The sequence below is a fragment of the Arachis stenosperma genome, chromosome 1 (genome assembly GCF_014773155.1).
Source record: "Arachis stenosperma cultivar V10309 chromosome 1, arast.V10309.gnm1.PFL2, whole genome shotgun sequence".
Classification (NCBI taxonomy): Eukaryota; Viridiplantae; Streptophyta; class Magnoliopsida; order Fabales; family Fabaceae; genus Arachis; species Arachis stenosperma.
Genome location: NC_080377.1, coordinates 96,575,841 through 96,647,929, shown reverse-complemented (window position 1 = coordinate 96,647,929; position 72,089 = coordinate 96,575,841). Strand labels below are relative to the sequence as shown.

Below are 72,089 nucleotides of genomic sequence, written 5' to 3'. Positions count from 1 at the left end.
CTAAAAACAATGCCAAAAAGGGTACAAATTATCCGCTCATCACAACACCAAACTTAAATTGTTGCTTGTCCCCAAGCAACTGAAAATCAAAATAGGATAAAAAGAAGAGAATATACTATAGACTCCAAAATATCAAAGAAACATAGTTCCAATTAGATGAGCGGGACTAGTAGCTTTTTGCCTCCGAACAGTTTTGGCATCTCACTCTATCCTTTGAAGTTCAGAATGATTGGCATCTATAAGAACTCAGAACTCAGATAGTGTTATTGATTCTCCTAGTTAAGTATAATGATTCTTGAACATAGCTAGTGTATGAGTCTTGGCTGTGGCCCAAAGCACTCTGTCTTCCAGTATTACCACCGGATACATACATGCCACAGACACATAATTGGGTGAATCTTTTTAGATTGTGACTCAGCTTTGCTAGAGTCCCCAATTAGAGGTGTCCAGGGTTCTTAAGCACACTCTTTTGCCTTGGTTCACAACTTTATTTTTTCTTTTCTCTTTTTTTTTTCGAAAATTTTTTTTTTCACTGCTTTTTCTTGCTTCAAGAATCACTTTGATGATTTTTCAGATCCTCAATAACAGTTCTCCTTTTCCATCATTCTTTCAAGAGCCAACAATTTTAACATTCTTAAAACAACAAATTCAAAAGACATATGCACTGTTCAAGCATTCATTCAGAAAACAAAAAGTATTGTCACCACATCAAACTAATTCAACTAGTTTCAAGGATAATTTTCGAAATCCTGTACTTCTTGTTCTTTTGTGATTAAAGTATTTTTCATTTAAGAGAGGTGATGGATTCATAGGACATTCATAACTTTAAGGCATAAATTTTATTAATTATGAGTTAAGAACAAGACTCTAATATAGATATAAGATGAGACTAAAAAAAATTAAAATTAGGAATAGAAAACAAAAGAAAAACGCAAAAATAGGCTCCTAATGATAGAGGTTTTCACAGAGTTAGGACTCAACAACCTTGATTTTGAGAAGTGGATGCTCCCTCAGCTTGAGAGGAGAGCTTTTGGCGTTTCATCTCTTGGAGTTCACGCCCCTGCTTCTCTTGTTCTTTCAGCAATTTGCAGAGCATGCAGTTCTGATTCTGCTGTTCTTCCTTCAGTTGCTCCATAGTTTCTTGCAACTTGGTGATAGATGCTTCTAGGTTGGCCCAGTAGCCAATTTCAGGGAATTCAGGGAGGAACTCCTGCGCCCTCCTTTTGATAGAGTTGTCTTGCATTTGTCCTTCCATTGACTTCTTGGTGATTGGATGTTCAATGGGTATGAATTCATCTACTCCCATCTTCACCCCAGCCTCTTTACAGAGCAAGGAGATCAAGCTTGGGTAAGCCAATTTGGCTTCAGTGGAATTCTTATTTGCAATTGTGTAGATCTCACAAGCAATCACATGATGAACCTCCACTTCTCTTCCAAGCATAATGCAATGAATCATCACTGCTCTCTTGATGGTGACCTCAGAACGGTTGCTAGTGGGTAGTATGGAGTGCCCAATAAAGTCTAGCCAACCTCTTGCAATTGGTTTGAGGTCTCCCCTCTTGAGTTGGTTTGGGACACCCTTAGAATTGGTTATCCATTTAGTTCCAGGGAGGCATATGCCCTCTAGAACTTGATCCAACCCTTTATCTGCTCTCACCATCCTCCTATTAAAGGATTCAGGATCATCTTGCAGTTGAGGCAATTTGAAGATTTCTCTTATTTTGTCCATATGGAAGTACATAACTTTCCCTCTGACCATGGTTCTATAGGTATGGTAAGCAGTTCCAGTCATTCTCTGCTTATCTGTTAACCACAGATTTGAGTAGAATTCCTGAACCATGTTCCTTCCAACCTTTGTCTCAGGATTGGTTAGAACTTCCCATCCTCTGTTTCGAATTTGCTCTTGGATCCCCGGATATTCATCTTCTTTCAGATCAAATTTAACTTCCAGGATCACTGACCTCAGACCCATTATTTTATGATAATGGTCTTCATGTTCTTTAGTTAAGAACTTCTCTTGATTCCAAAGATTCTTTGGATTATTCTCTTTCTTTCCTCTTAAATTGGTTTGTTTTCCCTTAGGAGCCATGATCTTGATGAATCTTGGCTTAGTGATCACGGAAAAGCACACCAAACTTAGAGGTTTGCTTGTCCTCAAGCAAAAGAAAGAAGAGAAGAGAGAGAGAGGAAGAGGAAATTCGAATGGTGTGGTGGAATGAAGGGGGACAAACGTGTATTTATAAGGTGGGGAGGGGAGATTTCGAAAAAAAGAGAAAAGTTTGAAAAGATATGGAAAGAATTTGAGAGAAAGGTGAGTTTGTGAACAATATTTGGAATTGATTTGAAATAGATTTGAAGAATGGTTTTGATTTTTGAAGATTTGAAAGTGAATGATGAATGGTTGAAGTGTGATTTTGTAGAAAAGTATGGGTAAGAAAAGAAAAGTTTGAAAAAATTTGGTTTGAAAACAAAATTGTGGTCCCCCCCACCTTTCTGGCGTTAAACGCCCAGAATGGCACCCATTCTGGCGTTTAACGCCCATTTGATGCCCCTTTTGGGCGTTTAACGCCCAGCCAGGGTACCTGGCTGGCGTTAAACGCCAGAATTCCTTTGTCACTGGGCGTTTTTCCAAAACGCCTAGGATGCTGCACACCTGGCGTTAAACGCCCAGAATGGTGCCCATTCTGGCGTTTAACGCCCAAAATGGCACCATTCCTGGCGTTAAACGCCCAGAATGGTACCCATTCTGGCGTTTAACGCCCAAAATGCCCCTTACTGGCGTTTTTTCGCCAGTAAACTCATTTTCTCTGCTTTTTGAGCTGAATCCTTCTGTAACTCTGTGAATTCCTTCATTTTTGATACTTGCCTCTGTAAGAACAAATCATGTAACCTCCTAATGACTGGGTTGCCTCCCAGCAAGCGCTTCTTTACTGTCTTTAGCTAGACCTTCACTGAGAATCACTCAAGTCTCAGTTTTGAGCATTCCTGCTCAAAATTGCCTTCAAGATAATGCTTGATTCTCTGTCCATTAACAATGAACTTTTTGTCAGAATCAATATCCTGAAGCTCAACATATCCATATGGTGAAACTCCTGTAATCACATACGGACCCCTCCACCGGGATTTGAGTTTTTCTGGAAACAATTTGAGCCTAGAGTTGAAGAGCAGAACTTTTTGTCCTGGCTCAAAGACTCTAGTTGACAACTTCTTGTCATGCCATTTCTTTGCCTTTTCCTTATAAATTTTTGCATTTTCAAAGGCATTGAGTCTAAACTCCTCTAGCTCATTTAGCTGGAGTAATCTCTTTTCACCAGCTAACTGTGCATCCATGTTTAGGAACCTGGTTGCCCAATAGGCTTTATGTTCTAGTTCCACGGGCAGATGACAGGCCTTCCCATATACCAATTGGTATGGAGAGGTTCCTATAGGAGTCTTGAATGCTGTTCTGTATGCCCACAGAGCATCATCCAAGCTCTTTGCCCAATCCTTTCTCCGGGCTATCACAGTCCGTTCTAGGATTCTTTTTAGCTCTCTGTTAGAGACTTCAGCTTGCCCATTTGTCTGTGGATGATACGGAGTTGCCACTTTATGGCTGATTCCATATCTAACCATAGCAGAGTATAGCTGTCTATTGCAGAAATGAGTGCCCCCATCACTGATTAGTACTCTGGGAACACCAAACCTGCTGAAGATGTGTTTCTGGAGGAATTTTAGCACGGTCTTGGTATCATTAGTAGGTGTAGCAATTGCTTCTACCCACTTAGATACGTAGTCCACTGCCACCAGAATGTAAGTGTTTGAGTATGATGGTGGGAATGGACCCATGAAGTCAATTCCCCATACATCAAACAATTCTATCTCTAATATCCCTTGTTGAGGCATGGCATATCCGTGAGGCAGGTTACCAGCTCTTTGGCAACTGTCACAGTTACGCACAAACTCTCGGGAATCTTTATAGAGAGTAGGCCAGTAGAAGCCACATTGGAGGACTTTAGCGACTGTTCGCTCACTTCCAAAATGCCCTCCATACTGTGATCCATGGCAATGCCATAGGATCTTTTGTGCTTCTTCTCTGGGTACACATCTGCGGATCACTCCGTCTGCACATCTCTTAAAGAGATATGGTTCATCCCAGAGGTAGTACTTGGCATCCGAAATTAATTTCTTTCTTTGCACTTTGCTGTACTCCTGGGGTATGAACCTCACAGCTTTATAATTTGCAATATCTGCAAACCAAGGAGCTTCCTGAATGGCAAAGAGTTGCTCATCTGGGAAAGTCTCAGAGATCTCAGTAGAAGGGAGGGACGCCCCAGCTACTGGTTCTATTCGGGACAGATGATCAGCTACTTGGTTCTCTGTCCCTTTTCTGTCTCTTATTTCTATATCAAACTCTTGCAGAAGCAACACCCATCTTATTAGCCTGGGTTTTGAATCCTGCTTTGTGAGTAAGTATTTAAGAGCAGCATGGTCAGTGTACACAATCACTTTGGATCCTACTAGATAAGATCTAAACTTGTCAATGGCATAGACCACTGCAAGTAATTCTTTTTCTGTGGTTGTGTAATTCTTCTGTGCATCATTTAGAACACGGCTAGCATAATAAATGACATGCAGAAGTTTGTTATGCCTCTGTCCCAACACTGCACCAATGGCATGATCACTGGCATCACACATTAATTCAAATGGCAATGTCTAATCTGGTGCAGAGATGACTGGTGCTGTGACCAGCTTAGCTTTCAGGGTCTCAAATGCCTGCAGACACTGTGTGTCAAACACAAATGGTGTGTCAGCAGCTAGCAGGTTACTTAAAGGTTTTGCAATTTTTGAAAAATCCTTTATAAACCTTCTGTAGAATCCTGCATGCCCCAGAAAGCTTCTGATTGCCTTAACATTGGCAGGTGGTGGTAATTTTTCAATTACCTCTACCTTTGCCTTATCCACTTCTATTCCCTTGCTTGAAATTTTGTGCCCAAGGACAATTCCTTCAGTCACCATAAAGTGACATTTCTCCCAGTTTAAAACCAGGTTAGTCTCTTGGCACCTTTTCAGGACAAGTGCTAGGTGATTAAGACAAGAGCTGAATGAGTCTCCATATACTGAAAAGTCGTCCATGAAGACTTCCAGAAATTTCTCTACCATATCTGAGAAGATAGAGAGCATGCGCCTCTGAAAGGTTGCAGGTGCATTGCACAGACCAAAAGGCATCCTCCTATAGGCAAACACGCCAGAAGGGCAAGTGAATGCTATTTTCTCTTGGTCCTGAGGATCTACTGCAATTTGGTTGTAGCCTGAATAGCCATCCAAAAAGCAGTAATAGTCATGCCCAGCTAGTCTTTCTAGCATTTGGTCTATGAATGGTAAAGGAAAATGATCCTTTCTGGTGGCTGTATTGAGCCTTCTGTAGTCAATACACATACGCCACCCTGTGACTGTTCTTGTAGGAACCAGTTCATTTTTTTCATTATGAACCACTGTCATGCCTCCCTTTTTGGGGACAACTTGGACAGGGCTCACCCAGGGGCTATCAGAAATAGGATAAATAATCCCAGCTTCTAGTAATTTAGTGACCTCTTTCTGCACCACCTCCTTCATGGCTGGATTTAGCCTCCTCTGTGGTTGGACCACTGGTTTGGCATTATCCTCCAACGGGATCTTGTGCATGCATCTAGCTGGGCTAATGCCCTTAAGATCACTTATGGACCACCCAAGAGCTGTCTTGTGTGTCCTCAGCACTTGAATCAGTGCTTCCTCTTCCTGTGGATTTAAAGCAGAGCTTATAATCACTGGAAAAGTTTCACCCCCTCCCAGAAATGCATATTTCAGGGATGGTGGTAGTGGTTTGAGTTCAGGTTTGGGAGGTTTATCCTCCTCCTGAGGAATTTTCGAAAATTCCTTTGCTTCCTCTAATTCTTCTTGATCAGGTTGAGCATCTTTGAAGATGTCCTCAAGCTCTGATTCTAGGCTTTCAGCCATATTGATCTCTTCTACCAGAGAGTCAATAATGTCAGCATCCATGCAGTCATTTGGTGTGTCTGGATGCTGCATAGCTTTTACAGCATTTAACTTGAACTCATCCTCATTGACTCTCAAGGTTACTTCCCCTTTTTGTACATCAATGAGAGTTCGTCCAGTTACTAGGAAAGGTCTTCCTAGAATGAGAGTTGCACTCTTGTGCTCCTCCATTTCCAACACCACAAAGTCAGTTGGAAAGGCGAATGGCCCAACCTTGACAATCATATCCTCTATTATGCCTGATGGATGTTTAATGGAGCCATCAGCAAGTTGGAGGCATATCCTGGTTGGTTTGACTTCTCCAGTCAACCCAAGCTTTCTGATAGTGGATGCAGGTATTAGATTGATGCTTGCTCCAAGATCACATAGGGCTGTCTTGTTGCAAACGCCTTCTAATGTGCATGGTATCAGAAAGCTTCCAGGATCTTGAAGCTTTTCTGGTAAGCTTTTCAAAATGACTGCACTGCATTCTTCAGTGAGAAACACTTTTTCAGTTTCTCTCCAATCCTTCTTATGACTTAAGATTTCCTTCATGAACTTAGCATAAGAGGGTATTTGCTCAAGTGCCTCTGCAAACGGAATCTTTATTTCAAGAGTCCTTAGGTAGTATGCAAAGCGGGCAAATTGCTTATCCTGTTCCGCTTTGCGGAGTTTCTGAGGATAAGGCATCTTGGCTTGATATTCTTCAACCTTAGATGCTGCAGGTTTATTCCTTACAGAAGTGGTTGAAGAAGCTTTTTTAGAGGGATTACTGTCAGCACTCTCAGGTGTCTGATCTTCCCTTGGCGTTTGAACGCCAGGAGTGGGTGAAGATTGGGCGTTAAACGCCAACTTCTCTCCCTTTTCTGGCGTTTGAACGCCAGAACTGGGCAAGGAATGGGCGTTTAACGCCAACTTTCCTTCCTGTTCTGGCGTTTGAACGCCAATAACATTCCTCTCTGGGCTCTTACTGTCCTCAGAGAGATTTTGAACAGTGGTTTGGTTATCCTCTGTCAATTGTTCCCTGTTTGGCTTTTTGCTCTTTTGAGCAGTGGTATTCAGTGTCTTCCCACTCCTCAGTTGAACTGCTTGACACTCCTCTGTTATCTGTTTAGATATTTGCTGTTTTGCTTGATTCAATTGCAGTTCTATGTTCTTGTTAGCAACTTTAGTTTCATAGAGCATCTCTTTAAATTCTGCTAACTGTTCTGTCATCAGGAGCAATTGTTGATTAAGCTCAATCATCTGTTCTTGAGGATTAGGGTCAGTGACTACTGCCATGACTTCCTCTTTTAGAGAGAACTCATTGCTAGAGTACAAATATTGGTTTCTAGCAACAGTGTCTATAAGCTCTTGAGCTTCTTCAATTGTCTTCCTCATGTGTATAGATCCACCAGCTGAGTGGTCAAAAGACATCTGAGCTTTTTCTGTAAGCCCATAGTAGAAAATGTCTAACTGTACCCACTCTGAAAACATTTCAGAGGGACATTTCCTTAGCATACCTCTATACCTCTCCCAGGCATTGTAAAGGGATTCATCATCCTCTTGTTTAAAGCTTTGGATGTCTAGCCTTAGCTGTGTCATCCTCTTTGGAGGGTAAAAATGATTCAGGAATTTGTCTGACAACTGTTTCCATGTCTTTATACTTGCTGTAGGTTGGTTATTCAACCACCTTTTAGCTTGATCTTTTACAGCAAATGGAAACAGTAATAGTCTGTAGACATCCTGATCCACCTCTTTATCATGTACTGTGTCAGCAATTTGTAAGAACTGTGCCAGAAACTCAGTAGGTTCTTCCTGTGGAAGACCGGAATACTGGCAATTTTGCTGCACTATGATAATAAGTTGAGGATTTAGCTCAAAGCTGCTTGCTTTGATGGGAGGTGTACAGATGCTACTCCCATATGAACCTGTAATGGGATTAGCGTATGACCCCAGAGTCCTTTTGGACTGATTAATCCCACTTATGTCCATAATGGACAAAAGGGAAATGATAATGATTGCAAACAGATAATTTTTTTTTTTTGAGTTAAACGAAAAAAAAATAAAATAAAACAAAAGAAAATTAAAATAAAAATTCGAAAATCAAAAAGAAAATAAGATCAAAGCAAATTGAGAACTGAATCAATTAAGTAATAAAAAAAATATTTTGAAAATAACAATTAAAAAGATATGATTGAAAAAATTTTATGAAAAAGATTTGATTTTTGAAAAGAAGAAAGAGAAAAACACAAAAAGACACCAAACTTAAAATTTTTAGAAAATCAAACACTAATTTTTTTTCGAAAATTTTAAGAGAAAAACACAAAGAGGACACCAAACTTAGAATTTTTACGGATCAAAAAGGGACTAAGGACATGCAAAATTGAAAATTAAAAGAAAAGTAAAAGCATGCAATTGACACCAAACTTAGAATATGAAACTAGACTCAACTAAAAGACTCTAAACCAATTAAAAACAAAACAGTCCTAATCTAAGCAACAAGATAAGCCGTCAGTTGTCCAAACTCAAACAATCCCCGGCAACGGCGCCAAAAACTTGGTGCACGAAATTGCAATCACACTTTTGCAACTCCGCACAACTAACCAGCAAGTGCACTGGGTCGTCCAAGTAATACCTTGCGTGAGCAAGGGTCGATCCCACGGAGATTGTCGGCTTGAAGCAAGCTATGGTTATCTTGTAAATCTTAGTCAGGATATCAAAAATTATCAGGATTGATTGTAAAAAGCAAAAGAACATGAAATAGTTACTTGTATTGCAGTAATGGAGAATAGGTTGGGGTTTTGGAGATGCTCCATCTTCTGAATCTCTGCTTTCCTACTGTCTTCTTCATCAAACACGCAAGGCTCCTTCCATGGCAAGCTGTATGTAGGGTTTCACCGTTGTCAGTGGCTACCTCCCATCCTCTCAGTGAAAACGTTCCTATGCTCTGTCACAGCATAGGCTAATCAGCTGTCGGTTCTCGGTCAGGCCGGAATAGAATCCAGTGATTCTTTTGCGTCTGTCACTAACGCCCCGCCTGCTAGGAGTTTGAAGCACGTCACAGTCATTCAATCATTGAATCCTACTCAGAATACCACAGACAAGGTTTAGACCTTCCGGATTCTCTTGAATGCCGCCATCAGTTCTAGCTTATACCACGAAGATTCTGGTTAAGGAATCCAAGAGATATCTACTCAATCTAAGGTAGAACGGAGGTGGTTGTCAGGCACACGTTCATAGTTGAGAATATGATGAGTGTCACGGATCATCACATTCATCCGGGTTAAGAACAAGTGATATCTTAGAATGGAAGCAAGCATGATTGAATAAGAAACAGTAGTAATTGCATTAATCCATCAAGACACAGCAGAGCTCCTCACCCCCAACCATGGGGTTTAGAGACTCATGCCGTGGAAGGTACACAAAGAAACGTGTAAAGTGTCATGAGGTACAGATACAATGTCAAAAGATCCTATTAATAGTAAACTAGTAACCTAAGGTTTACAGAAATGAGTAAATGACAGAAAAATCCACTTCCGGGCCCACTTGGTGTGTGCTTGGGCTAAGCATTGAAGCTTTCAAGTGTAGAGACCTTTTCTGGAGTTAAACGCCAGCTTTCATGCCAGTTTGGGCGTTTAACTCCAAGTTTTATGCCAGTTCCAGCGTTAAACGCTGGAATTTCTGAGGCTGATTTGCCACGCCGGTTTGGGCCATCAAATCTTGGGCAAAGTATGGACTATCATATATTGCTGGAAAGCCCAGGATGTCTACTTTTCAACGCCGTTGAGAGCGCGCCAATTGGGCTTCTGTAGCTCCAGAAAATCCACTTCGAGTGCAGGGAGGTCAGAATCCAACAGCATCTGCAGTCCTTTTCAGTCTCTGAATCAGATTTTTGCTCAGGACCCTCAATTTTAGCCAGAAAATACCTGAAATCACAGAAAAACACACAAACTCATAGTAAAGTCCAGAAAAGTGAATTTTAACTAAAAACTAATAAAAATATACTAAGAACTCAACTAAAACTACTAAAAACATACTAAAAACAATGCCAAAAAGGGTACAAATTATCCGCTCATCAGCAAGCTGTATGTAGGGTACCACCATTGTCAATGGCTACATCCCATCCTCTCAGTGAAAATGGTCCAAATGCTCTGTCACAGCACGGCTAATCATCTGTCGGTTCTCAATCAGGTTGGAATAGAATCCAGTGATTCTTTTGCGTCTGTCACTAACGCCCAGCCTTCAGGAGTTTGAAACTCGTCACAGTCATTCAATCTTGGAATCCTACTCGGAATACCACAGACAAGGTTAGACTTTCCGGATTCCCATGAATGCCGCCATCAATTCTAGCTTATACCACAAAGATTCTGATTAAGGAATCCAAGAGATATGCGCCCGGTCTAAGGTAGAACGGAAGTGGTTGTCAGTCACGCGCGTTCATAGGTAAGAATGATGATGAGTGTCACGGATCATCACATTCATCAAGTTAATGTGCAACGAATATCTTAGAACAGGAATAAATCGAATTGGATAGAAAATAATAGTAATTGCATTAAAACTTGAGGTACAGCAGAGCTCCACACCCTTAATCTATGGTGTGTAGAAACTCCACCGTTGAAAATACATAAGTGATAGAGGTTCAGGCATGGCTGAGAGGCCAGCCCCCAAGGTCTAAGGACTAGGCATCCCGAGATAGCTAATAAACTAGTAAAAAGTCCTATTTATAATAAACTAGCTGCTAGGGTTTACAGAAGTAAGTAATTGATGCATAAATCCACTTCCGGGGCCCACTTGGTATATGTTTGGGCTGAGCTTGAATGTTACACGAGCTGAGGCTTATATTGGAGTTGAACGCCAAGCTGTAATGTGTTTTGGGCGTTCAACTCTGGCTCGTGATGTGTTTTTGGCGTTTGACTCCAGAATGCAGCATGAAACTGGCGTTGAGCGCCAGTTTACATCGTCTAATCTCGTGCAAAGTATAGACTATTATATATTTCTGGAAATCTCTGAATGTCTACTTTCCAACGCCGTTAAGAACGCGCCATTTAAAGTTCTGTAGCTCTAGAAAATTCGTTTTGAGTGCAGGGAGGTCAGATTCCAACAGCATCAGCAGTCCTTTGTCAGCCTTCTTATCAGAGTTTTGCTCAGGTCCCTCAATTTTAGCCAGAAAATATCTGAAATCACAGAAAAATACACAAACTTATAGTAAAATCCAGAAATATGAATTTAGCATAAAAACTAATGAAAACATCCCTAAAAGTAACTAGATCATGCTAAAAACTACCTAAAAACAATGCCAAAAAGCGTATAAATTATCCACTCATCAGTACCCCACGCGGATGCGTGGATTGCACAACAATGAATGTGACGCGTAAGCATCTGGCACACTTATGCGTGCCCATGGTGGTGCCAATCGCACGAATCCAGCCTCGCGCACGCACAACTCTTTGTTCATTTCGCATTGGGGCCAAAATAGCATGCAACGGGTGCGCGTCATGACTGCGCACGCGTGGATGGCCATTGGGTAAAAATGACGCGCACGCATGAGGGATTTTGTGCCTCTAACACAGTGCCATCCCCAGGCTAGCACAACTCTCTGTTCAAACATGGATATACGCCGATTTCCTAATCCTCGCGTGCGCGTCCTAGACGCGTATGCGTAGGTTGCTAGAACTTCAAGTGACGCGCACGCGTGAGGTACGCGTACGCGTGGACTTGCTTGTGCGCAAGGCATGCTTCCAACACACCTCCCGCAGAACTCTCTGTTCAATTCCAATAGTGGTCGCAGTCACGCATGACGCGTACGCGTCATAGACGCTTGTGCGTCGAATGCCCCCCTTCTTTTTGTTTTTTTTATGCAGAAAGCAGATGATGATGCAGACTTTATGAATTAATACTGATAAAAATAAGATGAAGTAAAACTAAGAAGAAAAAGGGATGATCATACCATGGTGGGTTGTCTCCCACCTAGCACTTTTCTTTAACGTCCTTAAGTTGGACGGTCCACAAGCTCAATCTTCTTCTGTTGGTGGATCCTCCAAGAGGAAGATCTCTAGCTCCTTGTTATCCTTCATCTTCTCACCATGGTAAAGCTTCAAGCGGTGGCCATTGACCTTGAGGATATTGGGGCTTGAAGGGTGACTCAAGTGGAAGACGTCATACGGCTCAGCCTTTTCTACCCTGTAAGGGCCTTCCCATCTAGATCTTAGCTTACCTGGCATCAGCCTCAGCCTTGAGTTATAGAGAAGGACTAACTCCCCAGGTTTGAACTCCCTTCGCTTGATATTCTTGTCATGCACAGCCCTTACCTTCTCTTTGTATAGCCGGGAGTTCTCATATGCTTCTAGGAAAAGGCACTTCAGTTCTTGTAATTGCAGCTTCCTTTCAGCTCCGGCTCCCGCCAATCCCAGGATACATTCCCGTACCACCCAGAAAGCTTTGTGCTCCATCTCCACTGGGAAGTGGCAAGCCTTTCCATAGACTAGGCAGAAGGGACTCATTCCGATTGGTGTCATGTACGCTGTCCAATAAGCCCAAAGCGCATCTGCAAGTATGGTACTCCAGTCTTTTCGATGAGGCTTGACGGCCTTCTCTGAGATACGCTTTATCTCTTTGTTAGACACCTCGGCATGTCCATTGTCTGCGGGTGGTAAACCGTCGCCACCTTGTTAACAATGCCATGTTTCTTCAGTAGACCTGTTAATCTCTTGTTGCAAAAGTGAGTGCCTTGATCACTCACGATTGCTCGTGGTGATCCAAAGCGACAGATAATATTATTTCGAACAAAGGAGACAACAGTGTTAGCATCATCAGTTCGGGTAGGAATTGCTTCCACCCATTTAGAAACATAATCAACAGCTAACAGTACATATAAGAAACCATTAGAGTTTGGAAATGGACCCATGAAGTCAATACCCCAAACATCAAAGATTTCACAGAACAACATAAGGTGTTGGGGCATCTCATCTCTCTTGGATATATTCCCAAACCTCTGGCATGGGGCGCAAGATTCACAAAGAGCAGTTGCATCCTTAAACAGTGTAGGCTACCAGAATCCACAGTCTAAAATTTTTCTAGCTGTTCTTTGAAGACCAAAATGTCCACCACTCTCTGAAGAGTGGCAGGCCTCTAAAATCGACTGGAATTCTGATTGTGGCACACACCTTCTAATTATTTGGTCAGCACCACATCTCCATAAATATAAGACATCTCATATATAATATTTGGACTCGCTTTTAAGCTTATCCCTTTGATGCTTAGTAAAATTAGGAGGAAAGGTACGACTAACCAAATAATTAGCTATAGGTGCATACCAAGGAACTACTTCAGATATTGCATGCAAGCTATCAAATGGGAAAGCATCATTGATAAGAGTGGAGTCATTCGTAATGTGCTCGAGGCAACTCAAGTGGTCCGCCACTAAATTTTGGGAACCACTCCTGTCTTTGATTTCTAAATCAAATTCTTGCAGCAACAATATCCAACGTATTAGCCTTGGTTTGGACTCTTTCTTAGCTAATAAATATTTTAGAGCTGCATGGTCTGAGTATACTACCACCTTAGTGCCAAGTAAGTAGGCTCAGAATTTTTCTAGAGCAAAAATAATAGCCAGAAGCTCTTTTTCAGTGGTAGTATAATTAGACTGAGCAACGTCTAAGGTCTTAGAAGTATAGGCAATTATAAAAGGGTTCTTACCTTCGCGCTGAGCCAGCACCGCTCCTACTGCATAGTTGGAGGCGTCACACATTATCTTAAATGGTTGACTTCAGTCGGGCCCTCTCACAATAGGGCCTTGGGTCAAGGCGATCTTCAGCTTATCAAATGCTTCCATGCAGTCCGTACTCAGCTCGAACTCAACATCCTTCTACAGCAGTCGGGATAAAGGCAATGCTTCCTTAATGAAGTCCTTGATAAATTGCCGGTAGAAACCTGCATGACCAAGAAATGAACGGACTTTCCTCACGGAGGAGGGGTAAGGTAAACCAAAAATAACATCTACCTTTGCTGGATCAACTAAAATACCAGTATTAGAAACAACATGTCCTAGAACAATACCTTGTTTCACCATAAAATGACATTTTTCAAAATTCAATACAAGGTTTGAACTAACACACATATCTAATACTCTAGCTAAACTATCCAAGAAGAGATCAAACGAGCCACCATACACACTAAAGTCATCCATGAAAACTTCCATACAGTTCTCAAGAAGATCTGAGAAAATGCTCATCATGCATCTTTGAAATGTAGCCGGTGTATTACATAAGTCAAAAGGCATTCTCTTATATGCGTACGTTCCAAAGAGACATGTAAAAGTAGTTTTCTTCTGATCTTCAGGAGCTATATGAATTTGAAAATAGCTAGTGTAACCATCTAGAAAATAGTAGTGAGATTTACCTGACAGGCGATCAAGCATTTAATTGATGAAAGGCAGTAGGTAATGATCCTTGCGAGTGGCCTGGTTGAGACGCCTATAATCAATGTACACTCTCCAGGAGTTCTGCACTATAGTTGCAATGAGTTCCCTATGATCATTCTTCAATGTTGTAATACCAGACTTCTTTGGTACCACCTGTACTGGGCTGACCCATTCACTATCCGAGATTGGATAGATGATGTCGGCTTTAAGCAGTCTAGTTACTTCCTTCTTGACAATCTCTAGAATGGTGGGGTTCAGCCGCCTTTGAGGTTGACGGACAGGCCTGGCTCCCTCTTCTAAAAATATACGGTGCTCACAGACTTTAGGACTGATGCCTACTATATCTGCCAAGCTCCACCCAATAGCTTTTTTGTGTCTTCTCAGCACACTAAGCAACTGCTCCTCCTGTTGGGAAGTGAGTTCTCTTGCAATGATGACTGGGAGCTTCTGATTATCCTCAAGGTAAGCATACTTGAGGTGGGGTGGAAGGGGCTTCAACTCCATTTTCTGCTCATGGCTAGGCATTCGATCATCTGGAGCCATTGGTGGTGGCAAGGTATCTTCAGTAAGCTCGTAAGGTTTCCCCACACTTGCAACTTGCGCCATATTCATCTCTTCTACTTCTTCTTGATGAACTTCAGCCACGGTCTCGTCAATAATGTCGCACTAGAAGATGGAATGATCTTCCGGTGGGTGCTTCATAGCTTCATCTAGGTTGAAGCTCATTGTTCTGCCATCTATCTCAAAAGAGTAAGTTCTTGAGAAGGCATCCAATTTGAACCTTGAAGTTTTCAGAAATGGCCATCCAAGCAGGATGGATGACACTCTCCCTGAGTCGTTAGGGGCATCTCCAAAATGTAGAAGTCAATGGGGAATATTAGCCCTTTAATGCTCACCAACACATCCTCAGCAATTCCAACTACTGAGATTATGCTTTTATCTGCCAAAACAAAATGTGCTGCCGACCTTTTTAAGGGAGGGAGCCTCAAAGCATCATATACAGATAATGGCATAATACTCACACATGCACCTAAATCACACATGCGGTCAAAAAATTGCATACCCCTCAATAGTACAAGTAACCATGCATGGACCTGGATCCCCACATTTTTCTGGTATGGCACCCATTAGAGCAGATATAGAGCTACCTAGAGGAATAGTTTCTAAATCTTGTATTTTATCTTTATTTGTGCATAAATCTTTTAGAAACTTAGCATATTTAGGTACCTGGTGAATAGCATCAAAAAGGGGAATGGTTACCTCAACCTTTTTGAAGATCTCCACCATCTTGGGGTCTAGTTCCATCTGTTTTCTAGACTTCCTAGCAAGGTGTGGAAAGGGAATGGAAATGGCTTATCTTGTAGCTTCATCTTCATTTGGTACTCCATTCCTCGGTTGAGCTGCTTCTTCTTCAACCATGTCTTGTACTCCATCCTCTTCTTCAACCATGTCTTGTACTACATCCTCTTCTTCAGCATCCTCTACCTCAACAATGTCTTCAACTGGAATGTCTTCTTTCAAGCTTGACTCCTCATGACTCCTCTCTTGTAGTGTGATTCTGGACCTCAACGTAATGGCATTGATTCCACCTTTGGGGTTGGGTAGAGGTTGAGAAGGAAGTGCACTAGAGCTTGCAGGTTGATTATTGAGGGTAGTCAATGATTCAATCTAGGAGACAAGAGCTTGTAAAGTAGAATTCAGACTGTTTATGGTGGAGTTAAGTGTGTTCTCCATGGCTTTCTGTCCTTGCGCAATAAAGTGAAGCAACTCATCGTTGGAAGAGGAAGTGGGATAAGTAATTTGAAGGGCTTACTGTTGGTTGTTTTGACGTGCCTGGGCTTGCCTTTGGTGAGGTGCTCGGAAAGGCTGGCTTTGGTTCTGTTGATACCGGTTCTGCTCATTGCTGTTGTTGTTTCACCTCTGATTTCCACCATTGTCTCTGCCTCCTTGGTTGTAGTTGTCTCTCCACCCTTGGTTAGAGTTACCTCTCCACCCCTGGTTGGAGTTATCTCTCCATCCCTGGTTAGAGTTGTCTTGCCAACCTTGATTGTAGTTCCCACCTTGGTTATAATTACCGCCTTGTTGAGAGTATCCTTCATTCGAGCGGTCATAGAAATTATGGGTAGCTGCCAACACTACAAGAAAATGGAACATTTGTAACAAAAAATTTGTATCAAATTTAAAATTGTTACAAAAAAATAGTATTTTGTAACAATAATTAGTGATTGTTACAAAAGGATAATGTTTTGTAACAAAAGAAAACAAGTTGCTACAAAACATGATAATATTTTGTAACAACCTGTTTTATTTTGTTACAAATAATGTTAGTTTTTGTAACGAGATGGTGTTTTGTTACAAAATATAGTAAAATTTTGTAACAAAAAAAATCAAGTTGCAAAAATTCAGAATATTTTGTAACAAAATTTTTTTTTATTTCAAAAACTCCAATTGTTTTGTAACAAAACAACTTTCTATTTCAAAAACTCTAATTATTTTGTAACAAAAATTTAATTTGTCTCAAAATTTAATATTGTTTGTAACAAGTTAATTATTTGTCACAAAATATAAGTATATTTTACAACAATTTTTTTTCAAAATGTTAAACACTTTAAGAATAAAAAAATTGTGTATATATTTTTTTCAAAATAATTTTATTTTGTTTCAAAAAATAAAATTTTAAAAATTATAAATATTATTTTAGATTCTTCTAAAAAATTAATATACAATCTTTATTAATAATCAAATTTTAAAATTAATTAAAATTTAATTCATGTAACTTAAAGAAATTTTAAGTTAAATTATAAATATTAATAAAAGTAAATAAATATAAAAGAAAAAAATACATTACTGAATGCTGAAAATAAAAAGAAGCTTAGTAGTGCAGTCAGATTTTGAAAAATTAATAATAAATTATTTATGATTTATTTTATTTATTTGAGAACATATTTTCAAAAACTTTTGTATTAATTGAGCACTTTCTTATTATTGATTTAAAACTTTAGTGATTTAAAAACAATAAAAAATTTATATGCGTTAATTTGAATAATTAGATTTTAAACATTATTTTATAATTTTAAAGAAAATTAATTTGATTATCTCTAATTATTGAATTAGAGTGTTTATTTAAAAATAAATTAAGTTCATAATTAAATAAATATTTTTATAAATATTAGTATTAGATTAAAATTAGTTTTCAATTACTCCATTATTCTAATTTTATTAAAATTATTAAATTATCTAAAATTTCCAATTTCATACAGGAAATCCTAATCCCTAAGTTGAACCCTAACCCCTTCTACCCAATCCACACACACGTAAACCCCCTCCCCCCTCCACTACTTGTTCAATCTTCAATTAGCCGTGTTCAGCCTTTCATCACCGCCACACCGCTTCCCTTTCTTTCAAAATGTTAACACCCAGCAACAAAAATCCAAAGAAAGAAAGAAAAGAGAGAGAGAGATACAAGAGTGAGGGAAACAGAGGAAGGAGAAGGCTGCTGCGCCGGCGTCGCGCCTCACCGCCGTTCAGCTTCCTTCTGCTCACGTCTGGTCTGTCATAGGGGAGATTGGGCTTGTCACTGCCGCTGCTGCCAAGCCGCCATCGATGCAAGGAACCGCGTGCGAGAGAGGGAGGAGTCGTCGAGGGAGAAGAGGTAGCGCAGAGGAGGGAAGCGTTGCTGCCTGCACCGCCGCCGCCTTGCCTCCAACACCGCTGGAGCTTCATTTTTGCCGCCGTGGTTGTCGCGGTGTGCGGACTTCATGAAGAGAGAGAGACGAACGCGGAGGACCAGGGTAGGAGCGAGGCCCTGTTCTGCGCCGCCATGCCTTCACGCCATCAAACCACCACTGCCACTGTCAGGGTTGGACTCCGTCATGTCCTGTTGCCGCCGGAGTTAGCCGCTATTAGAGCTGTTGTTTTGCCATCGTCAAACTTGAAGGAGGACGTCATTGCTATTGTTGCCGGTAGCACTATTACTGTTCTGGTTCTGGTCTATTCTTTTATTTAATTCTGTTTCATTTACACACTTCAATTTGTCACTGCCGTGCTTGTGAACGATTTGATTTAGTATATTCCTTGTCCTAAATTTCCAGAGTTGTGTTTTCTCTTGATTTTTATTCAATTCGAATCCTTTGTCCTGGTGCAACCATCGTCGCTGCCTTAGGAAATTAACACTGTTGTTGTTCTGGTTATGTTGGAATGCCGTCGCTGCTGCAAATTTAGAACAAAAGAGGGTTTGTCATGTTTAATGTCTGAGTTCGACTAGCTGAGGTAGGGGATTTGTTTTGAAAAATAAATGTTTTAAGTTATGAATTCCAATAAAATTAAATGAGTAATTGCAAATAGTTTATGGTTGCTTTGTGTGAATAATTGTTGGAATAGAGTTGAATCATGGCTGTAGTTGGTGATTGGTTTAATGATTTAATGTAGTAATTATTGACGATGTTGTGTATTTTGAAGTTATACTTGCTGCTAGTACTTGTTGATGTTGATTTTGTGTATAGAATGTTGCTATGGCTACTGGAAATTGATTTGATGAATCAGAACTTGAGATATGTTGTTATAGATGAGATGCTGAAGAATAGATGCTGTGATAATATGGTTACTTTGAACCTATGATATGAAATTGTGATATATTGAATTAAGAGTTCTTGGGCAACTTTGGTTAGTCAAAAGAAAGTTAGAAATGTAATTTTAGATGAATCCTAGGCTTGAATATAGGATTTGGTATGTGAGGTTGTGGGAAATACTTTTTGCAGAATTTCTGCAGAAATCTGCATAATTGGCAGCAGAAGGAATGACTTTTTGGGAGCAGTCCATACCTAATTTTTAAATGAAGTTATTTTTCTGTAAAACTTTAGTGTGTCCTGAAAATTCCATAAAAATTTCAGGGAATTTGGCCAAGTGGTTTGGAAGATATGATTTTTTGAAGTTTAGTAGTTGCTGCAGATTTTTTTGGTTTTCTGGTTCTACAGTACCAACTTTCAGACGCTATAACTTTTCATTTAAACAGAATTTTGAGTTGATTTTAAAAGGATTTTAAAGATCTATCAGTCTATGTTAAGTGAGTACAAGTTTCATTTTCATATATATTTTGTAGACTTAGATAAGTCACTTGGAAGGTCGGTTGTTTGCTAGAAACTCTGAACTGGTTTATGAAAATAGTGCTCCACTTCCAGTTGATAATTAATTAATCAAATGAAGTGATATGAACCTGAAACTTATGGATTCTGAAATTTAGGGATGTTAACTATAATCTCGCCAAAATTTAGAAGCAACGGATTAGAATTGAAATTATTATGGAATTTATAAAAAAAACATGGCTGCTGTGTGTTTTCCAAATTTTTGTACATGCAACAGCAGAATTTTAAAGTTTGTATAAAATTCAATTCTAATCCAAATTCAGTAAAACCTAACTTAAATTAAAGATTAGGATCTCTAGAGTTGCCTTACCAACATGGGTTTAGATTAGACAAACTTAGAAAATGAAAAGGAATGTAAGTTGCCCCTAAGAAAGGTTAAAGTTAAAGACAATGATATTGAGAGATATAGTGAAGAAAGTAAAATCCTCTCACTCCAAATGAAGTTTTTTTACTTGTGAGGGGTGAGAAAAAGTGGTGCAAGTTATGGCATAAAGGCTTCAAAATCTAAGTTAAGGATTCAAGCACAACTTCAAGAGGCAACGTAAGACCGTGAGGAGCTAACAAAGGAAATAGATGTGCTCAAAGAAAAACTTGAAGAGCAACGAACACGGCAAGAGGAAGAATTAGCTCAAATGAAAGCTTAATTGGAAGCTCAATAAGCCGTGGTGAACTCTTTCATAGCGCACTTTGACAATGAAGGAAACTATGCCTTAAAGGTACTCCTGAAATTACTTATGATTTTAATACATTTTCTTAGATGATTTCTATTTTATTAGTATAGTTTAATTTGTATATGGATTTATTTATCACATTTTACTTGTATCATAGTTGAAAAATGACAAATGTCCTATTATTTGGTTTGATAATTTTGGTTGTGTATTGGCTGGACATAAGTTGTGAATTGGTTGTTTTTGTTGGAACCGTAGACGGTGAAAATATCCAAATTTTAGGGATGGTTCTGTCAAAAATTTTCTAAACATTTTGGATAAAACTTAATGGATAAAATTATAGTTAGTGTTATATCTTGTTTCTAATCTTTTGTTCGGTTTTTCTTATCTACAGGAGTGCTGAAATGGTGACCACATGCTACTTTGAGGGCTTAAGAATATTTTGATTCATAGAGAGACTAATTTATGTTAGAACTTTTAACTTTAGGTTGAACTTATGCAAGACATATAACTTGTAGAACTAATCAATGTACTCACTAATGTTATTTTGTTTTAAAACAACTTTAGCTAAATGAGGCATGTTTGAATTATGTATGTTTTTGCATATTATATGAATGTAGATTTGCTTATTAGAATAGTTAATATATTAGTTAATTTAAAAAATAATTTAGTAAATTATGTATGCAATTTGTATTAAAAAAATTGTTACAAAATAATTAATTTGCTTTTGTAACTAAAAAAAACGTTACAAAATCAAGTAATATTTTGTAATAAAATTTTATGATAGGGAAAAAAAGATTGTCACAAAAAATACCTTGAAGATCAAAATTTGTTACCTCTTTTGTAACGGCTTCCGATTTTTTGTAACAGAAAAATTTGTTACAAAATACCACTTTGAATTGTAACAGTTCCATTTTTTGTTACAAAAACTTTTTGTAACGGGACATACTGCAATGGACCCTTTTTTTGTTACAAAAATATTTTGTTTCAAAATTTCGATTTTTTGTAACAATTTTTTTTGTTACAAATATTGTTTTTTCTTGTAGTGCAAGGTGTTGTCTTCTTGTTGGAGCTATGGACATTCATCAGTGTAATGAGTATAGCAGGCAGATATTCCACACACTCTCTAAAGAACCAACTGTTAACACTGTTGTTGTGGGGGAGGCTGAGGTTGTTGATTCAGTTGTAGCTGCTTCAGTATGTTGGTCATCTCTCCCAAAGTCTGTGTGAGAGCAGCAGTCTCACTACTAGAGAAAACCTCTGCAATAGCCTTGGGATGGTTGTTTCTATGCCTAGCATTCTGGGTAGACTTTGCTAGATCGGTGATCAGTTGCCACGCTTCTGTCACCTTCTTGTACTTCTTCAGAGAGCCATTACTCGCCGCATCTAATGTAGTCTTGTCTTGAGACTCCATGTCTTGTGTTAAATAGCTAATCAATACCAACTGGTCAATCTTGTGGTGGGGACATGAGTCCAGAAGATTCCTGAAGTGTTTCCAATACTCATAAAGAGTCTCTACTTTACCTTGAATAATGCAGAAAATTTCTTTCCTCAGTCTGTCTATAACTTCAGTTGGAAAGTATTTATCCAGGAATTCTCTTCTGAGCAGATCCCAATTAGTAACAACCGCTTCAGGTTGAATGTATAACCACTCCATTGCCTTTCCCTCAAGAGAAAATGGGAAGGCAGATAGCAAAATAGTAGTCTCATCTGCACCATGACGCCTAACAGTTGAGCAGGCTGTTTGGAAATCCCGGAGGTGATTGATATGCTCTTAAGCAGGTAAGCCATGAAACTTAGGCAGTAGATTGATTAGCGCAGTCTTTAACTCAAAATCTGCAGCCAGATTTGGGTGAAGCACTTGATATAGTTGCAGTGTAAAGTCCGGAGCCCCTACTTCCTAGAGAGTAATCCTCCTGGGTTCCGCCATATTACCTGCGCGTGAATCAACAGAGTCAGTAGAAGAGGAGCTTGTTTCTTCCTCAAATGGCACTTCAGATTCGCCTTCAGATAGGACTGGTGAATTAGTAGTGACCACTTCACCATCCTCAAAGGCTAACCGACGCTGAGCTCGCCTAATATGGGAAATAGTTTTCTTGATTTCAGGGTCAAACGCGGCTAAGCTCGGATCCGGTAACGAAGGCGTCATTCATTGAAAGAAACATAGAGCTCGTGGTAATAAAATAAAATAAAATATGCAAATATGTAAATTTTAAAAATATTTACACTAACCAATAATTTAGCACACTGTTGCAACTCCCCGGTAACAGCGCCAAAAATTGACATGCGGAAAATTGTGGATTAAAAATTTTTAATGGAAATAACGTTGCGAGTATAGTTCTTAACCGACGAAAATTCTGTTTATCAATTTAGAAAGAGTTACCACAATTTAAGAATAAAATACTAGGAGTAGAATTCCTAGGTCGTCTCCCAACGAGTTGACAAAAGAGTGCAATTTATTGGTCAGGAATTTTCTGAGAAATTTTAGAGTTGGGGAGTAGAAAAATAAATGATTATAAATTAAAGCAAAGGAAATTAACGAGAGGTTTTATGTAATTAAATTAAAAAGCCTTGATTAGAAGAAGATTAATTGGATGTTCTATCCTTTTTGGACTTTTCCTGAGATTAATAGTAAGAGGTTGTTGTTTCTACTTAGTTAACCTTTACCGAATAAAGGAAAGTCAAGTAACTGAACCAACTTTGATTCACAAGTCCTAATCCTCTCCCTTGGGAAGGATTAGCATTAGTGACTAGAGAGTCAGCCAACAACTTTGAATTACAAATTAACTCTTGAGTATTCCAACTCAAGGGTCTCCTATTAATCAACTCCAAAGTCAAGTTGGGAGCCTACTCCATTGACATGGATGCCAATTTCGCATACATGTAAAGGGAGTAGAAAGAGGACATAGTAATCAAATTAATTGAAGATAATCAAACAAATAATGAAATTAAATAGAAAAATACTCTTTGCATTAATAAATTCCAAAATCAAAGATATCCATATGTAACTCTGAACAAAGTAAATGGGAAATAAAAGAGTAAGGAAATAAGAAAACAAACTATAATGATAAAGACTTCAACGGAGGTAGTAACTCTTCTCACTATCCAATCCAAAAGCATAAAACTAGAAAATCTATGACTATGAAGAACCCTGGAGGAAGTAGTGTATTCTCTCCCAGATTAAAAAAACTAAAACTAAAACTAGTGAATGAGAATGTGTGTTGAGTCTCTGCTGTCCCCTGGCTCTAATCTGTGTTTCTGGGCCAAAAACTGGGTCCAGACTCAGCCCAAAATCTCCCCCAGCGAACTCTGCAGTTGCCGCATATTACGCACGTCACGCGTACGCATCAGGCACGCGTACGCGTCGATGGTCTTCTGCGCATGTCACGCGTACGTGTCACTGTGAAAAGCTTCACGTCACGCGCATGCGTGAGCCGTGCGTGCGCGTCGATTCTCGCTGGTAAGCTCCTTAGTTTCTTGTATTCCTTCCATTTTTGCAAGCTTTCTTTCGATCCTCCAAGTCATTCCTGCCCTATAAAGCCTGAAAATACTTAACACATAGTTTACGGCATCGAATGGTAAAAAGAGGAATTAAAAATTGATAATTTAAAGGTTTAGGAAGGAAGTTTTCAATCATAGAGCAAAATTAGGAAGGCAACGTAAAAACCATAAAATAGTAGTTTATCAGTGTTCATAAACTAAAAGTGGCAAAATTGAGAAAATAACAAAAGAAATGAAGATGATCAAGACAAGAAAGCATGAAAACATAAATGAAACTATACAAAAACAAGAATTAAAGACTAAAATTAGAGAGAAATTAAGCTAGAAACCCTGAATTCTAGAGAGAATGGGAGCTTCTCTCTATAGAAAAACTATGCTAAAACATGTAAAAACCTTAACCTAATTACTCCTCCCTTCATCCTTCTTCAATTTGGCTTGAAATAGCTTCAGAAGTGAGTTGGATTAGGTTTTGCAGGCCTAGAATTCACCACCAGTGTATTACAATTAATGAGCTCACGTGACAAGGGTCACGCGTACGCATAACCTGACAAAATTCACCCTCACACATATGCGTCGCCATGTGCTCATAATTCTGCATACGTACGCATCACTGTGCGTACGCACAGATGCTAAAACTTCCAAACTCCATTTCTTCATGGCTTCTTCTCTTTTGCATGCTCTTTTCTCACTTCTTCAACCCAGACTTGTCTTGAAAATCTGAAACCATTTAGCAAACACATCAAGACATCATATGGGATTAAAGTGAATAAAATTTAGCAATTAAAAGGCCTAAAAAGCATGTTTTTACTTTGAAGCACAATTTAGGAAGAAATCATGAAACTATGCTATTTCAATAGATAAATGTAAGAAAAGTTGATGAAATCCACCCAAATAGAGCAAATAAATATTATGAAATGTGGATTCATCATTTATCAGTGGATTTAGCATCAGATAAATCTGCCGGTATTTAATTTAATTATTAGTAATAACATATTACCGTCGCATTTTCCAGGGGATAAATCCGATGTAAAAGTTATCGGCAAAAGATTTTCGACAGTAATTAGCAGCAGATAAAAAATCTGTTGGCAAATAATTACCGGCGAAGTTTATATTATCAGATTTATTTCGACAGTAAATTCGACGATAAACAGATTATTGTCAGATTTTTTTGGTAACTCTGCCAATAAATCCGATGGTATTCGACAATTTTCTTATAGTGATGAAAGTTTCTATTTCATTTGCATATCTTATGATGAGATATATGTATGACATCATTAAAATAATATAAAATTTTCTCATCCATATGGCATGTTCTTGACTCAAATATTTGAATACTTTAGTATTGATCTGAATAAAGAATCCTATGATAATAGAAACTCTTATATTAAAGTCAGTGGTGTAGCAAAGAAAATTGTGAAAAAGAATCCGAGATCCGAGAGAGAAGCATTAGAAGAAATTAGAAAAAGAGAAAAACATGGACATTCCTTCTCCATTAGCTCTGGGAACATCCAAAACATCCTCACAAGTTGGACATCTCACTGGAATAGTTAAAGATGTATGCAATGATTCATAAATCTGTCCAAACATCTTATCAACACTAGCAAACAAGATATGATACTAGCTATTCAAGATGAGAATACCTTGAGAAAATCCAAGAAAATGGTTAAGTCCTTCTCAAGTATGTAAATAAGATATATGATGAGCATGTCCAGTCTGATCAAGAGGAAGAGAAACCCCCTGGAGATAGAGGATAAAGGCTCAGATGCTAGTGAAGTCTGATGTTACTACTTTTGATCTAATTTTGTTTCTGCTATCTTAGATTTTATGAGAGTTTTTAATTTTATCTCTTGTTTTTATTTGACTATTTCAATTTGGATGACTGTAATTAAATACTTATACGTTCTGATATTTAGAATTGTTTTTATGCCTCTAACATTTTTTGTGCATGTTTTGAATCATTTTCACACCCTCTTTGATACCAAAAAGGAAGTAAAAATGATATATATGAGGACATGAGATTTAGCATTATTAAGTTTGATTAGATTTTTCTTTTAGCTGAACTTTTTTAAGTTTTTTATGATTAGTTTTTAAGTAGTTTGGATTACATAGCTGCTATCATATAAGTACATTGAACTTAAATTTTAGCTTGTATATTTGTATGGTTGTTGGTGCAGTGTTTACAACCACAAACTAACCAGCAAGTACACGGGTCGTACCAAGTAATACCTTACGTGAGTAAGGGTCGATCCCATGAGGATTGATGGATTAAGCAACAATGATTGATTGATTGGCTTAGTTAGGCAAGCAGAAAATGGTTTTGAGATGTTCAAAAGGTTTAAGTTTGAACTCAGAATATCAAAAGGATAGACAAATAAATAACTTGGGAATAAAATATGGAGAAATAGTTAAGGCTTCAGAGTTATCTATTTTCCGGATTGATTTTTCTTACTAACTATTTTAATCATGCAAGATTTAATTCATGGCAAACTATATGTGACTAGACCCTAATTCCTTAGACCTTCCTAGTCTCCTCTAAAATTCATTAACTGCCAATTCCTTGGTCAATTAATTCCAATTAGAAGGTGATGATCAAATTCCAGTTAATATGCCACAAGAATCTTAATTATCCAAAAATAAGGGGATTATATGTCACATATCCCATTAAATACAAACAATTAGAAATTCAGGATAATATGTTTTCAAGCTGTTGTTCAAGTAAAGAGCTTTTCCAAATTTTACAAGAACTCAAATAGAAAGAGGGTCATACTTCCGTTCCACCCAAATTCTTAAAATAAAGAACGAAAGCAATTATTGAAATATAAATCAAAACATAAATTAAATTAGAAAGAGCAAATGAATCAATCTATACAATAGACAAAGCTCCTAACCTTAACAGTGGAGGATTAGTTGCTCATTGTTCAGAGTAGAATGTTATGGAATACGGAATGTAAAATTTGGAATCGAATGGGATAATGTTCCCTAATGGAATCCCCATTTTATAAATAATCCTAATTAATTTAAAATCTAATTATCTAAAATTAAAAACAATATCTTTTCCTAAAAATAATATTTGAATTTAAATTTGAATTTAATTGACAAGTCTTCAGTTAATGGGTGGGGACCACATGTTTTGTCCATTCTGCAGCTTCTAATATGTGTTTTCTGGGCTGAAAACTGAGTTAAAACAACCCAGAAATCGCCCCCAGCATTTTTCTACGTTTTCTGCACGTGGCGTATGTTACGCGTACACGATGGTCTTTTTCGTGAGTCCCGCGGACGCGTCGGTCACGCGCACGCGTCGCTGTGCAATTCTTCATGTCACGCATACGCGTCAGTTACGCGCACGCGTCGCCATGAAAAGCTCCAAATCACGCGTACGCGTCAGTCACGCGTACGCGTCGCTCCTCGCTGCCATCTCCTTTTGTTCTTGTGCTGCAGAAACTCCATCAAATCCAGTCGAATGCTACCTAAAATAAACAAAATTGCAAAAGTCTTAAAGTAGCATCCATATTGGCTAAAAGATAATTAATTCTTTATTAAACTCAACAAATTAAATGCAAATTCACTAGAAAAAAATAGGAAAGATGCTCACGCATCAGTTGGCTATGTTAATTGTGTTTCCAAATTATGTGAAAAAGTTTATGTTAAAGAAGAATATCCTTTATGAAAAAAAGGGGAGCACATCGCAAATTAAAGTGATATCATCAAAGGTAAATCTCTAAACTCTATTTTCTTTCAATTTCTTTTGATTCTTACCTTATATATATTATGTTTGTCATCAAATCAAAGGGGAGATGTTGAACTTAAGAAACAATAATATTTTTTTATGATGATAAACATATAATTAATTGGGTTTAAAAGTCCAAATGTTACTTGATGAGTATTTTATTTGTGCAAGTCCATATTAGTGTTGTTATTGACAAAAGACCAAGCATTTCAGCAATTCATATTGGACAAAATAATGAAGAAAGAGCTATAGCAATTTGAACCAAAAATAGAAAAACAATATGGCTTATTGTTGCTGCAACCTTGTTCAATACCAGTTTGGGTAAAAGCATTTGCAAGGAAAGAATAAGTGTTTTTTTTTCATCAAATTGATGGAGGAAAAAAGATGAAACTTAGAGTCAAAATTAAAAATCAAGGGTAAAAGTTAAATAAGCACAACAAAGACAAGTGTGGCTACCAAAAGAAAAAAAAAAGAACCAAGGACAATACACACCCACACTCATAATCTTCTGCAATATGCAACTTTGTTCTTCTGCTATTTTGCATATCCACTACCTCTACTGCTACACTCATTTCTGAAGAAGAATGGAATCTCATTGTAGTCCTATGTGCTCAGAATTTTTTACTAAAAAAAGTTTCAAGTTTCGAATGCAATGTATTTATACAAAAGATGCATTCAGCCAAGAGTTAAGTGCAAGGAATGAAGGTATAAATTTGATTTTCTTATATCATTCCAACTTTCTATTTTCTCTTTTATTTTGTTCATTGAATATGTTGATTTTTTTAGTCTATTTTTTTCTATTTTTTATAGAAAAAGATAAATATGTGAAATATTAGTATAAGTCATTGGAAAAAAGGTAAAGATAAATATACTTAAAGAAAAAGAGATTAAATATGTTAAATTATTTTGATATATTTTTTATTTTGTGATAAGTTTGAGAGATTCTCTTTACTAAGTTGGAAGAGCACTTAGTGGAAAAACCTAAACTAGGTTAGCTTAATGGTGAGAATCTTGTGTGTTCCTTAATAGGATTAAGAAGAATTCTAGAAAATTGATGTATGTAATTTCTCTAAAATTGTAGTGAAAATTCTACCATTATTGTGGTGGAGATAGAATGTAGGTTACATTGCAATAAGTGGCTAAACCAAGATATATAGTGATAATGATTTTCTATTGTGTCATAAGCATGAGAGATTTTCTTTGCTAAGTTGGAAAAGCACTTAATAGAAAAACCTAAGGTCGTGTGTTTCTTAGTAGGATTTGGAAGAATTCTAGGAAATTGGTGTATGTAATTTCTCTAAAATTATAGTGAAAATTCTACTATTGTTGTGACAAAGATTGAATATAGGTCATATTGCATTAAATGGCTGAACCAAGATATATAGTGATACAAGCTTCTCTTCTCTACTTTGTCTTTTATACTATTTTATGAGACAATTAAAATGCATCCTACATAATAGTTTTTACAGACACAACTGTAATTAAGTTTCAAATATATTTTAGTGACTCAATTAAAAAATGATCCTAGATTCAACCATTTTCTCTAGGTCATTAGTAATCTTCAGTTAGATAATCGAAGTAAGTATGGCAATAATAATCTTTTTGTTTTAAGTAAAGTAATAAATAAACTCTTGAAAATTTACACTTCGGATGGATTAATCTCTGAAAAAAAATATTAATGAAAATTTTTATGATAATAAACATAGACAAGTTAAGTTCAAATTATGATCTTTTACCCTTATTATAAGAATTAATTTGGAGATAATGTGTTCACATCTGCTATCGTAAAGAATTTTATTGATACTTTTTTAGGAAATAATTATCTAAAAATTTAAATTCTTATAGGCTTGTTTGTCATTTACTTTTTTATTTTAATATAACTTTTGTATCATTTATTGTCCTTGACTATGGTCCAATTTGAATAAACAGCTTAATTAAATTCCTTTTGAAAAAATAGATTAAATAATAAATGGTTATATTAAAAATAATTTATAAATAAGTTATTTTGTATTTGAATTTTTAGTTCTAAAAGTGCTTATTATATAGAAATATGATAAAAAGTAGTAGTAGTATTTTGAGAGAAGTCATCTTTTTAACTTCTCTATAAGTTCCTAATAGGGGTGTACATGGCCCGGCCTGGCCCGAAGACCCGGCCCGGCCCCGAACACTTTAGGAGCAGATTTAGTGTGATTTCATCGGGTCTAGGGTCGGGTAAGGGTCTGAAAAATAGACCCGGTCATTATTTCGGGTCGGGTCCAGACCATAGCTCGGGTCACCCGAACTCGGCCCGATCATCATACATGGTGCGGTATTTTACAACTCACAAACTAACCGGCAAGTGCACCGGGTCGTACCAAGTAATACCTTACGTGAGTAAGGGTCGATCCCACGAGGATTGATGGATCAAGCAACAATGATTGATTGATTGGCTTAGTTAGGCAAGTAGAAATTGGTTTTGAGATGTTCAAAATGTTTAAGTTCGAATTCAGAATATCAAAAGTATAGACAATTAAATAACTTGGGAATAAAATATGGATAAAACAGTTAAGGCTTCAGAGTTATCTTTTTTTTTTCGAATTTACTTTTCTTACTAACTATTTTAATTATGTAGGATTTAATTTATGGCAAACTATATGTGACTAGACCCTAATTCCTTAGACCTTTCTAGTCTCCTCTAAAATTCATTAACTGCCAATTCTTTGGTCAATTAATTCCAATTAGAAGCTACATGTTCAAATTTCAATTTGCATGCCACATAAATTCTAATTACCCAAAAATAGAAGGATTATATGTCACGTATCCCGTTAAATCCAGATAATTAAAATTTAGGAGAATATGTTTTCAAGTTGTTGTTCAAGTAAAGAGCTTTTCCAAGTTTTACAAGAACTCAAATAGAAAAAGGGTCATACTTTCGTTCCACCCAAATTCATAAGATAAAGAGCGAAAACAATTCTTAAATTATAAATCCATACATGAATTAAAATAGAAAAAGCAATAAAATCAATCCATACAAATAGACAGAGCTCCTAACCTTAACAGTGGAGGATTAGTTGCTCATGAAAAAGAGAGAAAATTAGGATTGTCAATTATGTTCCAATCTGATGGCATCTAAATTCCTATTTATAACTAATCCTAATAAATTCAAAATCTAATTATCTAAAATTAAAAATAATATCTTTTCCTAAAAGATAAGATTTGAATTTAAATTCGAATTAATTAACAGATCTTCAGTTGATGGGTGGGGACCACTTGATTTGTCCATTCTGCAGCTTCTAATCTGTGGTTTCTGGGATGGAAACTAGGTCAAAACAGCCCAGAAATCGCTCTCAGCGTTTTCTGTATTATTGCAGATCGCGCCTGTGACGCGTCCGCGTTGTCCACGCGCTCGCATCATTTGTGCAGATTCCAGTCCACGCGTTCGCGTCAGACACGCGATCGCGTCATTGCGATTTCTCCATTCCGCGCGGTCGCGTGAGCCATGGGTCCGCGTCGGTTTTCGCTGGTCATCTCTTTGGTTTCTTCTTTTTCTCTGTAGAAACTTCATCAAATCTCTCCGAATGCTACCGAAAATAAATAAAATTGCACAAAACTCAAAATAGCATCCATAGTGGCTAAAATATAATTAATTCTCAATCAAACTCAACAAATTAGATGCAAATTCACTAGGAAAAGATAGATAAGATGCTCACGCATCCCAACACCAAACTTAAACTGTTGCTTGTCCTCAAGTAACCAAAACTAATATAGGCTTGGGATGTAAATTTGCATGAGAATGAGAGTTCGATTAAGCTCATGTCTCTTTTTATAATGGGGTTTATAAATATAATCCTGAATAGGTTTGGCATCTCACTCTCCTTTGAATCAAGAATGTTATTGTCATTCGGAATTAGAATCCGGATAATATTATGAATTCTCTGATCTTTATATTTCAGTTTAATCCTTGAGCACAACAAAATTTACTTTAATTTATTTTTCTTTGGTGCTTTGCACTTTGAGCCTAGCCGTGACTTTAAATGTTTTGTCTCAAGAGTTACTTGACACAGAAACACCACATGCACTTAACTGGGGAATTCTCTTTGAGTTCTGATTTTTCTTTTAATTACTCCCAAACAATGGTGCTCAAAGCCTTTGGCATACTCTGTTAAATGCAATTGATCTCGACTCTAAGTGTTCTGTCTCAAGGATTACTAGACACAATCACACTACAAGCATATGACCAGCGAAACAACTCTTTGAGCTTTTAATCATGTCTGACCTCCCTAGTCATTGATGCTAAGAGCCTTGGACCTTTCTTTTATTTTTATTCATTTATTTATTTATTGATTTTTTTTTACTTTTTTTTCTGCTGTATCTTTTGTTCAAGGAATAAAATTTTGTATATTTCAGAGAAGTCATAATAATTCTCTAAATTCCTGTTCCTTATACATCAACATCCATTGATTTAAATTCAAATATGCACTGTTCATATCATGCATTCAAAAATCACAGAAAATATCACCATATTTAAGTAAATAAGACTATTCATGAAATTAACTCAATTTCTCATGCAATACATCACTTCTTTTTCTTTTCTTTTTTTTTAGATTCAAGTTCAGTGAGTGGTACATGAAACATCTTTTCAGCAATTAAAAGAAAACTAAACTAGTCCTAAGATTCTAACTAATAAAGGATCATGCAACAAACAAAGCAAAATAGCAGAGAACCGGGACATCACATAGAAAAAGAGGGGAGGAATAAAAATGAAAGGAACTCAACCACCTTAATTATCCTAGTGGTCGCTTTATTCTTCAGGTTGTGCTCCTTTGTGAAGATGATTCGCCTCCCTTTTGTGCTAGAAAACCTATAAGCGTAGCGTCAACACCAAAATTAAAGGTTTGCTTGTCCTCAAGCAAAGAAAAACTGAAAATAAAAACAAATAGTGAGAGAAAAGAAGAATATAAGGATAAAAGAACAAGAGAGAATTAGGAGTGGGAGAGAGAAAGAAAAGTGAAAATTGGGTGGCGAACTAGTTGAGTTGTGCGGCGCAAGCGACGCGTATGCGTGCAGCACGCGTACGCGTGGGTCATGAATTTTCATGAATGACGCGCACGCGTGGGGTATGCGTTCGTGATGAGCGGATAATTTATACACTTGTTGGCATTGTTTTTAGTATGTTTTTAGTATGTTTTAGTTAATTTTTATTATATTTTTATTAGTTTTTAGTTAAAATTCACTCTTTTGGACTTTACTATGAGTTTGTGTATTTTTTTGTGATTTCAGGTATTTTCTGGCTGAAATTGAGGGACCTGAGCAAAAATCTGATTCAGAGGCTGAAAAGGACTGCAGATGCTATTGGATTCTGACCTCCCTGCACTCGAAGTGGATTTTCTGGAGCTACAGAAGCCCAATTGGCGCGCTCTTAATTGCGTTGGAAAGTAGACATCATGGGCTTTCCAGCAATGTATAATAGTCCATAATTTGCCCGAGATTTGATGGCCCAAACAGGCGTTCCAAGTCAGCTCAAGAATTCTGGCGTTAAACACCGGAACTGGCACAAGAATGGGAGTTAAACGCCCAAACTGGCACAAAAGCTGGCGTTTAACTCCAAGAAAAGTCTCTACACATGAAAGCTTCAATGCTCAGCCTAAGCACACACCAAGTAGGCCCGGAAGTGGATTTTTATGTCATTTACTCATCTTTGTAAATCCTAAGCTACTAGTTCTCTACAAATAGGACCTTTTGCTATTGTATTAAAAACAGCTTTTGATCATGTTTTTATGATTGAACCCTCTTTGGGAGGCTGGCCATTCGGCCATGCCTAGACCTTGTTCTTATGTATTTTCAACGGTGGAGTTTCTACACACCATAGATTAAGGTGTGGAGCTCTGCTGTACCTCGAGTATTAATGCAATTACTATTGTTCGATTCAATTCAGCTTATTCTTGTTCTAAGATATTCATTCGTACCCAAGAACATGATGAATGTGATGATTATGTGACGCTCATCATCATTCTCACTTACGAACGCGTGCCTGACAACCACTTCCGTTCTACAAGCAAACAAGGCTTGAATGTTTATCTCTTGGATTCCTTAATCAGAATCTTCGTGGTATAAGCTAGAATTGATGGCGGTATTCTTGAGAATCCGGAAAGTCTAAACCTTGTCTGTGGTATTCTGAGTATGATTCAAGGATTGAATGACTGTGACGAGCTTCAAACTCGCGATTGTGGGGCGTTAGTGACAGATGCAAAAGAATCACTAGATTCTATTCCGACATGATCGAGAACCGACAGATGAATAGCCGTGCTGTGACAGAGTGCGTTGAACATTTTCACTGAGAGGATGGGACTGTAGCCATTAACAACGGTGATGCCCAACATACAGCTTGCCATGGAAAGGAGTAAGAAGGATTGGATGAAGACAATAGGAAAGCAGAGAGACGGAAGGGACAGAGCATCTCCATACGCTTATCTGAAATTCTCACCAATGAATTACATAAGTATCTCTATCTTTATTTTATGTTTTATTTATCTTTTAATTATCAATCCTCCATAACCATTTGAATCCGCCTGACTGAGATTTACAAGATGACCATAGCTTGCTTCATACCAACAATCTCCGTGGGATCGACCCTTACTCACGTAAGGTTTATTACTTGGACGACCCAGTGCACTTGCTGGTTAGTTGTGCGAAGTTGTGATAAAGAGTTGAGATTGCAATTGAGCGTACCATGTTGATGGCGCCATTGATGATCACAATTTCGTGCACCAAGTTTTTGGCGCCGTTGCCGGGGAATTAAATATCCTAACTACAGTTTCACATTTGTTCCCTGCAATAACAGTGCCAAGTTTTGATCCGGCAACAACACCAAGTTTTTGGCGCCATTGCCGGGGATTGTTTGAGTTTGGACAACTGACGGTTCATCTTGTTGCTTAGATTAGGTATTTTTCTTCAGAATTTTTAAGAATGAATTCTAGAGTTTCAAGGTGATGTTTTCATCATCACCAAAGCTGATTGATTCTCATCAATTTAGCTCTTGAATGCAATGTCCTGCTGAAGCTTGGCTAGCCATGTCTAATTTCTTTAGACTAAAGCTTTAGACTAACATTGCATGATTCCTGGAATTCTTATTAAAAATTTTGAATCTCTTTATTTTCTTCTCCATATAATTTTCGAAAAATCCAAAAAAAATTATAAAATCATAAAAATCAAAAATATTTTATGTTTCTTGTTGAGTCTAGTATCTCATTTTAAGTTTGGTGTCCATTGCATGTTTTTAGTCTTCTAATTTTCAAAAATTACATGCATTATGTTCTTCATTGATCTTCAAGTTGTTCTTGATGATTTCCATGATCTGATCTTTAAATTCTCTTGTCTTGAGGGTTTTGTTGTTTCTCATATGCATTCTCAATTTGTTAGTGTCAGTAGTATACAAACTTCTAAGTTTAGTGTCTTGCATGCATTGTTTATTTGATCTTAGTGGCATTTTGATTATTCCTCATCATTAAAAATTCAAAAAAAATTTTAAGTTGTGTCTTTTCAAGTCAATAATACAGAGAATTGAAGATTCAGAACATACAGCAGAGGAATTACACAGAAAAAGCTGGGCGTTCAAAACGCCCAGTGAAAAAGAAAAACTGGCGTTTAAACGCCAGCCAGGGTACCTGGCTGGGCGTTTAACGCCCAAAAGGGTAGCATTTTGGGTGTTAAACGCCAGAATGTATACCATTCTGGGCGTTTAACGCCAGGATGGCACAAGAAGGAAGATTTTGTTTTTAATTCAAATTTTTTTTCAAGTTTTCATAATTTTTCAAAATCAAATCTTTTTCAAATCATATATTTTCAATCAAATATTTTCAATATCAATTTCTTTCCATTTTCAAAAATACTTGCTAACAATTAATGATTTGATTCAAACATTTCAAGTATGTTGCCTTTTCTGTTGAGAAAGGTTTAATGTCTGAATCATATCTTTTAAATTTCTTGTTAGCCAAGTCATTAATTTTAAAAAATCAAATCTTTTTAAATTGTTTTTCCATCATATCTTTTCAATCATATCTTTTCAATCACATCTTTTTCAAAATTAATTTTCAATCATATCTTTTTGATTTCTACTTTCAAAAAAATCTTTTTCAAAAATCACTTTATTTCTTTTCCAACTTTAGTTTTCGAAAATTATCAATCAAATTTTTAAAAATTTCTTTTCATTATTTTAAAATCTTTTACTTTAATTTAAAAAATTCTTCCCCTCTTCTCACATCCTTCTATTTATGGACTAACACTCCTCCTCAATGCACAATTCGAGCTCTATCCCTCTTGATAAGTTCGAATTCTTCTACCTCTTCCTTCTATTCTTCTTTTCCTCTGACACCTCAAGGAATCTCTATATTGTGACATAGAGGATTCCATATTTTCTTGTTCTCTTCTCTTTCATATGAGCAGGAGCAAAGACAAAAGCATTCTTGTTGAGGCTGACCCTGAACCTGAAAGGACCTTGAAGCGAAAGCTAAGAGAAGCTAAAGCACTACTCTCTATAGAGGACCTAACAGAAATCTTCAAAGAAGAAGAACCCATGGCAGCCGAAAACAACAATAATGCCAACAATGCAAGGAAGGTGCTGGGTGACTTTACTGCACCTACTCCCGGCTTCTATGGGAGAAGCATCTCTATCCCTGCCATTGGAGTAAACAACTTTGAGCTTAAGCCTCAATTAGTTTCTCTAATGCAACAGAATTGCAAGTTCCATGGACTTCCATTGGAAGATCCTCATCAGTTTCTAGCTGAATTCTTGCAAATCTGTGACACTGTCAAGACTAATGGGGTTGACTCTGAGGTCTACAGACTTATGCTATTCCCTTTTGCTGTAAGAGACAGAGCTAGGATATGGTTGGACTCACAACCTAAAGAAAGCCTAAACTCTTGGGAAAAGCTAGTCAATGCCTTCTTGGCAAAGTTCTTTCCACCTCAAAAATTGAGTAAGCTTAGAGTGGAAGTCCAAACCTTCAGACAGAAGGAAGGTGAATCCCTCTATGAAGCTTGGGAAAGATACAAACAATTGATCAGAAAGTGTCCTTCTGACATGCTTTCTGAATGGAGCATCATAGGTATCTTCTATGATGGTCTGTCTGAACTGTCCAAGATGTCATTGGACAGCTCTGCTGGAGGATCTCTTCATCTGAAGAAGACGCCTGCAGAAGTTCAAGAACTCACTGAAATGGTTGTAAATAACCAATTCATGTACACTTCTGAAAGGAATCCTATGAACAATGGGACCAATCAGAAGAAAGGAGTTCTTGAGATTGATACTCTGAATGCCATATTGGCTCAGAACAAAATATTGACTCAGCAAGTCAATATGATTTCTCAAAGTCTGATTGGAATGCAAGCTGCACCAGGCAGTACTAAGGACGCTTCATCTGAAGAAGAAGCTTATGATCCTGAGAACCCATCAATGGAAGAGGTGAATTACATGGGAGAACCCTATGGAAACACCTATAATCCTTCATGGAGAAATCATCCAAATCTCTCATGGAAGGATCAACAGAGACCTCAACAAGGTTTCAACAACAATAATGGTGGAAGAAACAGGTTTAGCAATGGCAAGCCTTTTCCATCATCTTCTCAGCAACAGACAGAGAATTCTAAGTAGAGCCACTCTGACTTAGCAACCATGGTCTCTGATCTAATCAAAACCACTCAAAGTTTCATGACTAAAACAAGATCCCCCATTAGAAACTTGGAGGCACAAGTGGGTCAGCTGAGTAAGAAACTTACTGAACTCCCTCCTAGTACTCTTCCAAGCAATACAGAAGAGAATCCAAAAGGAGAGTGTAAGGCCATAAACATGGCCGAATTTGGAGAGGAGGAAGAGGCAGTGATCGCCACTGAGGAAGACTGGTGCACGAATTTGTGATTCGCACAACTAACCAGCAAGTGCACTAGGTCGTCCAAGTAATACCTTACGTGAGTAAGGGTCGATCCCACGGAGATTATTGGGTTGAAGCAATCAATATTTATTTTATTAATCTTAGTTAGGATGTCAAAGTGTTTAAAATTATAAGTTGGAATTATTAGATTTGATTGGAAAGATAAACGAGAACAATAGAGTTACTTGTTTTGCAGTAATGAGAAACATGTTGGAGTTTTGGAGATGCTTTGTCCTTTGAATTTCTACTTTCTTTGAAAGATTCCTTCCATGGCAAGCTCTATGTAGGGTGTCACCGTTGTCAGTGGCTACTTCCCATCCTCTCAGTGAAAATATTCCTATGCTCTGTCACAGCACGGCTAATCATCTGTCGGTTCTCAATCAGGTTGGAGTAGAATCCATTGATTCTTTTGCGTCTGTCACTAACGCCCAGCCCTCAGGAGTTTGAAGCACGTCACAGTCATTCAATCCCGGAATCCTACTCGAAATACCACAGACAAGGTTTAGACTTTCTGGATTCTCATGAATGCCGCCATCAATCCGGCCTATACCACGAAGATTCTGATTAAGGAATCTAAGAGATATTCATTCAATCTGATGTAGAACGGGGGTGGTTGTTAGGCACACGTTCATGGGTTGAGGAAGGTGATGAGTGTCACGGATCATCACCCTCTTCACAATTAAGCGCGAATAAACATCTTAGATAAGAACAAGCGTGTTTGAATGGAAAACAAAGGAATTGTATTAAATCATCGAGACGCTGCAGAGCTCCTCACCCCCAACAATGGAGTTTAGAGACTCATGCCGTCACAAAGTATGTAATTCAGATCTGAAAATGTCATCAGGTACAAGAAATGTCTGTAAAAGTTGTTTAAATAGTAAACTAGTAACCTAGGTTTACAGAAAATGAATAAGCTAAGATAATTGGTGCAGAAATCCACTTCTGGGGCCCACTTGGTGTGTGCTGGGGCTGAGATTAAAGCTATCCACGAGTAGAGGCCTCTCTTGGCGTTAAACTCCAGGTTATGACGTGTTTTGGGCGTTCAACTCCGGATCATGACGTTTTTCTGGCGTTTAACTCCAGACAGCAGCATGAACTTGGCGTTCAACGCCAAGTTACGTCGTCTATTCTTGTGCAAAGTATGGACTATTATATATTGCTGGAAAGCCCTGGATGTCTACTTTCCAACGCCGTTGAGAGCGCGCCAATTGGACTCTTGTAGCTCCAGAAAATCCATTTCGAGTGCAGGGAGGTCAGGATCCAACAGCATCAGCAGTCCTTTTTCAGCCTAAGTCAGATTTGTGCTCAGCTCCCTCAATTTCAGCCAAAAAATACCTGAAATTACAGAAAAATACACAAACTCATAGTAAAGTCTAGAAATATGATTTTTGCTTAAAAACTAATAAAATTCTATTAAAAACTAATTAAAACATACTAAAATCTACATGAAATTACCCCCAAAAAGCGTATAAAATATCCGCTCATCACAACACCAAACTTAAACTGTTGCTTGTCCTCAAGCAACTAGATAAATAAAATAGGTTCTAACAGAAATTAAGAAGTAATAATATTTTAGAGTTTTAAATGAAGCTCATATTCTTATTAGATGAGCGGGGCTTGTAGCTTTTTGTTTCTGAACAGTTTTGGCATCCCTCTGTATCTTTAAATTTTCATAATAATTGGCATCCTTAGGAACTCAGAATTCAGATAGTATTATTGACTCTCCTAGTGTAGTATGTTGATTCTTGAACACAGTTATTTTATGAGTCTTGGCTGTGGCCCTAAGCACTTTGTTTTCCAGTATTACCACTAGATACATAAATGCCACAGACACATAACTGGGTGAACCTTTTCAGATTGTGACTTAGCTTTGCTAAAGTCCCCAGTTAGTGGTGTCCAGAGCTCTTAAGCACACTCTTTTGCTTTGGATCACGACTTTAACCACTCAGTCTCAAGCTTGTAACTTGGACCTGCATGCCACAAGCATATGGTTAGGGACAGCTTGGTTTAGCCGCTTAGGCCTGGATTTTATTTCCTTGGGCCCTCCTATCCATTGATGCTCAAAGCCTTGGATCCCTTTTTTACTCTTGGCTAGTGCTCATGGCTTGTTTTTTTTTTTTTTTTTGAACTGCTTTTTCTTGCTTCAAGAATCAATTTCATGATTTTTCAGATTATCAATAATATTTTTCGTGTTCCTCATCCTTTCAGGAGCCAATATTCATCAAATTCAAAGTACAATTTATGCACTGTTCAAGCATTCATTCAGAAAACAAAAAGTATTGCCACCACATGTAATTAATTATAATTTTTATTATTAAGAACTCGAAAAATATAGATTACTTCTTTATTCTAAAAAAAAATCTACTACTTTATTCATGCCTGATGATGATGAGAAAAATAAATTATAGCTTAATTGGAAATAAAATCAAAATAGACAAACTAAATATCTCCTAAGGTAAATTTCTATAATTATCCTATCACTAAGTTAAAAGCAGGAAAAGGAAAGGAAAAAAAAAATTGGAACTCAGCAACCTGTTGTTTCGGGGAGTAGGTGTTCCTCTAATATGTGTGGTGCTTTTTCATGGATTAATTTTTGGCGCTTCAGCTCCCTTAGATCACGCCTTTGCTCCTCCTGTTCCTTGAGCAGTTTGCAAATCATGCTACTTTGATTATTCTGTTCTTCCTTTATTTGATCCATAGCTTCTTGCAATCTGGAAATAAAAGCCTCAAGATGTTCCCAGTATTCGAATTGGGGCAGTTCTGGGAGGGCTTCTGGTGCTCTTCTCTTGGTTGCATCATCTTGTTGCTGTTGTCTGACCATTGATATTCCAGTAATGGGCTTTTCAATTAGGATATATTCAGTTATTCCCATCTTTACTCCAGCATCTTTGCAAAGCATAGAAATTAGGCTTGGATAAGCCAATCTGGCGTCCTTAGAGTTCCTGTTTGCTATTTTGTATAGCTCACATGAGATCAGCTGATGGACTTCTACCTCTTTTCCCAACATGATGCAGTGAATCATGACAGCTCTTTTGATGGTTACTTCAGAGCGGTTGCTGGTGGGTAATATGGAACGCCCAATGAAATCCAGCCAGCCTCTAGCTACTGGTTTTAGATCTTCCCTTTTGAGTTGAACAGGGACGCCAGTCGTGCTGGTGGTCCACTTGGCTCCAGGGATGCATATATCTTCCAAGATCTTGTCCAATCCTTTATTGACCCTCATCATTCTCCTATTAAAGGAGTCTGGGTCATCTTTCAGTTGAGGAATCTTGAATATCTCCCTGATCTTGTCAGCATTGGTATGAATGATCTTTCCTCTGACTACTGTCTTATGGTCAAAGAGGGCGGCTCCAATGATTCTTTGCCTTTCTGTCTGCCATAAATTAGCATAAAATTCCTGAACCATGTTCTTCCCCACTTTCGTTTCAGGATTGGTCAGAATTTCCCAATTCCTGTTTCGAATTTGCTCTTGGATCTCCGGATATTCATCTTCTTTCAGATCAAATCTGACTTCCGGGATCACTGATCTGTGACTCATTATCTTGTAGTAATGGTCTGAATGTTCTTTAGTTAAGAACTTCCCTTGATTCCAAAGTGGCTTTGGAGTGCTTTCTTTCTTGCCTCTTGGGTTGGGTTGTTTCCCTTTAGGAGCCATGATCAAGAGACACAATAGTTTTTGTGATCACGGGTAAAACACACCAAACTTAGAGCTTTGCTTGTCCTCAAGCAAAAGAGAAGAAAGAAGAGGGATAGGAGGAGAGCAATGTGGAATGGTGATGATGAGGAGGGCGCCGAATAAAATATATAGGGAGGGGGTGGGATTATTTTTCGAAAAATAAGAAAGAAATAAGATAGAAGATATGATTTTAAAAGATATGATCAGAAAAAGATATAATTTAAAAAGAAAAAGATATGAATAATAATTTAAAAGATAAATCTGAAATTTTTAATTTTTGAAAAAAAAAAGATTTTAAAAAAAGAAATTTGAGTTTTGAAAACAAATTTTAAAAGAGTTGGATTGGATTGGAAAACCATTTGGTTTTATAAATTAAGATACATTTGATATTTTTTTTGAAAAAAGGATTTTAGAAATTAGGATTTTTAGAACACTAGTTTGGATTGAGGGATGATAATTTAAAATATGTTTATGTAAGAAATCATGAATAAAATTAAAAAAAATTTGGATTAAAAACGAAATTGTACCTCCTCCCACCATCTTGGCGTTAAACGCCCACATGGTGCATGGTTTGGGCGTTTAACGCCCAGTTGTTGCTTCTCCTGGGCGTTCAACGCCCATTTGGTGCTTCTTTCTGGCGTTGAACGCCAGGAAGTCCTTCGTCACTGGGCGTTTTTCTGAACGCCCAGGATGCTAGCAGACTGGCGTTAAACGCCCAGAAGGTGCATCTTTCTGGCGTTTAACGCCCAGAAGATGCTCCTTTCTGGCGTTTAACGCCCACATGGCTACCTTCACTGGCGTTAAACGCCCAGTGGGAGCTTCTTTTGGGCGTTTAACGCCCAAAGTATTTCTTACTGGCTTTTTCACGCCAGTGAGCTTCCAAATTTCCCTGTAACTCTGTGACTTCAACCAATTGCTATTTCACCTTTGAAGATACTTGGACTCAAACCTGAAACAAAATCAATTAATTAATTACTACGAATAAAATTAAATTTTGTAGATGGCTGGGTTGCCTCCCAGCAAGTGCTTCTTTAATGTCATTAGCTGGACTGTCACTGATCTTCAATGAAGTCTCAGTCTTGAGCATTCTTGCTCGAAATTATCTTCAAGATAGTGTTTAACTCTTTGTCCATTAACAATGAACTTTTTGTTGGATTCATTATCCTGAAGCTCTACGTATCCATATGGTGATACGCTTGTGATCACGTATGGACCTCTCCACCGGGATTTTAATTTCCCGGGGAATAATTTGAGCCTTGAATTAAATAGCAGAACTTTCTGTCCCGGCTCAAAGACTCTGGATGACAATTTCTTATCATGCCATCTTTTTGCTTTCTCTTTGTAAATTTTTGCATTTTCGAAAGCATTGAGTCTAAACTCCTCTAGCTCATTTAACTGGAGCAATCGTTTTTCTCCAGCTAATTTGGCATCAAGGTTTAGGAATCTGGTTGCCCAGTAGGCCTTATGTTCCAGTTCCACTGGCAAGTGACATGCCTTTCCATACACAAGCTAGTATGGAGAGGTCCCTATAGGGGTCTTGAATGCTGTTCTGTATGCCCACAGAGCATCATCCAAGCTCCTTGCCCAATCCTTTCTACGGTTAATTACAGTCCGTTCCAGGATTCTTTTGAGTTCTCTATTTGAGACTTCAGCTTGCCCATTGGTCTGTGGGTGATATGGAGTAGCTACCCGGTGGTTGACTCCATAACGAACCAGAGCAGCATAAAGCTGTTTATTGCAGAAATGAGTGCCCCCATCACTAATTAACACTCTAGGGATACCAAATCTGCTGAAGATGTGTTTCTGGAGGAATTTTAACACTGTTTTAGTGTCATTGGTGGGTGTTGCAATAGCCTCCACCCATTTGGATACATAATCCACTACCACCAGAATATAAGTGTTTGAGTATGATGGTGGGAAGGGTCCCATGAAGTCAATGCCCCATACATCAAACAACTCAATCTCCAAGATTCCTTGTTGAGGCATGGCATAACTGTGAGGTAAGTTGCCTGATCTTTGGCAACTGTCACAATTAAGCACAAATGCTCGGGAATCTTTATAGAGAGTGGGCCAGTAGAAGCCACTTTGGAGGACCCTTGTGGCTGTTCGCTCACTTCCAAAATGTCCTCCATACTGTGATCCAAGGCAGTGCCAAAGGATCTTCTGTGCTTCTTTTTCAGGCATACATCTACGGATTACTCCGTCTGCACATCTCTTGAAGAGATATGGTTCATCCCAAAGATAGTACTTTGCATCTGTGATTAATTTCTTTGATTGCACCCTACTGTACTCTTTGGGTATGAATCTCACTGCCTTGTAGTTTGCAATGTCTGCAAACCATGGCACTTCCTGGATGGCAAACAGTTGCTCATCCGGAAAGGTTTCAGAGATCTCAGTGAGAGGGAGGGACGCCCCTTCCACTGGTTCTATTCGGGACAGGTGATCTGCCACTTGATTCTCTGTCCCTTTTCTGTCTCTTATTTCTACATCAAACTCTTGCAGAAGCAACACCCATCTGATGAGTCTGGGTTTTGAATCCTGCTTTGTGAGTATATATTTAAGAGCAGCATGATCAGTGTACACAATCACTTTTGATCCTACTAAATAGGATCTGAATTTGTCAATGGCGTAAACCACTGCAAGTAACTCTTTTTCTGCAGTTGTGTAGTTCTTCTGTGCGTCATTTAGAACACGGCTAGCATAATAAATGACATGCAGAAGCTTGTCATGCCTTTGTCCCAACACTGCACCAATGGCATGGTCACTGGCATCACACATCAACTCAAATGGTAAAGTCCAGTCTGGTGCAGAGATGATTGGTGCTGTAACCAATTTAGCTTTCAGAGTCTCAAATGCCTGCAGACACTCTTTATCAAAGATAAATGGCGTGTCAGCAGCTAGCAGGTTGCTCAGAGGTTTGGCGATTTTTGAAAAATCCTTTATAAACCTCCTATAGAATCCTGCATGCCCCAGAAAGCTTCTGATTGCCTTAACATTGGCAGGTGGTGGTAATTTTTCAATTACTTCTACCTTAGCTTGATCCACCTCTATTCCCTTGTTCGAAATTTTGTGCCCAAGGACAATTCCTTCAGTCACCATAAAGTGACATTTTTCCCAGTTTAAAACCAGGTTAGTCTCTTGGCATCTTTTCAGAACAAGTGCTAAATGGTTAAGGCAGGAGCTGAATGAGTCTCCAAATACTGAAAAGTCATCCATGAAGACTTCCAGAAATTTTTCCACCATATCAGAGAAAATGGAGAGCATGCACCTCTGAAAGGTTGCAGGTGCATTGCACAGGCCAAATGGCATCCTTCTGTATGCAAATACTCCAGATGGGCATGTGAACGCCGTTTTCTCCTGATCCTGGGGATCTACTGCAATTTGATTATAACCTGAATATCCATCCAAGAAGCAGTAGTATTCATGACCTGCTAGTCTTTCTAGCATTTGGTCTATGAATGGTAAAGGAAAATGATCCTTTCTGGTGGCTGTATTGAGTCTTCTATAATCAATACACATACGCCACCCTGTAACTGTTCTTGTAGGAACCAGTTCATTTTTTTCATTATGAACCACTGTCATGCCTCCCTTCTTAGGGACAACTTGGACAGGGCTCACCTAGGGGCTGTCAAAAATAGGATAAATAATCCCAACCTCTAGTAATTTAGTGACCTCCTTCTGCACCACTTCTTTCATAGCTGGATTCAGCCGCCTTTGTGGTTGGACCACTGGTTTGGCGTCATCCTCCAACAAGATCTTGTGCATGCATCTGGCTGGGCTAATGCCCTTAAGATCACTGATGGACCACCCAAGAGCTGTCTTGTGTGTCCTTAGCACTTGAATTAGTGCTTCCTCTTCCTGTGGCTCTAAGGTAGAGCTTATAATTACAGGAAAGGTATCACCTTCTCCCAGAAATGCATTGGTGCACGAAATTGCAATAACACTTTTGCAATCCCGCACAACTAACCAGCAAGTGCACTGGGTCGTCCAAGTAATACCTTGCGTGAGCAAGGGTCGATCCCACGGAGATTGTCGGCTTGAAGCAAGCTATGGTTATCTTGTAAATCTTAGTCAGGAGATCAGAAATTATCAGGATTGATTGTGAAAAGCAAAAGAACATGAAATGGTTACTTGTTTTGCAGTAATGGAGAATAGGTTGGGGTTTTGGAGATGCTCCACCTTCTGAATCTCTGCTTTCCTACTGTCTTCTTCATCAAACACGCAAGTCTCCTTCCATGGCAAGCTCGTGTAGGGTTTCACCGTTGTCAATGGCTACCTCCCATCCTCGCAGTGAAAGCTAATGCACGCACTCTGTCACAGTACTGCCAATCACCGGTTTGGTTCCCTCCCCTACCGGAATAGAATCCCTCTTTTGCGTCTGTCACTAATGCCCAGTAGGTTACAGGTTTGAAGCACGTCACAGTCATTCAATCATTGAATCCTACTCAGAATACCACAGACAAGGTTTAGACCTTCCGAATTCTCTTGAATGCTGCCATCAGGTCCTGCCTATACCACGAAGATTCCGATTAAAGAACCCAAGAGATAACTACTCAATCTAAGATAGAACAGAGGTGGTTGTCAGGCACGTGTTCATAGTTGAGAATGATGATGATTGTCACGGATCATCACATTCATCCGGATTAAGAACAAGTGTTATCTTAGAATGGAAGCAAGCATGATTGAATAAGAAACAGTAGTAATTGCATTAATCCATCAAGACACAGCAGAGCTCCTCACCCCCAACCATGGGGTTTAGAGGCTCATACTGTGGAAAGAAACGTGTACAAAATGTTATGAGGTCATAAGGTACGGATACAATGTCAAAAGATCCTATATGTAGTAAACTAGTGTCCTAAGGTTTACAGAAATGAGTAAATGACAGAAAAATCCACTTCCGGGCCCACTTGGTGTGTGCTTGGGCTGAGCAATGAAGGAATTTCGTGTAGAGACCTTTTCTGGAGTTAAACGCCAGCTTTCATGCCAGTTTGGGCGTTTAACTCCAAATTTTATGCCAGTTCCGGCGTTTAACGCTGGAATTTCTATAGGTGACTTTGAGCGCCGGTTTGGGCCATCAAATCTTGGGCAAAGTATGGACTATTATATATTGCTGGAAAGCCCAGGATGTCTACTTTCCAATGCCGTTGAGAGCGCGCCAATTGGGCTTCTGTAGCTCCAGAAAATCCACTTCGAGTGCAGGGAGGTCAGAATCCAACAGCATCTGCAGTCCTTTTCAGTCTCTGGATCAGATTTTTGCTCAGGACCCTCAATTTCAGTCAGAAAATACCTGAAATCACAGAAAAACACACAAACTCATAGTAAAGTCCAGAAAAGTGAATTTTAATTAAAAACTAATAAAAATATACTAAAAACTAACTAAAAGATACCAAAAACATACTAAAAACAATGCCAAAAAGCATACAAATTATCCGCTCATCACAACACCAAAATTAAATTGTTGCTTGTCCCCAAGCAACTGAAAATCAAAATAGGATAAAAAAGAAGAGAACATACTATAGACTCCAAAATATCAAGGAAACATAGCTCCAATTAGATGAGCGGGACTAGTAGCTTTTTGCCTCCGAACAGTTTTGGCATCTCACTCTATCCTTTGAAGTTCAGAATGATTGGCATCTATAAGAACTCAGAACTCAGATAGTGTTATTGATTCTCCTAGTTAAGTATGATGATTCTTGAACATAGCTAGTGTATGAGTCTTGGCTGTGGCCCAAAGCACTCTGTCTTCCAGTATTACCACCGGATACATACATGCCACAGACACATAATTGGGTGAACCTTTTTAGATTGTAACTCAGCTTTGCTAAAGTCCCCAATTAGAGGTGTCCAGGGTTCTTAAGCACACTCTTGTTGCCTTGGATCACAACTTTATTTCCTTCTCTTTTTTTCCTTTCTTTTTCTTTTTCTTTCTCTCCTTTTTTTTCGAAATTTTTTTTTTTTTTTGCTTTTCTTGCTTCAAGAATCAATTTGATGATTTTTCAGATCCTCAATAACAGTTCTTTTTCTCCTCATTCTTTCAAGAGCCAACAATTTTAACATTCTTAGAACAACAAATTCAAAAGACATATGCACTGTTCAAGCATTCATTCAGAAAACAAAAAGTCTTGCCACCACATCAAACTAATTCAACTAGTTTCAGAGATAAATTTCGAAACCCTGTACTTCTTGTTCTTTTGTGATTAAAGCATTTTTCTTTTAAGAGAGGTGATGGATTCATAGGACACTCATAGCTTTTAAGGCATAAACTTTATTAATTTTATTAATTAAGAACAAGACTCAAATATAGATATAAGATAAAATAGAAAACAAGAACAAAAACAAAAAAAAATAGGCTCCTAATGATAGAGGTGTTCACAGAGTTAGGACTCAACAACCTTGATTTTGAGAAGTGGATGCTCCCTCAGCTTGAGAGGAGAGCTTTTGGCGTTTCATCTCTTGAATTTCACGCCCCTGCTTCTCTTGTTCCTTCAGCAATTTGCAGAGCATGCAGTTCTGATTCTGCTGTTCTTCCTTCAGTTGCTCCATAGTCTCTTGCAACTTGTTAAGAGATGCTTCTAAGTTGGACCAGTAGTCAATTCTTGGAAATTCAGGAAGGAATTCCTGCGCCCTCCTCTTGATGGAGTTGTCCTGCACTTGTCCTTCCATTGACTTCTTGGTGATTGGGTGTTCAATGGGTATGAACTCATCTACTCCCATCTTCACCCCAGCCTCTTTACAGAGCAAGGAAATCAAGCTTGGATAAGCCAATTTGGCTTCAGTGGAATTCTTATTTGCAATTGTGTAGATCTCACAAGCAATCACATGATGGACCTCCACCTCTTTTCCAAGCATAATGCAATGAATCATCACTGCTCTCTTGATGGTGACCTCAGAACGGTTGCTAGTGGGCAATATGGAATGCCCAATAAAGTCTAGCCAACCTCTTGCAATTGGTTTGAGGTCTCCCCTCTTGAGTTGGTTTGGGACACCCTTAGAATTGGTTATCCACTTAGTTCCAGGGAGGCATATGTCCTCTAGAACTTGATCCAACCCCTTATCTACTCTCACCATCCTCCTATTAAAGGAATCAGGATCATCTTGCAGTTGAGGCAACTTGAAGATTTCTCTTATTTTGTCCAGATGGAAGTATATAACTTTCCCTCTGACCATGGTTCTATGGGTATGGTAAGCAGTTCCAGTCATTCTCTGCTTATCTGTTAGCCACAGATTTGAGTAGAATTCCTGAACCATGTTCCTTCCAACCTTTGTCTCAGGATTGGTTAGAACTTCCCATCCTCTGTTTCGAATTTGCTCTTGGATCCCCGGATATTCATCTTCTTTCAGATCAAATTTAACCTCCGGGATCACTGACCTCAGACCCATTATTTTATGATAATGGTCTTCATGTTCTTTGGTTAAGAACTTCTCTTCATTCCAAAGATTCTTTGGATTATTCTCTTTCTTGCCTCTTAAGTTGATTTGTTTTCCCTTAGGAGCCATGATATTGATGAATCTTGGCTTAGTGATCACGGAAAAGCACACCAAACTTAGAGGTTTGCTTGTCCTCAAGCAAAAGAGAAGAGAGAAGAGAGGGGGAGGAAGAGAAAATTCGAATGGTGTGGTTGGAAGAGGGGAACAAACGTGTATTTATAAGGTGGGGAGGGGAGTTTTCGAAAAAAAAGAGGAACTTGAAAGGAGATTTGAGAAGATATGAGAAGAAATTGAGAAAAAGGGTGAAATTTTTGAACAATGTTTGTAATTGATTTGAAATAAATTTGAAAAAAAAAGGTTTTGATTTTTGAAGATTTGAAAGTGAATGATAAATGATTGAAGTGTGATTTTGTAGAAAAGTATGGGTGAGAAAAGGAAAGTTTGAAAAAATCTGATTTGAAAACAAAATTGTGGTCCCCCCACCAAGCTGGCGTTAAACGCCCAGAATGGCACCCATTCTGGCGTTTAACGCCCATCTGTTGCCCCACTTGGGCGTTTAACGCCCAGCCAGGTACCCTGGCTGGCGTTAAACGCCAGAAATTCTTCCTCACTGGGCGTTTTTCTAAAACGCCCAGGATGCTGCACACCTGGCGTTAAACGCCCAGAATGGTGCCCATTCTGGCGTTTAACGCCCAAAATGGCACCATTCCTGGCGTTTAACGCCCAAAATGCCCCTTACTGGCATTTTTTCGCCAATAAGCTCATTTTCTCTGCTTTTTGAGCTGAATCCTTCTGTAACTCTGTGAATTCCTTCATTTTTGATACTTGCCTCTGTAAGAACTAATCATACAACTTTCTAATGACTGGGTTGCCTCCCAGCAAGCGCTTCTTTACTGTCTTTAGCTGGACTTTCACTGAGAATCACTCAAGTCTCAGTTTTGAGCATTCCTGCTCAAAATTTCCTTCAAGATAGTGCTTGATTCTCTGTCCATTAACAATGAACTTCTTGTCAGAATCAATATCCTGAAGCTCAACATATCCATATGGTGATACTCCTGTAATCACATACGGACCCCTCCACCGGGACTTGAGTTTTCCTGGAAACAGTTTGAGCCTGGAGTTGAAGAGTAGAACTTTCTGTCCTGGCTCAAAGACTCTGGTTGACAATCTCTTGTCATGCCACTTCTTTGCCTTTTCCTTATAAATTTTTGCATTTTCAAAGGCATTGAGTCTGAACTCCTCTAGCTCATTTAGCTGGAGCAGTCTTTTCTCACCAGCTAACTGTGCATCCATGTTTAGGAATCTGGTTGCCCAGTAGGCTTTATGTTCCAGTTCCACAGGCAAATGACAGGCCTTCCCATACACCAATTGGTATGGAGAGGTTCCTATAGGAGTCTTGAATGCTGTTCTGTATGCCCACAGAGCATCATCCAAGCTCTTTGCCCAATCCTTTCTTCGGGCCATTACAGTCCGTTCCAGGATTCTTTTTAGCTCTCTGTTAGAGACTTCAGCTTGCCCATTAGTCTGTGGATGATATGGAGTTGCCACTTTATGGCTGATTCCATATCTAACCATAGCAGAGTATAGCTGTTTATTGCAGAAATGAGTGCCCCCATCACTGATTAGCACTCTGGGGACGCCAAACCTGCTGAAAATATTTTCTGGAGGAATTTCAGCACAGTCTGGTATCATTAGTGGGTGTAGCAATTGCTTCTACCCATTTAGATACATAGTCCACTGCCACCAGAATGTAAGTGTTTGAGTATGATGGTGGGAATGGTCCCATGAAATCAATTCCCCATACATCAAACAATTCTATCTCTAATATTCCTTGTTGAGGCATGGCATATCCGTGAGGCAGGTTACCAGCTCTTTGGCAACTGTCACAGTTACGCACAAACTCTCGGGAATCTTTATAGAGAGTAGGCCAGTAGAAGCCGCACTGGAGAACTTTAGTGGCTGTTCGCTCACTTCCAAAATGTCCTCCATACTGTGATCCATGGCAGTGCCATAGGATCCTTCGTGCTTCCTCTCTGGGTACACACCTGCGGATCACTCCGTCAGCACATCTCTTAAAGAGATATGGTTCATCCCAAAGGTAGTATTTGGCATCTGAAATTAATTTCTTTCTTTGCACACTGCTGTACTCCTTGGGTATGAACCTTACAGCTTTATAATTTGCAATGTCTGCAAACCATGGAGCTTCCTGGATGGCAAAGAGTTGCTCATCTGGGAAAGTCTCAGAGATCTCAGTAAAAGGGAGGGACGCCCCAGCTACTGGTTCTATTCTGGACAGATGATCAGCTACTTGATTCTTTGTCCCTTTTCTGTCTCTTATTTCTATATCAAACTCTTGCAGACGCAACACCCATCTTATCAGCCTGGGTTTTGAATCCTGCTTTGTGAGTAAGTATTTAAGAGCAGCATGGTCAGTGTACACAATCACCTTTGATCCCACTAGGTAGGATCTAAACTTGTCAATGGCATAGACCACTGCAAGTAATTCTTTTTCTGTGGTTGTGTAATTCTTCTGTGCATCATTTAGAACACGGCTAGCATAATAAATGACATGCAGAAGTTTGTTATGCCTTTGTCCCAACACTGCACCAATGGCATGATCACTGGCATCACACATTAATTCAAATGGTAATGCCCAATCTGGTGCAGAGATGACTGGTGCTGTGACCAGTTTAGCTTTCAGGGTCTCAAATGCCTGCAAACACTGTGTGTCAAACACAAATGGTGTGTCAGCAGCTAACAGGTTACTCAGAGGTTTAGCAATTTTCGAAAAGTCCTTAATAAACCTTCTGTAGAATCCTGCATGCCCCAGAAAGCTTCTGATTGCCTTAACATTGGCAGGTGGTGGTAATTTTTCAATTACCTCTACCTTTGCCTTATCCACCTCTATTCCCCTGCTTGAAATTTTGTGCCCAAGGACAATTCCTTCAGTCACCATAAAGTGACATTTCTCCCAGTTTAAAACCAGGTTAGTCTCTTGGCATCTTTTCAGGACAAGTGATAGGTGGTTAAGATAGGAGCTGAATGAGTCTCCATATACTGAAAAGTCGTCCATGAAGACTTCCAAAAATTTCTCTACCATATCTGAGAAGATAGAGAGCATGCATCTTTGAAAGGTTGCAGGTGCATTGCACAAACCAAAAGGCATTCTCCTATAGGCAAACACGCCAGAAGGGCAAGTGAATGCTGTTTTCTCTTGGTCTTGAGGATCTACTGCAATTTGGTTGTAGCCTGAGTAGCCATCCAAAAAGCAGTAGTAATCATGGCCAGCTAGTCTTTCTAGCATTTGGTCTATGAATGGTAAAGGAAAATGATCATTTCTGGTGGCTGTATTGAGTCTTCTGTAGTCAATACACATGCGCCACCCTGTGACTGTTCTTGTAGGAACCAGTTCATTTTTTTCATTATGAACCACTGTCATGCCTCCCTTTTTGGGAACAACTTGGACAGGGCTCACCCAGGGGCTATCAGAAATAGGATAAATAATCCCAGCCTCCAGTAATTTAGTGACCTCTTTCTGCACCACCTCCTTCATGGCAGGATTTAGCCTCCTCTGTGGTTGAACCACTGGTTTGGCATTATCTTCCAATAGGATCTTGTGCATGCATCTAGCTGGGCTAATGCCCTTGAGATCACTGATGGACCACCCAAGAGCTGTCTTGTGTGTCCTTAGCACTTTAATCAGTGCTTCCTCTTCCTGTGGATTTAAAGCTGAGCTTATAATCACTGGAAAAGTGTCACCCTCTCCCAGAAATGCATATTTCAGGGATGATGGTAGTGGTTTGAGTTCAGGCTTAGGAGGCTTATCCTCCTCCTGAGGAATTTTCGAAAATTCCTTTGCCTCCTCTGGCTCTTCCTGATCAGTTTGAGCATCTTTGAAGATGTCCTCAAGCTCTGATTCTAGGCTTTCAGCCATATTGATCTCTTCTACCAGAGAGTCAATAATGTCAGCGTCCATGCAGTCCTCTGGTGTGTCTGGATGCTGCATAGCTTTTACAGCATTCAACTTGAACTCATCCTCATTGACTCTCAAGGTTACTTCCCCTTTTTGTACATCAATGAGAGTTCGTCCAGTTGCTAGGAAAGGTCTTCCTAGAATGAGAGTTGCACTTTTGTGCTCCTCCATTTCCAGCACCACAAAGTCAGTTGGAAAGGCAAATGGCCCAACCTTGACAATCATGTCCTCTATTATGCCTGATGGGTGTTTAATGGAGCCATCAGCAAGTTGGAGGCATATCCTGGTTGGTTTGACTTCTCCAATCAACCCAAGCTTTCTGATAGTAGATGCAGGTATTAGATTGATGCTTGCTCCAAGATCACATAAAGCTGTCTTGGTGCAAGTGCCTTCCAATGTGCATGGTATCAGAAAGCTTCCAGGATCTTGAAGCTTTTCTGGTAAGCTTTTTAGAATGACTGCACTGCATTCTTCAGTGAGAAACACTTTTTCAGTTTCTCTCCAATCCTTCTTATGACTTAAGATTTCCTTCATGAACTTAGCATAAGAAGGTATTTGCTCAAGTGCCTCTGCAAAAGGAATCTTTATTTCAAGAGTCCTTAAATAGTCTGCAAAGCGGGCAAATTGCTTATCCTGTTCTGCTTTGCGGAGTTTCTGAGGATAAGGCATCTTGGCTTGATATTCTTCAACCTTAGATGCTGCAGGTTTATTCCTTACAGAAGTGGTTGAAGAAGCCTTGTTAGAGGGATTACTGTCAGCACTCTCAGGTGTCTGATTTTCCCTTGGCGTTTGGACGCCAGGAATGGGTGGAAAATGGGCGTTTAACGCCAACTTTTCCCCCTTTTCTGGCGTTTGAACGCCAGAACTGGGCAAGGAATGGGCGTTTAACGCCAGCTTTCCTTCCCTTTCTGGCGTTTGAACGCCAATATTCCTCTCTGGGCTCTTACTGTCCTCAGAGGGATTTTGAACAGTAGGTTGGTTGTCCTCTGTCATTTGTTCCTTATTTGGCTTTTTGCTCTTTTGAACAGTGTTATTCAAGGTCTTTCCACTCCTCAATTGAACTGCTTGGCACTCCTCTGTTATCTGTTTAGATATTTGCTGTTTTGCTTGATTCAACTGTAGTTCTATGCTTTTATTAGCAACTTTAGTTTCATGGAGCATCTCTTTAAATTCTGCTAACTGTTCTGTCATCAGGAGTAGTTGTTGATTAAGCTCCATTATCTATTCTTGAGGATTAGAGTCAGTGACTACTGTCATGACTTCCTTTTCTGGAGAGAACTCATTGCTAGAGTACAGATATTGGTTTCTAGCAACAGTGTCTATAAGCTCTTGAGCTTCTTCAATTGTCTTCCTCATGTGTATAGATCCACCAGCTGAGTGGTCTAAAGACATCTGAGCCTTTTCTGTAAGCCCATAGTAGAAAATGTCTAACTGTACCCACTCTGAAAACATTTCAGAGGGACATTTTCTTAGCATACCTCTATACCTCTCCCAGGCATTATAAAGGGATTCATTATCCTCTTGTTTAAAGCCTTGGATGTCCAGCCTTAGCTGTGTCATCCTTTTTGGAGGGTAAAAATGATTCAAGAATTTGTCTGATAACTGTTTCCATGTCTTTATGCTTGCTGTAGGTTGGTTATTTAACCACCTTTTAGCTTGATCTTTTACAGCAAATGGAAACAGTAATAGTCTGTAGACATCCTGATCTACCTCTTTATCATGTACTGTGTCAGCAATTTGTAAGAACTATGCCAGAAACTCAGTAGGCTCTTCCTGTGGAAGACCGGAATACTGGCAATTTTGCTGCACTATGATAATGAGTTGAGGGTTTAGCTCAAAGCTGCTTGCTTTGATGGGAGGTATACAGATGCTACTCCCATATGCAGCTGTAATGGGGTTAGCATATGACCCCAGAGTCCTTTTGGACTGATTAATTCTACTTAAGTCCATGATGGACAAAAGGGAAATGATAATAATTGCAAAGAGATAAATTTTGTTTATTTTTTTTTTGAAATAACCGAAAAAAAATAAGATAAAAAGAAATTTAAATAAAAAATTCGAAAATCAAAAGGGAAAATGAGATCAAGGCAAATTGAGAACTGAATCAATTAGTAAAAAAAAAGATTTTGAAAACAGCAATTAAAAAGATATGATTGAAAAAATTTTTATGAAAAAGATTTGATTTTTAAAAAGAGGAAAGAGAAAAACAGCAAAAAGACACCAAACTTAAAATTTTTAGAAATCAAACACTAATTTTTTCGAAAATTTTAGGAGAAAAACACAAAGAGGACACCAAACTTAGAATTTTTATGAATCAAAAAGGGACTAAGATTATAAAAAAAAACGAAAATTTTAAAAGAAAAACAAAAGCATGCAATTGACACCAAACTTAGAATATAAAACTAGACTCAACTAAAAGACTCTAAACCAACAAAAAGAAAACAGTCCTAATCTAAGCAACAAGATAAGCCGTCAGTTGTCCAAACTCGAACAATCCCCGGCAACGGCGCCAAAAACTTGGTGCACGAAATTGCAATAACACTTTTGCAATCCCGCACAACTAACCAGCAAGTGCACTGGGTCGTCCAAGTAATACCTTGCGTGAGCAAGGGTCGATCCCACGGAGATTGTCGGCTTGAAGCAAGCTATGGTTATCTTGTAAATCTTAGTCAGGAGATCAGAAATTATCAGGATTGATTGTGAAAAGCAAAAGAACATGAAATGGTTACTTGTTTTGCAGTAATGGAGAATAGGTTGGGGTTTTGGAGATGCTCCACCTTCTGAATCTCTGCTTTCCTACTGTCTTCTTCATCAAACACGCAAGTCTCCTTCCATGGCAAGCTCGTGTAGGGTTTCACCGTTGTCAATGGCTACCTCCCATCCTCGCAGTGAAAGCTAATGCACGCACTCTGTCACAGTACTGCCAATCACCGGTTTGGTTCCCTCCCCTACCGGAATAGAATCCCTCTTTTGCGTCTGTCACTAACGCCCAGTAGGTTACAGGTTTGAAGCACGTCACAGTCATTCAATCATTGAATCCTACTCAGAATACCACAGACAAGGTTTAGACCTTCCGGATTCTCTTGAATGCTGCCATCAGGTCCTGCCTATACCACGAAGATTCCGATTAAAGAACCCAAGAGATAACTACTCAATCTAAGATAGAACAGAGGTGGTTGTCAGGCACGTGTTCATAGTTGAGAATGATGATGATTGTCACGGATCATCACATTCATCCGGATTAAGAACAAGTGTTATCTTAGAATGGAAGCAAGCATGATTGAATAAGAAACAGTAGTAATTGCATTAATCCATCAAGACACAGCAGAGCTCCTCACCCCCAACCATGGGGTTTAGAGGCTCATACTGTGGAAAGAAACGTGTACAAAATGTTATGAGGTCATAAGGTACGGATACAATGTCAAAAGATCCTATATGTAGTAAACTAGTGTCCTAAGGTTTATAGAAATGAGTAAATGACAGAAAAATCCACTTCCGGGCCCACTTGGTGTGTGCTTGGGCTGAGCAATGAAGGAATTTCATGTAGAGACCTTTTCTGGAGTTAAACGCCAGCTTTCATGCCAGTTTGGGCGTTTAACTCCAAATTTTATGCCAGTTCCGGCGTTTAACGCTGGAATTTCTGTAGGTGACTTTGAGCGCCGGTTTGGGCCATCAAATCTTGGGCAAAGTATGGACTATTATATATTGCTGGAAAGCCCAGGATGTCTACTTTCCAATGCCGTTGAGAGCGCGCCAATTGGGCTTCTTTAGCTCCAGAAAATCCACTTCGAGTGCAGGGAGGTCAGAATCCAACAGCATCTGCAGTCCTTTTCAGTCTCTGGATCAGATTTTTGCTCAGGACCCTCAATTTCAGTCAGAAAATACCTGAAATCACAGAAAAACACACAAACTCATAGTAAAGTCCAGAAAAGTGAATTTTAATTAAAAACTAATAAAAATATACTAAAAACTAACTAAAAGATACCAAAAACATACTAAAAACAATGCCAAAAAGCATACAAATTATCCGCTCATCATGCATATTTCAGGGATGGTGGTAATGGTTTGAGCTCGGGTTTAGGAGGTTTCTCCTCTTCCTGAGGGATTTTCAGAGGTTCTATTGTCTTCTCTGATTCCTCCAAATCAGGCTGAACATCTTTAAAGATGTCCTCTAGCTCTGATTCGAGACTCTCAGCCATATTGACCTCTCTTACCAGAAAATCAATAATGTCAACACTCATGCAGTCATTTGGGGTGTCTGGAGGTTGCATGGCTTTGACAACATTCAACTTGAACTCCTCCTCATTGACTCTCAAGGTTACTTCCCCTTTTTGGACGTCAATGAGGGTTCGGCCAGTTGCTAGGAAAGGTCTTCCTAGAATGAGAGTTGCACTCTTGTGCTCCTCCATTTCCAGCACCACAAAGTCAGTAGAAAAGGCAAATGGCCCAACCTTGACAATCATGTCTTCAATCACGCCTGATGGGTATTTAATGGACCCATCAGCAAGTTGAAGACATATCCTGGTTGGTTTAATTTCTTCAGTTAAACCAAGCTTTCTGATAGTAGATGCAGGTATTAAGTTGATACTTGCCCCAAGGTCACATAAAGCTTGCTTGGTACAATTACCTTCTAATGTGCATGGTATCATAAAGCTCCCAGGATCTTTAAGCTTCTCAGGTAAGCTTTTCAGAATGACTGCACTGCATTCCTCAGTGAGGTAAACTTTCTCAGTTTCCCTCCAATCCTTCTTATGACTTAAGATTTCTTTCATGAACTTAGCATAAGAGGGTATTTGCTCAAGTGCTTCTGCAAACGGAATCTTTATTTCAAGAGTCCTAAGATAGTCTGCAAAGCGGGCAAATTGCTTATCCTGTTCCGCTTGGCGGAGTTTTTGAGGATAAGGCATTTTGGCTTTGTATTCCTCAACCTTAGTTGCTGCAGGTTTATTACCTACAGAAGTGGGTTGGGAAGCCTTTTTAGAAGGGTTATCATCAGCACTCGTAGGTGACTGATCCCCCACTGGCATTTGAATGCCAGAGGTGGGAGCTGGAGTGGCGTTAGACGCTACCTCCTTGTTGATTACTGGCGTTTGAACGCCAGAACCATGTCCTTTTTGGGCGTTCAACGCCAGATCCATGCTTGTTTCTGGCGTTGAACGCCAGGAATTAGCATGGTCTGGGCGTTCAGCGCCAGCTTTATTCCTCTCTGGGCTCTGAATGTCCTCAGAGGGATTTTGAGTATCCATTTGTTCATTTCTTGGTTTCCTGCTGCTTTGAAGTGAGATATTTAATGTTTTCCCACTTCTTAATTGAACTGCTTGGCATTCTTCTGTTATTTGTTTTGACAGTTGCTTTTCTGTCTGCTTTAATTGTACTTCCATGTTCCTGTTAGCCATTCTTGTTTCCTGTAATATTTCCTTGAATTCGGCTAGCTGCTGAGTTAGAAAATCTAATTGCTGATTGAATTTATTGGCCTGATCCACCGGACTGAGTTCAACAGTTACTGTTTTAGCTTCTTCTTTCACAGAAGATTCACTGCTTAGGTACAGATGCTGATTTCTGGCAACTGTATCAATAAGCTCTTGAGCCTCTTCAATTGTTTTTCTCATATGTATAGATCCACCAGCTGAGTGGTCTAGAGAAATCTGAGCTTTTTCTGTAAGCCCATAGTAGAAGATGTCTAATTGCACCCATTCTGAAAACATTTCAGAGGGGCATTTTCTTAGCATCTCTCTGTATCTTTCCCAGGCATCATAAAGAGATTCATTATCTCCTTGTTTGAAGCCTTGGATGCTTAGCCTTAGCTGTGTCATCCGTTTGGGAGGGAAATAGTGATTCAGGAATTTTTCTGACAGCTGTTTCCATGTTTTTATGCTGTTCTTAGGCTGGTTATTTAACCACCTCTTAGCTTGATCTCTTACAGCAAATGGAAACAGTAATAATCTGTAGACATCCTGATCCACTTCCTTATCATGTACTGTGTCAGCAATTTGCAAAAATTGTGCCAGAAACTCTGTAGGTTCTTCATGTGGAAGACCAGAATACTGGCAGTTTTGCTGCACCATGATAATGAGCTGAGGATTCAGCTCAAAGCTACTAACTCCAATGGAAGGTATGCAGATACTACTCCCATATGAAGCAGTAGTGGGGTTAGCATATGACCCCAGAGTTCTCTTGTCTTGTCCATTCATACTTACTGCCATAATGGAATACAAGGGATAATTTATATGTTGATTTTATTTATTTTATAGTAGTGGAATAACAAAAAAAATGGAATATATGAAAAATATTTTGAAAATACTTTGTGAAAATTTTCCGAAAAAAATTGAAATTGAAATTTGGATTTTATATTAAAAATTTCGAAAATGTAGTTTTAAAATTGGTTAGAAAATAAAAATTTTTTTTTTGAAATTTGAATTTTATGATGAAAGAGAAAAACACACAAAAGACACAAGATTTAGAATTTTTAGATTTAGTGCTCCTTATTTTCGAAAATTTTTTTGAGGGAAAACACCAAGGAACACCAAATTTAAAAATTTTAAGATCAAGACACAAGAAAAGTCCAAGAACACCTTGAAGATTCACAAGAACACCAAGAACAAAAGAAAGAACACCAAACTTAAAATTTTTAGAAAACTTTAAGAAAATTTTCGAAAATTATAAAGAGATTAACAAGAAAACACCAAACTTAAAGTTTGGCACAAGATTCAATCCAAGAAAAATTATTTTTGAAAAAGGTTCCAAAGGGTATAACCAATTATCAAGAACAACTTAAAAATCAAGGAAGAACCAAGAACACTAACACGAAATTTTCAAATAAAATATAAAATATGCAATTAACACCAAACTTAGAATAAGACACTAAGCTCACGAAAAATTAACACTTAATTAAGAAAAATAATATTTTTGAAAAGAAAATTTTTGAAAAGAAACTATCCTATCAAAATTTAATGACTCTGTAACAACAAAAATAAATTATTCCTAATCTAAGAAATAAAATATGCCTTCAATTGTCCAAACTCAATAATCCCCGGCAACGGCGACAAAACTTGGTGCACGAATTTGTGATTCGCACAACTAACCAGCAAGTGCACTGGGTCGTCCAAGTAATACCTTACGTGAGTAAGGGTCGATCCCACGGAGATTATTGGGTTGAAGCAATCAATATTTATTTTATTAATCTTAGTTAGGATGTCAAAGTGTTTAAAATTGTAAGTTGGAATTATTAGATTTGATTGGAAAGATAAACGAGAACAATAGAGTTACTTGTTTTGCAGTAATGAGAAACATGTTGGAGTTTTGGAGATGCTTTGTCCTTTGAATTTCTACTTTTCCTTGAAATCTTCTTCCCACACGCAAGATTCCTTCCATGGCAAGCTCTATGTAGGGTGTCACCGTTGTCAGTGGCTACTTCCCATCCTCTCAGTGAAAATGTTCCTATGCTCTGTCACAGCACGGCTAATCATCTGTCGGTTCTCAATCAGGTTGGAGTAGAATCCATTGATTCTTTTGCGTCTGTCACTAACGCCCAGCCCTCAGGAGTTTGAAGCACGTCACAGTCATTCAATCCCGGAATCCTACTCGGAATACCACAGACAAGGTTTAGACTTTCCGGATTCTCATGAATGCCGCCATCAATCCGGCCTATACCACGAAGATTCTGATTAAGGAATCTAAGAGATATTCATTCAATCTGATGTAGAACGGAGGTGGTTGTCAGGCACACGTTCATGGGTTGAGGAAGGTGATGAGTGTCACGGATCATCACCCTCTTCACAATTAAGCGCGAATAAACATCTTAGATAAGAACAAGCGTGTTTGAATGGAAAACAAAGGAATTGTATTAAATCATCGAGACGCTGCAGAGCTCCTCACCCCCAACAATGGAGTTTAGAGACTCATGCCGTCACAAAGTATGTAATTCAGATCTGAAAATGTCATCAGGTACAAGAAATGTCTGTAAAAGTTGTTTAAATAGTAAACTAGTAACCTAGGTTTACAGAAAATGAATAAGCTAAGATAATTGGTGCAGAAATCCACTTCTGGGGCCCACTTGGTGTGTGCTGGGGCTGAGATTAAAGCTATCCACGAGTAGAGGCCTCTCTTGGCGTTAAACTCCAGGTTATGACGTGTTTTGGGCGTTCAACTCCGGATCATGACGTTTTTCTGGCGTTTAACTCCAGACAGCAGCATGAACTTGGCGTTCAACGCCAAGTTACGTCGTCTATTCTTGCGCAAAGTATGGACTATTATATATTGCTGGAAAGCCCTGGATGTCTACTTTCCAACGCCGTTGAGAGCGCGCCAATTGGACTCCTGTAGCTCCAGAAAATCCATTTCGAGTGTAGGGAGGTCAGGATCCAACAACATCAGCAGTCCTTTTTCAGCCTAAGTCAGATTTGTGCTCAGCTCCCTCAATTTCAGCCAGAAAATACCTGAAATTACAGAAAAATACACACACTCATAGTAAAGTCCAGAAATATGATTTTTTCTTAAAAACTAATAAAATTCTATTAAAAACTAATTAAAACATACTAAAATCTACATGAAATTACCCCCAAAAAGCGTATAAAATATCCGCTCATCAAAGACCTCAATGGACGTCCACTGTCCTCCAATGAGTTCCCTAATAAGGAATCATGGGAATCTGAGGCTCACACTGAGACCATAGAGATTCCATTGGATTTACTTCTGCCATTCATGAGCTCTGATGAGTATTCTTCCTCTGAAGAGGACGAAGATGTCACTGAAGAGCAAGTTGCTAAGTACTTTGGAGCAATCATGAAGCTAAATGACAAGTTATTTGGTAATGAGACTTGGGAGGATGAATCCTTTTTGCTCACCAAAGAACTGGATAACTTGACCAGGCAGAGATTACCTCAAAAGAGATAGGACCCTGGAAAGTTCTCAATACCTTGTACATTAGGCACCATGACCTTCGAGAAGGCTCTGTGTGACCTAGGGTCAAGCATAAACCTCATGCCTCTCTCTGTAATGGAGAAGCTAGGAATCTTTGAGGTGCAAGCTGCAAGAATCTCACTAGAGATGGCAGACAATTCAAGAAAACAAGCTTATGGACTTGTAGAGGATGTTCTGGTAAAGGTTGAAGACCATTACATCCCTGCTAATTTCATAGTCCTAGAGACTGGGAAGTGCATGGATGAATCCATCATCCTTGACAGACCCTTCCTAGCCACAGCAAAGGCTGTGATTGATGTTAACAGAGGAGAATTGATCATTCAAGTGAATGAAGAATCCTTTGTGTTTAAGGCTCAAGGATACCCCTCTGTAACCATGGAGAGGAAGCATGAAGAGCTTCCCTCAAAACAGAGTCAAACAGAGCCCCCACGGTCAAACTCTAAGTTTGGTGTTGAGAGGCCACAACCAACTTCTAAGTTTGGTGTTGAACCCCCACATTCAAACTCTAAGTTTGGCGTTGGGAGGTTCCAACATTGCTCTGAACATCTGTGAGGCTCCATGAGAGCCCACTGTCAAGCTACTGACATTAAAGAAGCGCTTGTTGGGAGGCAACCCAATGTTATATTTATCTATTTTCCTTTGTTATTTTATGTTTTTTTATAGGTTGATGATCATGGGAAGTCACAAAATTAATTTAAAAAGCAAAAACAGCATGAAAAATAGAAAGAAAAACAGCACACCCTGGAGGAAAATATGCTGGCGTTTAAACACCAGTGAAGATAGCAAAATGGGCATTTAACGCCCAGTCTGGCACCATTCTGGGCGTTTAACGCCAGAAAGGGGCACCAGACTGGCGTTTAACGCTAGAAAGGGGCACCAGACTGGCGTTTAACGCCAGAAAAGGGCAGCAACCCGGCAATTAATGCCAGGATTGGCAGAAAAGGGCGTTTTTGCACGCCACTTGGTGCAGAGATGAGCTATTCTTGACACCTCAGGATCTGTGGACCCCACAGGTTCCCCACCTACCCCACCACTCTCTCTCTTCTTCACCCATTCACCAATCACCTCAATACCTCTTCCCCAAAAACCCCTCACCTATCAAATCCCACCATTCTCTTCACCACTCACATCCATCCTTCATAAAACCCCAGCTACCTCACCATTCAAATTCAAACCACTTTCCCTCCCAAACCCACCCATAATGGCCGAACCCTACCCCTCTCTCCACCCCTATATAAACCCTACTTCACTCCTTCATTTTCACACAACTTAAACACTACTTCTCCCCCTCCATCTCCTCTATTTCCTCTTCTTCTACTCTTTTCTTTCCTCTTTTGCTCGAGGACGAACAAACCTTCTAAGTTTGGTGTGGTAAAAGCATTGCTTTTTGTTTTTCCATAACCATTTATGGCATCTAAGGCTGGAAAAACCTCTAGAAAGAGGAAAGGGAAGGCAAAAGCTTCCACTTCCAAGTCATGGGAGATGGAGAGATTCATCTCAAGGGTGCATCAAGACCACTTCCATGAAGTTGTGGCCATGAAGAAGGTGATCCCCGAGGTCCCTTTCAAACTCAAAAAGAGTGAATATCCGGAGATCCGACATGAGATCCGAAGAAGAGGTTGGGAAGTTCTTACCAACCCCATTCAACAAGTCAGAATCTTAATGGTTCAAGAGTTCTATGCCAATGCATGGATCACCAAGAACCATGATCAAAGTGTGAACCCAGACCCAAAGAATTGGCTTACAATGGTTCGGGGGAAATGCTTAGATTTTAGTCCGGAAAATGTAAGGTTGGCATTCAACTTGCCCATGATGCAAGGAGATGAACACCCTTACACTAGAAGGGTCAACTTTGATCAAAGGTTGGACCAAGTCCTCATAGACATTTGTGAAGAGGGCGCTCAATGGAAGAGAGATTCAAGAGGGAAGCCGGTTCAACTGAGAAGGCATGACCTCAAGCTCGTGGCTAGGGGATGGTTGGAGTTTATCCAACGCTCAATCATTCCCACTAGCAATCGGTCCGAAGTTACTATAGACCGGGCTATCATGATTCATAGCATCATGATTGGAGAGGAAGTAGAAGTTCATGAGGTTATATCCCAAGATCTTTATACGGTAGCGGACAAGTCCTCTACCTTGGCAAGGTTAGTGATAAACGAAATTTAGCATGCCGAATTAGAATTCAAAGATGAATATGATCGTGAGTCTAGTCTAATCGACACTTAAATTTCGTACCAAACAATCCTACAACCTATATCCGAGAGTACAAGTCTCCCGAGTCGTCCTCCCTTGGAATTGCTAAAGTGTGCATCTTATTGATTAGAAAGCCTTGTTGGGATTCTTTGAAGGTTTTAGCAAAGTAATAGGAAACAAACAATCAATTATTAAAAGACTTGGCTTAGGGTTGGCATTAGAATTTCTATCCTTATAGCTCATTCAATGATGACAACAATTAGGCCTTGCCTCATTTAGTTATCCCCTAGGTATACAGGAAAGTCAAATGAAGATAATCAACTTGAGTCACAAGTCCTAGCTTCACCTTATAGGAATCTAGCTTTAGTGCACTCCAAGTCAATTAGCAATCCCTAATTTCAAATCAACAATTGACACAACTATTCAACTTCTTCTAATGGCCCAACCCTATGCCAAGTGAGATATTTCTACTCCATAACTAGTGTTGACATTTTATCAAACATGTGATGAGCAAGAAAGAAAGTCATAGTAAAATGAGAAGAAAAGTGGAATTAAAAGTATTGCAACACAATGAACTAACAACAAGTATCAAAGAGCAACAATGAAAATTAAATTCTCAAAGTATTGATGAAATCCAAAATTACAAAGTTGAATTCTAGATCTATGAGAATTGAGCAATTACAATTACTACTTGAAATTGGAGAAGAAAATCTATGACATGAACGAAGTGAAGTGAGAATTGTAATGGATCTCACCAAAAAGTGATTGAAAATTCAGAAATTGGATGAAGATGAACCCTAGTGAAAGCTTGGAATCTCCCTCTCTTTTTCCCAAAAGTGTGACTAACTAACCTCTCCAAAATATCTAAAATCTAGAAAATGAACTAAAAGTCCTTAACCCTTGCTCCTTTGGTCTTCTTAAACTTTTCCCGCCAAGGCATTTCCCCAAAGTGGGAATTCCCAACTGCTTCCATGCCTAAGTCACGTGACTTCTTAAAAAATCATATTCGAACATCGGTGTGCACGCGCAAGGTGCGCGCGCGCGCCACCATCTTGTAATATGCGCGGAGGCGTGATGTACGCGTGCGCGCCCATGAAGATCGTGGCTTAGCTGCTACACAAGTCGGCTCGCGACTTGGCTCTCAGCTTCAACTTCTAGCTGCTCTATCCACGCGGACGCGTCAAGTGCGCGCACGTGCCCATGCTGAGATCTTCAAGACTCAATTCTCATGCTCCCTTCCTTTGCACCCATTCTCCTTCTCTTTTCCGGTCCATCCATGCCCTATATTCTGAAATCACTTAACACACGAGTCACGGCATCGAATGGCATCAAGAGAAGATTAGAAATGTATCTATTTTAGTGCAAAATAAGCATGTTTTCCTCCATGGGGCAAAACTAGGAAAGGAACACAAAATTCTGTATTTTCATATAGAAAGTGTGTGGAATCATTGATAAAACCCCTGAAATCAACACAAGATAAACCCTCAAAATGGGGTTTATCAACCTCCCCACACTTAGATTCTAGCATGTCCTCATGCTTAGAGAAATGCAAAGGGAACACAGAAGACCGAGGGGTCACAAAAGTATAAGACTCATGAGGTGCAACCTAGTTGTATGAATGCAACTATGACTAATGCTATTATCTACTTGGTTAGGAACAGATCAACCTTCCCATGATATATGCGAGCATATGGGACACGACGGTGGTCAATGTATGGGACTTGCCAATTTTTAAGCATCAAATGCGATATATGCAATTGCATGAGGAATGCTTGTGAGAGCCGGGAATTAATGGATTGAGCATCGAACCCTCACCGGAAGTGTTTACACTCTAGCCACTCGGTGTTTGGGGTTGATTCACTCAATTCTCCCCTAATCATGCTTTCCAAGATTTGTTTTTCTTCTAACAATCAACAATTATTCAATGCATGCATACAATTATCATGAGGTCTTTTCTTTAGGTTTTAATGGGGCTAGGGTTGAGGTAGGATGCATATTTGGTCAGGTGAGCTTGAGATTTGGATCTTCGATAGGCTTAGACTCCCCATCTAACCTACGACATCCTATACAATTAAGTTCTAACCTAACTACCCATTTTTTCACCTTTTCGCATACTCATGCATTCCCTTTTCATTTCACAACACATATGCATTGACTTTCATTGAGCATTACTTTGGGGCATTTTGCCCCCCCTTTTTCTATTTCTTTCTTTTCTTCTCTTTTTCTCTTTTCTCTTTTTTTTTTCATATTGTTTTTCTTCTCTCTTTTCTTTTCTTTTCTTTTGTTTTTTTTTTCTTTCTTCCCATATACCAGAGCATCAATGCATAAGGTTTTACAATTGATCAATACATGAGCATGTGCCCAATTTCCAATAATTTCAATAAAAATACAAAACTACCCTTTGATTCGCCCAATGTCCCAAGGTTCCCACACTTGAATGATACACACACACACTAGCCTAAGCTAATCAAAGATCCAAATCAAGGACATTCATTATTTTTCGCTTTACGGCTTGTAATGTGCTAAATTAAGAACAAAGTGGGTTAATTGTAGGCTCAACTTTGGCTAACAAAGGAAGATCAAAGGCAAGGCCATTTGGGTAAGTGGGCTAATGAAATGATGGCCTCAATCATATAAATGCATGAATACACAGAATACTGGACACAAAGAATCAAACAAATCAAGGATTACAATCATAGAAAGAGAATAATACACACAAGAAGGAGGATAAGTGGTTATAAGTTGTAACCACGCAATTAGGCTCAAAACTCACTAGCTTGTGTTCTTAACTCAAAATCCATGTTCCAAAATATAATTCTTCATGCAAATTTGGCATCAAAGTATTTAAAATTGGCAATACCACGGTTGCCCCAAAGTGTTGGTTTCCTAAGAAAGAGTTTCATTTTCCAACCAAGTAGACTTATCATGCGAATGGTGTCAACTAAAACCTAATCATGCAACCTATCCTAATTACAGTGGAGTTCAAGGAACAAAATTTATTTGGATGTTACCTACGGAGATCGGTCGGCCGACCTCCCCACACTTAAAACTTAGCACGGTCCTCCGTGCTATAGGTTAGGCGCAATGGTTGGTCGAGTCCCGAATGTCCCTCATCTCCAATGTCATCGCTATCTCCGCTTGAAGTTGTGGTGGATGTTGAGATGTCTGGTTCCTCCATAGGTGGGGTGACTACGCTTAGAAGTTTCTTCACATGAGCATATCGGCGTTGGTTACGCCTCTCATAACGGTCTAATTTCTTGTGAAGGTCTTCAAGGCGTTGGGTGGCTGATTTTTGTGGTGTAGATGATGTGGTAGTGTTGCGAGTTGGTGTGGGTAGTCCAATGTCCTTGGTGATTTCCGGAGGCTTGAGGCACTTCTTGGTTGGAATAACATCGCCTTCGACCGGAATTGAGGTTCTCCTATCCTTAGCCTCTCGGTTGACGCCGGCCTTTGCAACTAATTCGGTCACCATAGCGGGGAACGGCAGATTTTCCTTGGCATGAATGCGCCCCATGGATTGGCGAATGGCATGCGAAATGTCGACCGGTTTCTCGGTTAAGATGCACCAGATCAATAAGGCAAGCTCGGCAGTAATGGATGACCCATATGTGCTTGGGAGCACGTAGTGAGCTAGAATTTGGGCCCATGCCGTGGCTTCTTGAGTGAGGTGGCGGACATCTAAACCCTTTGGTCTCTACTTTATGGTCTCCCGAATCCAATATGCGTCGGGTAAAGCAATGACGCGGAGGATCGCGCCCCAGTCAAATGCACGGTCATCGCATGTAGCCAAGACCTCTTGGTAGGCATCATATCTATTTGTCAACGGCCCAATCCCAAGGACTTCTCGGATGGTATCCACTGTGACCGACACTTGCTTTCGGGGCACAAATATTGATGTGAGAAGGGGTGAGTGGTAATTGGAGTAGAATTCCACCACCCACGAAAGATTGGCCTCCTTTGGTTGCCTCAAGAGGAACCCCCATCGCCTCCGGTCAATGTGTGGCATCACAATCGGATGGAGGTGAGCCGGTAGGACTAGAAGGGGCTCCGGGTGATAATTCTTTTCAATCATTCTTGAGTAAACAAGTTCGCAGTAACGGTTGGGGAACTTGTTTGAATCCTTTGGAGGGTTGTCCTTCTCTAGAACATCAACGGGGCCCTTAGTCTTCTTTAAGAGTGGCTTGGCCATTAGGTCTTGGCGCGTTTTATTGGAAGCTGGCTTCTTGGGGGCTTTCCCTTTGTTCTTTTTGATGACCATCCTGTGAAAGCAAAGAAAGAGAAAACATCAAACCCAAAGAAGTGGAAGTAAATACGATTATGCAATGAAAAGTTATGCCATAGAATATCGGTATCATTGTTACATGACAGCTGCAACATGTAACTAAGATAACATGTGAAGAGCAAGTCAAATCATTTTCATGTGGTACAAGGGTAGTTTAAGCATGCAAGTAAGAAGCATGAGAAGCATATACTCTTAAGGACCACAAATGGAAAGCAAGTTAAGAAAATGTGAGTGAATGGATTGGAGAAAGTGGGGATGCACGCAAAAGTGATAAGTGGAGAGGCAATTTAGTCAAAGTGGGCTCAAAACTCAAGTATGCCTTTCGTCGAACACTTGGCGTGCATCCTTTTGTAGTATGTGATTAGAAGATGGTGAAAGCAATGTAACAGTCCACAATCTAATATTAATGATTACAGTGTATAGTGATTGTAAGAAAAGCAAGCAACACAACTCATCTACTAATGCAAGTGAAGTTGAGACCCAAATGCCCATGAAGAGTTAAATTGAAAGAGAGAAAAACAAAAACATCCTAAAGAAGTAACTAAAAAAAAAAGAAAAGGAAAGAAGCTACCTAAAAGAAGGTGAAACTAAATGATTAAGAATCAAAAGAGATGGTTGGAGTAAGAGGGTAGCTTAGTATAGTACCTTGTGAGATGGGGAAGGATATGGAAGAAGAAGTTGTAGAGTGGGTTGATGGAGAGTGGAGAGTTAATGTGGGGCCACCGGAGGTAGGTGGTAGAAGGTGGTTGAGAAGAAGGAATGGTGGTGGGTGGATGGGTAGTAGAAGGGATGAGAAGAGGAAGGAAAAGTGGAATGAGAATGAAGGGGTAAGTGTGCCCCTTCTTAAGTTGGCGCCGATCACCCGCGCGTGCGCGCACGGTGCGCGCTCGCGCAGGAAAGCGAGTTGAAGTGGGGGCGCGCGCGCGCACGTTGCTCGTGCGCGCCCATGCACTTAGGCTGGCAGTACAGGGGTGGCATAGAGGTGGCATAACTCTCTGGACGCAGTACCAGAAGTGGCTACAGGGCTGTTGGCGCGCGCGCGCACGGTGCGCGCACGCGTCAACGTGGTTATGCCCCAGGCATGAGAAGGGCCTGGGGTGGGCCCAACTCTCTGTGGAGTGGCCTAGAGGAGAGTGCAGCATCAAGGGGCGCGTGCGCGGCTAAGGCGCGCGCGCGCACCTCGTGCTCGCAATGTACTGCGCGCACGCGGCAGAAGTGCTGGGCCGGTGGCTTAATACGGGCCTGAGAGTGGCTTAACTCTCTGGAATATGTACCAGGAGTGCAACAAGATGATCGACGCGGACGCGCACGGCACGCTAGCGCGTCAATCTGCAGATTTCGCTCAAGCGCGCGTACGCGTCATGTGCGCGCGCGCGCGAGTGACCTATGCTTCAGGCATAGTGCTGGCATGGTGTGGGCGCAACTCTCGGGTAAATGTATGGAGGGGTGTTTTTCGCAATCCACGCGTCCGCGCACGGTGCGCGTCCACGTGGGTGATCGTCGAATGCCTCAAAGGCGCGTACGCGCCAGGTGCGCGTACGCGCAGAAGGGTGCCTTTTTCAAATTTGCATGTTTTTGCACCACCTATAACATTCCAACCCCCCAAACAGCCACTTAAACACTATAGCAGGGCTTTTTACCCTGATAAACTACCAATGAACTCAACAAATGAAGGAGAATTGAAATTGAAATCTAGCTAACAAACATGAAGTCAAGTGTTAAGCAAGTGTCAATCAAAGAATGATGCAATGGCTATGTACAAAGGAAGATCTTACCATGGTGGGGTGTCTCCCACCTAGCACTTTTGTTTAACGTCCTTAAGTTGGACTTTCCATAGCTCAAAGTTCTTGTTCAAGAAGTGCATCCCTTAAGAGGAACACTTCAAATTCCTTGGAGTTCTTTCTTTGCTCACCATGATACAATTTGAGACGGTGCCCATTTACTTTGAAAATGTCCGGACTTGATGGGTGGCGCAAGTGGTAGACCCCATAGGGTTCTACTTTTTCCACTTGGTAGGGTCCATCCCACCTTGATCTAAGCTTTCCGGGTAGTAATCTCAACCTTGAGTTGTAGAGAAGGACTAGTTCACCGGGTCGGAATTCTCTTCTCCTAATGTTCTTGTCATGGATGGCTTTCATCTTTTCCTTGTAAAGTCTAGAGTTGTCATAAGCTTCTAATCTCAAGCATTCCAATTCCGCCAATTGAAGCTTTCTCTCTACTCCGGCTCCACCCAAACTCATATTACATTCCTTTACGGCCCAATAAGCTTTGTGTTCAATCTCTACCGGTAAGTGGCATGCTTTACCATATACAAGCCTAAAGGGACTCATGCCAATAGGTGTCTTGTAAGCCGTGCGATAGGCCCAAAGTGCATCGGAGAGTTTAGTGCTCCAATCCTTCCTATTCGGCTTCACAATCCTTTCCAACACATGTTTGATTTCCCGGTTAGAAACTTCGGCTTGGCCATTTGTCTGAGGGTGGTAGGCCGTGGCGACTTTGTGTATGATGCCATATTTTCTCATGAGGCTTTTCATTTTTTTGTTGCAAAAGTGGGATCCTTGGTCACTTATGATTGCTCTTGGGGAGCCAAAGCGACAAATGATATTGTTCCTCACAAAAGAATAAACAACATGAGCGTCATCCGTTCGGGTGGGGATTGCCTACACCCATTTTGACACATAATCAACGGCTAACAAGATGTAGAGAAAGCCATTGGAATTTGGAAATGGTCCAATGAATTCGATTCCCTATACATCAAAGATTTCACAAAAAAGCATATTTTGTTGGGGAATTTCGTCCTTCTTGGAAATATTTCCAAACCGAATGCATTGAGGACAAGATTTGCAATAGAGAGAAGCATCTTTGAGAAGGGTTGGCCACCAAAATCCGCAATCAAGGACCTTTCTTGCCGTTCTTTGGGGGCCGTAGTGGCCACCTCCTTCGGAAGCATGGCAAGCGTCCAAGATTGCTTGGAATTCGGTTTGAGGTATGCACCGTCGCACTATTTGGTCCGCTCCACACCTCCACAAGTAGGGATCGTCCCAAACATAGTATTTGGATTCGCTTTTCAGCTTATCCTTTTGGTGTTTGTTGAGATTGGGAGGGAAGGTGCGTGAAACCAAGTAGTTTGCTATTGGGGCATACCAAGGAGCCACTTCCGAGATTGCGTGCAAGGTATCTAAAGGAAAGGAGTCATTGATAGGAGTGGTGTCGCCTTTTGTGTGTTTGAGGCGACTTAGATGGTCCGCCACTAGGTTTTGGGAACCACTCCTATCTTTGATCTCCAAGTCAAATTCTTGTAACAAAAGCACCCAACGAATTAATCTCGGTTTTGATTCCTTTTTAGCCAACAAGTACTTTAGTGCCGCGTGATCCGAGTACACTACAACCTTGGAACCAAGAAGATAGGCTCGGAACTTGTCCAAAGCAAAAACAATAGCTAGGAGTTCCTTTTCGGTAGTAGTGTAGTTGGATTGGGCTCCGTCTAGTGTTTTGGAAGCATAAGCTATGATATAGGAGATCTTACCTTCGCGTTGTGCTAACGCGGCTCCTATCGCATAATTCGAAGCATCACACATGATTTCAAATGGTTGAATCCAATTTGGTCCTCGCACAATAGGAGCTTGTGTCAATGCTACTTTAAGTTTGTCATATGCTTCCATACATTCCTTGCTTAGCTCAAATTCCATGTCCTTTTGTAGTAGTCGAGAGAGAGGTAAGGCCACCTTGCTAAAGTCTTTGATGAATCTCCGGTAGAATCCTGCATGTCCAAGAAAGGAGCGGACTTCCCTCTCGGAGGAGGGGTAAGGTAAACTAGATATGACATTTATTTTTGCCGGATCTACGGAGATACCTTCTTTTGAGACTATGTGTCCCAAAACAATGCCTTGTTTGACCATGAAATGACATTTTTCAAAATTTAAGACAAGGTTTGTTTTGGTGCATCTCTCTAAGACTTTTTCAAGGTTACCTAGGCAATGCTCAAATGAATCACCATACACACTAAAGTCGTCCATGAAAACTTCCATGGATTGCTCTAGAAAGTCCGCAAATAAGCTCATCATGCATCTTTGAAACGTTGCCGGTGCATTGCATAGGCCAAACGGCATACGCTTGTAAGCATACGTTCCAAAGGGGCAAGTAAATGTGGTTTTTTCTTGGTCCTCTAGAGCAATATGAATTTGGAAGTATCCGGAGTAACCATCAAGAAAGCAATAATATGATTTACCGGCTAATCGATCAAGCATTTGATCAATGAATGGTAGGGGAAAATGATCTTTTCTT

At 39.5% G+C, this 72,089-nt stretch overlaps 1 protein-coding gene and 1 non-coding gene across 2 annotated transcripts; both read right to left on the bottom strand.

Moving 5' to 3' along the window:
* Positions 1 to 11,984: 11,984 nt before the first annotated feature.
* On the bottom strand, positions 11,985 to 13,720 carry LOC130982477 (uncharacterized). Its single transcript, XM_057906499.1, has 2 exons — positions 13,669 to 13,720; positions 11,985 to 12,637 (listed from the first exon to the last, which is right to left on the bottom strand). The coding sequence occupies exons 1-2, from the start codon at positions 13,718 to 13,720 to the stop codon at positions 11,985 to 11,987; spliced, it is 705 nt and encodes a 234-aa protein (XP_057762482.1).
* A 22,665-nt stretch (positions 13,721 to 36,385) lies between these two features.
* On the bottom strand, positions 36,386 to 36,493 carry LOC130950111 (small nucleolar RNA R71). Its single transcript, XR_009073524.1, has one exon. It is a non-coding gene; the product is annotated as a small nucleolar RNA R71 (small nucleolar RNA).
* Between the last annotated feature and the right edge of the window lie 35,596 nt (positions 36,494 to 72,089).

Coding starts and splice junctions, on each gene's coding strand:
- LOC130982477 (XM_057906499.1), bottom strand. CDS start 13,720: ATGTGTGACGCCTCCAACTATGCAGTAGGAGCGGTGCTGGCTCAGCGC. Junction 12,638..13,668: donor GGTGCTGGCTCAGCGCGAAG/GTAAGAACCCTT, acceptor ATTGTTAACAAG/GTGGCGACGGTTTACCACCC.